Here is a 71,621-nt window from a genome sequence, read left to right as displayed (position 1 = left end):
CAGAAGATGGCTTCAATTGGAGACCCACCTCAAGAATCAGGTGAATTTCTGATTGTACTTAAACTGTTGGTCAGTTGTTGCTTCTATGAACATGTAACAAAAACAAATAAAGCAAAACACTTTGCATTGTTTCTTAATATCATTGCTGACATGGAGCTACTAAGGATTAAATTTCATTGATCTTCACAAAATATATATAGGATAAATCAATATAGTTTGCAAAAAAACATTTCCATTTAGTCAAATACAGTATATACTGTAGCTGTATGGTGTCAAACTGTCATACGTCATGTGATCTCAGTATATTTGCTCCTGTTCCTGGAAGCAGCAGATTAGGAATGTTGCAAAGTTTGTTAGACAACATAAATTACTTTATCATTAAGTTCATACAGCTAACAAAACAAGTCCAGGACAAGTTCAGACTCAATGAAGTTAAGAGAAATTTTAATTATATTATATATTATAATATAATTAAAATATTATAATATTATATTATAATTATAAATATTATATTATAATTATAATTATATATTATAATTAGAAAATTATATTATTTTCTATTTTAATTAAAATTCTATTATAATTTTATTTTCAAATAAAAATTAAACCAACATAAGAAACCAGGTTTCACACCCTTGTTGAGTGAGTAATTAGCAGCTAGGTGTTACAAATGAAAGTCACAAAAGTGTGACTATGTATATAATAGCATAACTTTTGGCCATTTGATGATGTGGAGCTTTTATTTGTGTTCACATTGTGTCAAGAAAAAAGAAAATTAGCCATGACTAAGAAATTGTTGCTGCCTCTCAATCAGTCTTCAGCTTGGCTAGATGTTGTTTGTTAACTGAAATTTTCGAACAGTGTAACAGATTGGACTTTGAATCGGACTCAAATTTGACTTTCCCTTCAATTTCGGCAAAAGTCCATGGTCTAAGGAAAAATATATTGCTGCCACCACTATATTTCACTGTAGGAATGATATTAATTGAGATATAGACTAAATTCATTGGGACTGAATTTTCAATAAAATACTGACAGGAAGTATATGCATATTTATCATTGGTTATTCAATTAAATCTGATCAATTCCAGGGGGTTCAATACTTGTGCAAGTTACTATATATTGTTCTATATATATGCAATGACACAAAAAAAAGTGATTCTGAACAATGAAGTTTTTTTTCATTGTTTTATCATTAGCGTGATAGGACAAATACACTGCTTTTTAACAAGATCACGTAACTGACTATAAATTTCCCATGTCTCTCAGATCTGAGGATTATCCTAATTGGACCCCGTGAGGTAAACGTGGCTTCAATTGGAAACATCATCCTTGGAAGTGAAGTGTTTGTGTCTCAGAATAGTAGCAAGTGCATAAAGAGAGATGGAGAGATAGCTGGTAGAAAAGTAACAGTGGTAGTCACACCTAATCGATGGTCCAGACTTCCTCTGATTGACACATCAGAGCATGATAAAGAAGAACTAATGCTCAGTATGATTCTGTGTGAGCCTGGACCTCACGCCATTCTTCTAGCCGTTGGTGAGGAGGAGGTCACAAAGGACATGGCTTTCTCAATGGAGGAGCACACAGAGCTTCTTGGCCAGGAAGTTTGGGATCATACAATATTATTATACTCATGTGGCAAACAGCAAGAAAAATGTGTTAAGGGATCAGGAAAAGCTTTCAAGAGGATTGCAAATAAATGTGGACACAGATATCACATTCTCAGTGACACAAATCAAGGTGATAGTATTCAGGTCAGAGAACTACTAAAGAAGATAGATGACATGGTACAGAAAAACAAAGGCAAACACTGTGAGATACACGGGAAGATCTACCTTATTCAGAAAAGGAGGGAAGCTGAAGATAGACGAGCAGAACAAAGGCTACAAAAGACAAAGGAACTGAGAGAGATGCTGAGATCAAAAATGGGTAAGTAGAATATTACATATTTATTATAATTTTATTTGTAAATGCTGGTAAATCATTCATCCTGTCTGTAGTATATATAAGATTTGGAGATTTTTAAAAATCTCACTGGTAGAACAAAGCAATTTTAAGATGCCATTTTGCTCTTTATTATTTTTATAGGAAGCACAAGTCACAGTTCTGAGATCAGGATTTTGCTAACAGGATATCAGTTTTCTGGAAAGAGCTCAACAGGAAACACAATCCTGGCACAGGAAGCATTTGTGACATTTCCAAAAACGAGGATGTCAAAGTGTGTAAAAAGTGAAGGAGATGTTAAAGAAGGACATGTTACTGTAGTGGATACTCCAGGACGATGGAGAATTCACCCAGTCGAGTACACTACTGAGCTTTGCAAGCAGGACCTGGTGCTTAGTGTAACTCAGTGTCCACCAGGACCCCACATTTTGCTTGTGCATGTTCGTTTAGACACTTCGTTCACTGAAAGGAACAGGAGGGCAGTTAAGGGCCACTTGCAGCTTTTTGGTGAGAATGTTTGGAGACACACCATGGTACTGTTCACCTGTGGCGACTTTCTGGGAGAAACAACGATTGAGCAGTTTATTGAGAGTCAAGGGAAAGCTCTGCAGTGGCTAGTGCAGAAATGTAACAACATGTACCATGTGTTCAACAACAACAAAAAGGATGATCGCTCTCAGGTTTCTGAGCTGCTGGAAAAGATTGATGAGGTTGTTGCTAGTAACGGTGGTGGCCATTTTGAAATGGACCAGAAGATTTTTCACGGGCTCCAAAAGAAGAGGGAGATGGCAGAAGACCAAGCTAAAAAAAGGAGACTGAAGGCAGAAGAGGCACAAAAATTGAAAAGAGGAGCAACTACTTCAGTATCTGAAATAGGTAACAAAAAATTTGCTAATGTGTTTTTTGTCTGTTCTTAAAATCACACAATTTCAGTTTTTAATAGGGTTCTTTTATCAAGCTGGATATGAACAGATTTAATTATAATTCATTTGTAAGAGCATTGACATTAATAATCTGGTATTCATGAAAATCCAATAAAGTTAGAAAAATTCTTGTATTGTATTATGCTCCAGAGTGTGTGTACATTTATGCAAGATTAACATAAGTTATTATATAAGACTAACTAAAATAAACATTGATTGCTGATTACAATCATTTGTCAAGTTTAAAAGTTTTTTATTGTAATAGCAAATTTGATCATCTGTGTGAACTATTCTATGTTTATTATTACTGTATTCCACAACATTAAATCTAACAATAAACTAATAAAAAAAACGGAATTAAGTTCATTTTAGACTAATAACATTGGGTTATCATTTTCCTATAACCTGCTGTGAGTTAATTAAATGCATTGAGAAATTTCTAAATAATTTCTGTTTGCTTACAGGAGCCTCACCTAGTGATCCTGAGGTCAACGTTGTATTAATTGGTTATAGAAAAGCTGGAAAGACCACAACTGGAAACATTATGTTAGGCAAAAACCTTTTTTCCAGACAAAAGACTTTTCAGAGTGAGCAGCAACATGGACAAGTAGCAGGAAGACAGGTAGTTATAGTAGACACTCCAGGCTGGGACTGGGTCCATGATTTGGAGGAAACTCCTGAGCTTGACTGGCAGATAGTGCAGAGTGTTCACACTCATTGTTCCAAAGGTGCACCGGTTGTTTTCCTTCTTGTCATACGAGCAGCTTTTTCCTTCAAAGAGGTGAACAAACTCATTACTGAAGAATATCTGAAACTTCTTGGTGACTGCGTCTGGAATCACACCATAGTGCTGTTCACTACTGGGGCCTGGATGGAAGACATAGACATAGAACTGCACATTGAGAGTGAAGGGGATGCACTGCAGTGGCTTGTAGAAAAAAGTGGGAACAGATACCATGTTATGGACACTAAAGGAAAGAAAGCAGCTGTACAAGTCCCTGAACTGATGAGAAAGATTGAACAAGTAGTGGCAAATAACAAGAGCTGTCCTTTTCAGTTAGACAAAGAAATCTGTGAGAAATTTGAGAAGCAATGTTCCACTGTCAGCAATCAAACCTCACAAAGGATGTTACACGTCAGAAAGGAACACCGCAGCATGGGCTCGCTTCCACCTTACAGTACGTTTTTTAAAAATTCATTTTATCAAGAAATTAAAATAAGTGAAGTGCAGTGGTACAATACAGTGGTGATTGTGTTCTAACCAAATGAATCATTTTAATTGTGTTCCTTATAGACTTTTTTTAAGTTAAAGTCATGAGTTTCAGAAGACTGAATTTGAGATTGTGACAACTGCATCAACCCTGGGTCCTGAAGGGCCACGGATTTGTGTTTTATATGTAGAATATGTAAAATAAGGTAGAATGCTAAACACTAAAATAGCTCTGCAGGACAGGGTGCATCCAGGGTATCTATTTAATAATAATAATAGATGTATAATTCTACGGGTTTGGAGTAATTTTGGAGATTTCTTAATACCTATTCAAAAAACTCTGTCTTATTCAACAGTGGATGATGATGATGGCTTTGGCTCATCTCAATCTCTGCAGCATGAGACTTCATTTACTCCATAATTAAGGTAGGCAAAATAACAAACAGAACATGTGTAAACACATAATAGATGCACATTTCAATTGTTTCTGATTAAAATTCATGTTTGCTTCAAATATAAACCAACAGGGATAGGTCACGCTCAACAAGTTCACTTCAGTAAGAGCAGAACTCTGAGAGATCTGTCGTTTCCCACCCACTCTAAAGCAGATCCTGACACACCAGTTTGAAATCTATAAGAGAACAAGCAGAAGACAAGAGGCTGAAAACTGAGACACTGAAATAAACATAAAAAAGGAATGGACTTTTAAAAAAAAACTACAAGCAACAAGTGATAAAGAATCTACCAGCTTGTAGAAAATCAGCATATTTTACTTAGTATTATATCTATAGTCATTCTGGCTTTCCTGTATGTGCAATAGAATAATTTGAGAATATAATGTTCCTTGTAATTCTAAATCGTATTATTTGTAATTCCATAACCTTGGTATAAGGTATCATCTAAGTGAAGAATAAATGTCAGGAAAACTTGTGTTATTAAAGTCCTAATTTATACATTATTATTTTTTGTAAAGCAGAGAATCCTATAAATAATTTACTCAGGGTTTAAACAGAGCTACTTCCTACAAATCCTATATGTCTTGATATGTTATGACCAACAGAGGGAGATATGCTACATGAAATAGGGCTCTTTATTTAACCACACTTTAAATGTGAGATAATAATAATAATAATAATAATAATAATAATAATAATAATAATAATAATAATAATAATAATTATTATTATTATTATTATTGATGTTGTTGTTGTTGTTGTTGTTGTTGTTACTATCTGCACATATTCATAATGTACTTTGGCAATGAGAGCATGTATCTTTTGTCCAATATCTTAATTGTATAATAAATTAAATATTGGCACACAAAATATGTTTTCTGATTTAAACTGATAAAGCATTAGAAATATAATTTGTACTTTGGCAAATCCACTATTCATCTGCAGTCATTTTGGTTTCATGTATGCAGGCGATTCTGTTTAAAGGTCAATGTTTGTGTAGGTGGCACATGCCATTCTGACCTGGTGAGTGTTTTAATAGATAGGAAATCAATTCAGTTTATTTGTAAAGCACTTTTAACAACTGACATTGTCTCAAAGCAGCTTTATAGAAGTATAGAAATAGAATAAAAATAAATTACAATTTATCTCTAACATCTATCACTAATGAAAGCATAGATCCCTAAAAAGCCAGAGGTTAATACCGAACAGATGCAAAAAGCATTTCACTGCATGTCGTACCCTGTATGTATGTGTATGGGACAAATAGAACTTGATTTGATTTGATTTGAGAGGTGACTGTGGCAAGGAAATACTCCCTGAGATAAAATGAGGACGAAACCTTGAGAGAAACCAGGTTCAGAAGGAACCCATTCTCATTTGAGTGACACCAGACAGTAAATGTCAATGTAAATCATGTTGTTTCTATGTAATTTATAATAGGATTGTTAGTAGGATTTATAGGAATGATAACTGTTTTGTTTGAGATGGAAACCAGTACATTCTTAGAGTGTGTGATGTTGAGGAGAGATCTACAGTCTAGTACTATTAGGATTAGTGGAGAATCTTTACATCAACACACTGCATATTCACTGACCAAATGAATATATCAGTCAGAACATTTATCTAGATTGCAGTGCCATTTTTGCTTTATTGTGTTAATGTTTCTACACAAACATTCATTTGTGTTACTAGTAATCACAAAGTTAGTTTAATAAAAAAAATGCTTTAATAAATAACTGTAGGAGCAAAATTTACTACAACATATTCAGTTATAATACACAGAGCTTTATAACTGTTAGATTAGCTCACATATCACAAAACCTTGTGGAAACATGAATTATTTAGCAATTAAAGCGTGTGTGTGTGTGTGTGTGTGTGTGTGTGTGTGTGTGTGTGATTTCAACATTCTCATTCACTTGTCAGATGCAGCTGATATCAGAAGTTTGTTAAATGGAAAACTCTGTAGTCTTTCTTCACAATGATAGATTTTTTTTCTACCTCTCTGCTTCCTCTAAATATTTTCCTATTTCCCTGCTGGATTCTTGCATATATTAATGTATGAAAGAAAGAGGACAAGAACATGAAGCGAAAGCAGGTCTGGTTAAGGGGCCTGACTTTTGGACTTCTTGTGGTTCAATACAGAAGCAAAGCAAACTGCAGTGTTTCCAGGATTCAACATTCACCAGACCTGATTTACTAACTGGTCAAAACGGTCTGTAACTTTAAGTTGTTATGGAAGAGTTGTTTTTGTAAGATCTGGTTGGTTTTGTAATTAGACACACAAACCACAAACATAATCAAACAGGAAATCAATCTTTCTTAACAGGTTTGGCTTTTTTTTTTTTTTTTTGCTTGATCATAGTTGAGGGATGTAGAGGTAAAACGTTATGATTTAATTGATTTATATTGTTTTTTTATATTGTTTTCACAGTGGGTTTGGGATTGATGCATCTTAAGCTTAAGGTCCCTGGTTTGATTTTGTGTTTGTTTGTGTTTCTGCCAGTTTGAAATTTTATCCAGGCTTCCTGCTTTCTTTCCACCTCCAAACACATGCCGATAGGCAGACAGCTACTTTAAATTGTTCTAGGTTCCCTAGGTGTGAATGTATTTGTGAACCTATGAGTGCATGGTCCTTTGCAATGGACTAGAATCCCATCTAGGATTTAGTCCAACATCCCACCCAGTGAGACAGGCTCTGAATCCACCATGACCCTGACTAGACCCTGTGGTGTTGCAATTAACTTAAAACTCTCATGAATGTCAATAAATTGACAGCTTTTCCTGAGTAAAAAGTAGTCCAAAAACTAAATGGCAAAATAGTAGATTATAGAAATAATAGTAGATTTGTAAATTAAAATCCAAATCTGTGTAAATGAATTATTTATAAAAGTGTTCTTAAAAGAGATTTTCACATAATGAAAACTGTAACTAAACTCAACTGACTTTTAATGTAATTCTATTCCAACTCCAGAGAGATCTGTGAAATTCGATAAACCCACGCATTACAGATGTGGTTGAAAATGCTGGAATGTTTCTTTATAAACCGTAGTAAATCTTATTATAGGAACTTTTTAAAGACATGACTTATGGTGTGTGTGGTGTTATGAAATACTAAACTATTGTCCAGACTCCTGCCAAGAATCTTCCTGTTTATATACAAGGCATAGTGTAGCCATGACGGTGCCAGAAACACAAAGCTCACATCTCTTCACCTGTCTGTTTCTCGGGCACGTGTCTAAATATATATGAGTATGTCTGTGGCAGTATTTATGATGCTTGTTTGTGTTTGTGTTAGGAAAGGCCAAGGTCGGCCAGATTGGGCTGTATTTGGCAGGGTGACCCAGCACAATGAGACTATACTGTTTAAGGAGAAGTTTCTAGACTGGAGAGACTCCAAGAAGGCTTTAAAGAACAATGATGAAATACAAGCTCTTGAACACAAGGTATTACTGTACATCAGTAAGATCTTATAATTGCACATAAAACTGAAGATATGAAGAGCTTTGTGAGTGTGTTTATATTAATGACAGTTTAGAATTAATCAATGTACGCAAGAGACGCAATTTCGGCGAAAAGAGTAAAATGTGGTTAATTCTGTTGAAATGTGGAGGCTTTAAGTTGACACTGACTTTATTGGAATATATCTTAAAACGTGGAATAGTTTTTTCTTTTTTGTTGTGTTGTAGGAGGTTCAAGGTGGTGAATGCCGACCATACAATGTGTCTATGATGATGCCGTCCTCCCATGCCCCTGTTCGGACTGTCCTGGACGGCGTGGACGTGGGACGAGGTTACGGTATGATGGAGGGAGATGACAGGAGGAACTTTGAGATTAGCACTCTGTCTGTGGATGTGTGGCATATCCTGGAGTTTGACTACAGGTACAGATCAGAGCACATATTTTGTTGTTGATTTTTAAACTATCCAGGCAGTATATAAATACTTAATGAGTATTTTGCAGTATATAAATACTTGATGAGTATTTTTACTTAATGATCCCAGAATATTAATCAGATTGTGTATTAAATGTTTGGACGTTTGTGTCCCTGATGCAGTCGGCTGCCTAAGCAGAGCATCGGGCAGTTTCACGAGGGAGACACATATGTAGTTAAATGGAAGTACATGGTCAGTGCAGCAGGTGAGGATTTGTGTAAAGTGTGTGTGTTTCTCAGTTTGCTGTGTAATTAAATGATCTGTTTGTCCATCATGCTGACATCACCACCATCTTCTGTGGGGTGTGTGTGTGTTATCTCAGTTGGAAAAAGGCTAAATTCTGAGCGGACTGTCGGCCCGGGTAGGGAGAGGTGTGCATACTTCTTCTGGCAGGGACGTAACGCTACTGTCAGTGAGAAGGGGACATCGGTTCTCATGACTATGGAGCTGGATGAGGAGAGAGGAGCACAGGTCTTTCCCCTGTTTTAATCCCCACCTCACACACTGTTATCAGGTTATTAGGGAATATTCTCCCTCTTTTATTGTACTATAATGCAGCTCTGTGTGTTTCAGGTCCAAGTGCAGCAGGGGAAGGAACCGCCTTGTTTTCTACAGTGTTTCAATGGAGGCATGATGATTCATGCAGGAAAGAGAGAAGAGGAAGAAGAGAATACACAGAGTATGCTATAGCCATGTTAGCCTCTCTTGCACTCTCTCTCTCGCTCTCTCTCTCTCTCTCTCTCTCCCTCTCTCTCGTTAAATGTGTGTAACTTTTAGTCCGCATGATCTTTTAATGATACATTAGTATAACTGATATGATCATTGATCTAGTCTTCGTATATATTTTTCTTTGCATTCGTCAAGTGAAGGACAATATTTAATGTCCACTTCGGGTTTACTAAATGTTCTTGAGGGAGCTGAAGAAATGCTACAAATATGGAGCAAATTAAGAAAAAGTTTCCTATGAACTAAGAGGCATTATAAGACCTTGTATACCTATAAGTTTCAATGCTACACTGTTAGGTTTTTATATATTACTCACAGTGTTTAGAAATTGTTTGTACCAGTGTAATACACACTACACATGTCAGTGCTGAGACTGAACCACCACCAGAATAATATGTGGTTATTGGTGGTATTTTGGTGGTCTGTTATTGTTGATAGTTGTGGTGAAGTCACTTGTACCAGATAAAAATGGAATGAGAACTAACAGTAACACGATAGAAAGAAAGCAGTGCTGAGTGCATGTGTGTGTCTGTGATATTGAAAAAATGTTTTCTGATCTCTTCATCTAATATGCCTATCTCCTGCATGTCAGTCATGACTAGTGTGTGTAGAAAATGGAAAAACAGGAAAATGCTGTGTGATGAAGATAGTGTCATTTACATCAGGGCTTTAGAGTAGGGCATGTGCTCCAGTGCCTTGCTTTTACACTTTCTAAAACAAAATACAGTACACAAAAAATTGTACAGACTAAAATTCATTGTAGAGTGATTTTTTTTTTTAATTGTTTTTCTTGCCCATAATTATACTTTGTCTTAGAAACCTACACAACCACCCCCCCCCCCCACACACACCTTTTTTTAATAGAAACAGTCTTCAAATTTTATTTGTTTATTTTCTTGCATAGGAAAACTTCATAGCATCTTAAATGATTTCTCTCATTTTTTCTTAACAAAATAGTGATTTTCCTGTTAATTTTATTCCACTTGTGTGCAGGTGACTGGAGGCTGTACTGTGTGAGAGGCGAGAAGCCAGTAGAGGGCCACCTGCTGGAGGTGGTGTGTCACTGCAGCAGCCTGCGTTCTCGCACCTCCATGATTCTGCTCAACATCCCTAAAGCCAGCATGTACCTGTGGCACGGCTGCAAGGCCCAAGCACACACACAGGACGTGGGCCGCACTGCTGCTAACAAGATCAAAGAGCGGTGAGGGAAAAAAACGTGCATGGAAAATGTAGTTGTTCCATGCATATTGTGTATCACAATTAAAACTGAAACTAGATTAATGTGTCAACGAAACTAAGACATGTTTGAAACAGATTTAAATCTGATCCATCAAAGCACTCTGATATTTCAGCAACACGTTGTTCAAGCTTAACTACATCTGTCTCGCAAACAAAACCAAAGCCACTCTCAATAGGTGACACACTTTCCAATGTTTGTGCTATTGGGGGAAAAACAATAGCAATAAAGACATGTAATAAAGACATGAAATACCATCATATTCAAAAATAAAGAAATAATAATAGGAATAATTAAAAAAATAAAAACAACATTGCCAGATAGCATTTGACTGTAATGATTCGATTTGCATATTAACAGATTACTATCAGAGTTTAGAGGCAGCTGGAGATGGTTATGGGTAAAAATATGTGTTTTAAATTCTGATCAGGATAAAATCCAGATTTTCTTCTATTCAGAAAATCCCGTTTTAACTTTTTAAATAAAACTTTTATTGTTTAAAAATAAATAATTATAAACTATTGATAAACTAATGATAAAGGTGCCTGGTTAAAATTGTCATGTATCTCTTTGATTATTGAGAGAGTGATTCCCCATGAAGTTTAATCACACACACTATTGATCATGTTGGTGCTTTATTTTCAGGTGTCCTCTAGAAGCTGGACTTCACAGCAGTAGCAAAGTGACCATCCACGAGTGTGAGGAAGGCACTGAACCAATAGGATTCTGGGAAGGTCTTGGGAGACGAGACCGCAAGGCATACGACTGTATGATTCATGGTGAGTCGGGTTTACTGCTGTGTATATGTGTATTTTATTTGTGTACAAGCTAACGTGAACTGTAATTTGTCTTTTAGATTTGGGGAAGTTTAACTTCACACCACGGTTATACCACTTAAGCAGTACATCAGGGGAGTTTGTCGCTGTTGGAGTTGTCCTTCCAGAGAGCCAAAGCTGGTTAACTTCATGCCTTTCCACCAGGAAGATCTGTATAATGTCACCCAGCCAGGTGAAGTCCACACTCACCGGACAATATAGTATGACCGCATGTTTGTATGTTATTAACTCAATGTTTCAAGTCCTACTCTGCAAAGTGTAACAAAGCTTTCATATGTATCACGTTATACAATCAGACAATTTCACTTAAAGGCTCAGTAAATTCACCTATGGACAAATTATTTTTAGTTACTTTGATGCTTAATACATTACGATGTAAAATAACACATCCACGATACTTTAATGCCCCATCTCAAATGTTCCTGATATATAATGCTATATAATATATCTAGTTTTGCTTTCTGTTCAGTTTCTGAATTGTTTCCTGAATAAACATGGAACTCTGAGCATCACTTTGACTGGTCCAGGAATATCATTTCTGCTTTGCTTTTCTGTTACAGCTCTGTTTTTGGTTGATAATCATCATGAGGTGTACCTGTGGCAGGGCTGGTGGTCTCTGGACAGTGAGAACACAGGCTCTGCCCGCATCTGATGGGACTTAGACAGGAAGTGTGCCATGGAAACTGTGCTCCAGTACTGCCGAGGTAAAAATCTGGGAGATGTTTCATTGAAAAAATGAAAGGAAGTGGATAAAAATGTACTTCCCATGTTTTCTAATTTTATGAACCATCTAATGCTACTTACCTGTTTATAGTGATTGTAGGTTAAGTATTTATCCTGTTCAGATTAGTGCTAGCTAGAACCATCTGCTGCTTTAACTAGCCTATTTGGGTAAATTCCTACCAACTTTGCACTCTGTTTGTTAATGATTTTAACTTCAGGCACATTTGCTTCAGGTTCTTGTCAGCTAAACTGCAGTTTTAAGCTGCAACTTGATTATGGTGATGACTGAAAAATGTAAGAAATTAAAAGGTATTTTATTTAATGGTAAATTACTTCAGTGCTGCTTCTAATCCTGTATATTTATTTACATTTAAGGCTTTTGACACAAACCCTTATCCAGAGTGACTTTGAGAAGTGAAATGACATTTTATCTCATTTATAGGCTTGAGCACTTGAGGATTAAGAGCCTTGCATAAGATGGCAGCTGGTAAATTGCGGTGCTGTGAACTTTTTGATCAGTGGTCTGATGACTTATTTTTATATGACTTTTTTTTTTTTTTTTTTTAAACAATCAGTGCATTATCAATTTTCTCAAACAGGTAACTTCTTGAAATTATGCCACTCTCTTAAAGTAGCTTTTTCAGTTTCTGGCTAATTGGGGGATTTAAACTTCCCAGACAATGGTATATTCTGTGGTGTATTTCACAGCTAAAATTGTAACTGTATAAAAAGTTAAATGACATCTTAACCATTTTTCCTTTTGAAATCAGCTAGGAGATCACAAGAGCAGCTGTATAAAAGCAACAGATAGTTTTGGAAAGTTATTTTGAGCCCTTTTGACACTTTGCTCTCTGTATTTTTGTGTTTGTGCAGAGAAGAATGAGAAGAAGCCTCCTAAAGCCTACCTGATTCATGCAGGGCTGGAGCCACTTACATTCACTAACATGTTCCCCAGCTGGGAGCACAGAGAGGACATCGCTGAGATCACAGAAAAGGTTTTCCACTTCACTCACAATCAGACTGCTCAAAAGCTTCAAATAACTTTAACAGCACAAAGAATGTAATTTGTAAGAATGAGAAGATGCAGTATAAATGGAGAATGAAAATATGCATGAAGATGTATGAGAGATGGATACATTGATGAACCATCAACTGTCCCTCTTTCGTTTATTCCATGTTACAGGAAGCAGAAGTATGTAATCAGATCATTCTAGTGGAAGATGTTTTGGCCAGACTCTGTAAGACCACCTATCCACTGGCTGACCTCATTGCCCGGCCTTTACCAGAAGGTGTCGACCCTCTGCACCTCGAGCTCTACCTCTCAGACGAAGACTTTGAGGTAAGATCACGACCTCTGTTCATGTACTGTATGTATTGTGTATATATACCAGTATTGTTTAGCCCTTTGCAGAGCAATTGCATTAGTCACATATTTACTGAAGGTAAAAGCTTGCCAGATGTGTAATATAGTATGATGCTCTTCCTGTTTCATTCTAGTCTGTCTTTCTCTCCCCTTCTCATAATCTACTCTTCATACTCTTTTTTTTTTTTTTTTTTTCTTCACTTTCTTGTACAACGACTTTCCCCCTTATTCGTTCTTTGCCATGCGTCCCTTGTGGTGGCATAGTCTCGTATCTGACAGTGGTTACGTTTTCTTTTCACCTTTAGGGTGTAGGGGCCTATGGGAAGGTGAGTTTTTTTTTTTTTAAGGACTGCTGGTGTTCCCCACATTCACACAATGCTTGTCTTTGGAATCAGTCAACCAGTTCACTTGCTCGTTTCACCAACAAAACACCCACGTCTTCTGAATAACCTTGGTGTGGGTTTCCTGCCACACAAGATAACACACTTTTTTAAATGTAGATAATGCATGTGTTTCTCACCATTTAACTGATTTTGTTTTCTATTAGAATAGAATTCCTGGTGTTACCCACAGGTATACTGGTGTGTATGTGTATGTATGTGTGGTGTATATAATATATATAATGTGTATTTATGTATGTGTATATATATACAATAATGTCTATTTATTCAGTAGATGTGAGCCAACCCTGCTATTAACCTCTATAACCTCAGAAGCAGTAATGTCTTACACCTATTAATAATGAATAACGCCAAATAGCTGATTTCTCACAACAAAGCTACACTGTATTGAAATAATTTAGCATGTACCTCTGACTACAGTATGACAAATAAAATACCATAGCTGTTATGTCCTGTTAGGACAATTATTAATTATAGTTGTATTATATGGTATTATTATAGGTACTCTACTGAAACGTTGAATAGACCTATGGTATTTTTTTAAATAATTGAAGAGGTTTGTGTGACCATCTGTATTGCACTCGATATCTCAGGCTGTTGTATTGAAACACTAGTACTGCACTATTGTAGACATGCACATATGCCTTATATGTAAGCTACATTCACAGGCCCTTTTATCAGTTACACTCACCATATAGAGTTCTTTGTATTATTACTGACTGTAACTACTGTTAGAAAACATGTCCGCTTTCTTCTGTCTGTGCTGTAGAAATGAACAAGCACAGCACTGACTCTTGTGTTTGTTGCACTAGTTTGAATGTTGGGGTGAAGTCCTGCATAGCAAAAGACAGGCTGCTGTTAATATATTTATATCTACCAAATAACTGATATAATAATTTAAGCTGACAGATATAAGTATATCTATAAGGCATACCTAATAACTGGGTAAAGAGTGTGTCTAAAACTAAAAGAAAAGGCAGGGATTTTCTCTTCATGCCTTCGTGAACATTTCACGTTTTAAACGTGTGAGTGTTTGGTAGAACTTTAGATATTGAAAAGGACCGTTGTGAAAAAAGCAAGAAATCCAGTCAGCTTAATGTTTCCTCAAATACCATGTGTTTGTGTTTTTGTGTCTCTGTTACTTTTACAGAAAGGCCTGGAGATGACGAGGATGGAATATGAAGCTTTGCCAGGATGGAAGCAGGTGAATTTGAAGAAAGCCAAAGGATTGTTCTAGTGGGTTTAGGAGGATGAAGATGTACAGTACAGACGAGGCGATAATCGCTGTTGCAGTGTAGAAAAAGATGGAACAAGCATGTGGTGCAACTTGCACTCAGTTTTTAGCTGAACTTTATATATGTACAAATGTGCTGATGTGAATGCACTGGAAAGGGATATAAGAAGAAAAGAAAGGAGGAGTGGATATGGACGGAGATTAGCAGAGGTTTACCAGCCTCATGGAGTATCTCTCTGTCTATTCCTGGTTTTTTGTTTGTTTGTTTTCTCCCCCCAGTTTGTTGAAATTGTAAAAAGCTGTAAATTGCTGTAATTTTCTTTCTGAAATGTTTTTTCTTCATTTCACTACATGTCCATGTAGCAGAAATAAAGCTGCCATTACAGTTACCTGAACTAAAATAGAAAAGTAATATAATTTGATTAATGCAGTGGCCACATCACACCAGCAGACTGTGTTTGCTTTACCTGTTAATGCTCTTCATTATTTTACTTGTGTTTACACTTTAAACAGTTTTGTTCCTGTAAACGTATAGTACACTATGACTTTTTACAGATGTAATAATGTACTAATGATCCAGATCCATGTCACTCACAGCCTGACCTTCATGCCATCACAGATTCCCCTGTTGTTGTACAGGTATTAAAGCTGTGGGTGTGTCTGAATAGTTAGTGAGGGTGTAGTGTGTGTGTGTGTGTGAGAGAGAGTAAATTCAACTAATAATGTTGAACTGGAAGTGAATGAAATCTACTTGCTCAGATTCTACAGTGTATAAATGTGCCTTCGCTTTCATGTACAGTTTATATAATGAAATATAATAGTATGCAATTTTAATATTTTGGTGAATATATAAAATATCAGAGAATAAACTGAACTATTGAAATATGCAGTCAATGCTGTGCTTCTCTTATTTTTAAGTATCAGCATACTTGTGTGTTAGAAAAGATGAGAGATAGATGTGACTCACTGACAATCTTTTGGTGTTAGTAATTTTTTTAAATTTACCAGAGGACTCCAACGCAAAAACACATGAACTGATATTTCCTTATTCTCAGAGTTTTTGTTGGGTTGGTTGGTATTTGTTATGCAACTTAACTATTAATCTTATCTTAGAGAGTGTGTTGAGTTTTTTGTTTCGTTTTCTTCATAAAGTAGTCCATCCAGTTTTCACAAGAGTGTACACAAGATTCTGTTTGTGTGTACACTTTATTTCTCACTGTACTGTGTGGGGAGTGGTTCGGTCCTACAGCTCAATATACAGGTAAAGTAAAAAGACTTTTTTTTTATCTTTTCCGCTGGTTTAATAAACTAAGCTATTTTATTAATCAGTGTATATTTAATGTTTGGTCTGTGTGATTTTCAAAATGTACATTGAATGACAGGAGTATGGGCAAAAAAACAACTGTTCTTACAAAGACTCTAAACTTACAATAACGTCTGGTTACATCCTCATATTCAGTTGCTGGGTCGTGTCTGGTGTTTGTTTGTATAAAATTATATTTCTGTCTACATTTGTGATTTTTTTCTTTAGGAATTAATTTGTTGTTATTATTATTATTATTATTATTATTATTATTATTATTATTATTATTATTATTATTATTATTATATTTATTTTTTGTCCATCTTTAAATTTTGCGTGTAAACATATTTCTAGGTTGTGACAGCACTGAGGATGGCTTCATTTGGAGACCCACCTCAAGAGTCAGGTGAATTTCACAGATTCTTCTTAAACTATTGGTCAGTTGTTGTTTCTATGACCATGTAACGAAATCAAATAAAGTTCTTAGCATTATATGATTTGAAAGAAAAATCAATATAGTTTGCAAAATAACTTGAAAACCACTAAATATTTTTTGGTGAATTTCCATTTAGTCACATTGCTGTCATATGTCATGTGATCTCAGTATATTTGCACCTGTTCCTGGAAGCAGCAGATGAGGAATGTTGCAAAGTTTGTTAGACAACATAAATTACTTTATCATTAAGATTATACAGCTAACAAAACAAGTCCAGGACAAGTTCATACAGTACTTATGAAGTTAAGAAAAAGCCAAGAGAATCAAATGTACATTCATGGGGACAAGAAATACAACCATTATTTAATTATAATTATAACATAAATAACTTCAGTTTCCCTCACCAACTTCCATAAACCAAGAACCAAACAAACTAAAAATTAAACCAACATAAAAAAACAGGTTAAAATGTAAAAACACACCTTTCCTGAGGGAGTAATTAGCAGCCAAATGTTATAAATAAAAGTCACAAATGTGTGACTATGTCTATAAAAGCAGAAACTTTAGGAGTTTGATATTCTGGAGCTCTCCGGTGTGCATCTAAATCATGTCAAGAAAAAAGAACAGCCATGAGCTCTAAGAAATTGTTGCTGCCTCTTAATTAGTCTTTAGCTTGGCTGGATGTTTGTTGACTGAAATTTTCAAACGGTGCCACAGATTGGACTCTGAATTGGATTCAAATTTGACTTTCAGGGACTTTTTTAAGCAGACTGAAGTATGTCTCTTATAATAGCCCCCTGCATCTTTCTCCCTCCATTCAGTCTCCCTTCAATTTTGACAAAAATCCCTTGTTCTGCATATGTGCTATAGCAAAAGACATGATTGAATTAATTTCATTGTTTTATCATTAGCACGACTGACCAAATGCACTGCTTTGTAGCAAGATCACATAACTGACTATAAATTTCACACGTCTCTCAGATCTGAGGATTATCCTAATTGGACCCCGTGAGGTAAACATGGCTTCAATTGGAAACATCATCCTTGGGAGAGAGGTGTTTGTATCTCAGAATAGTAGCAAGTGCATAAAGAGAGATGGAGAGATAGCTGGTAGAAAAGTAACCGTGGTAGTCACACCTAATCGATGGTCCAGACTTCCACTGATTGACACATCAAAACGAGATAAACAAGAACTAATGCTCTGCAGGATTCTGTGTGAGCCTGGACCTCACGCCATCCTTCTAGCCGTTGGTGAGGAGAAGGTCACAAAGGACATGGCTCTCTCAATGGAGGAGCACACAGAGCTTCTTGGCCAGGAAGTTTGGGATCATACAATATTATTATACTCATGTGGCAAACAGCAAGAAAAATGTGTTAAGGAATCAGGAGAAGCTTTCAAGAGGAGCACACAGAGCTTCTTGGCCAGGAAGTTTGGGATCATACAATATTATTATACTCATGTGGCAAACAGCAAGAAAAATGTGTTAAGGAATCAGGAGAAGCTTTCAAGAGGATTGCAAATAAATGTGGACACAGATATCACATTCTCAGTGACACAAATCAGGGTGATAGATTTCAGGTCAGAGAACTACTAAAGAAGATAGATGACATGGTACAGAAAAACAAAGGCAAACACTGTGAGATACACGGGAAGATCTACCTTGTACAGAAATGGAGGGAAGCTGAAGATAGACGAGCAGAGCAAAGGCTACAAAAGACAAAGGATCTGAGAAAGATGCTGAGATCAAAAATGGGTAAGTAGAACATTACATATTTATTATAATTTTCCTTTAAATCTGTTGGTAAATCAGACTTATGATCACTCATCCTGTCTGTAGGATTTAAGGAGATTATATGTACATTTTTTAAAATTGCTCTTACTTTTAGAACAAAGCAACTTTAAGCTGCTTCGGAGCTTGTGGTGTGTGAGAATAAAAAGCTTTTTTCTACACAGTGTAATCAGAACACTTACCAAACACTAGGATTAAGTCCAGAACCTCTTGTTTCCAGCTAGAGCTTGTGTGGTAGAGTACAGTTATCTGATCCTGATTGCTGTATAAGGTGTATTTGATCATCAATGCCACAGAGTATCTGTACTCATTCTCTGGAGTCAGTACATAACACAGAGCCTAAAGCTCATGCTCGCTAGCTAAAGTTATCTATCCAGCTAAAAACATCTGTAATATCACATCACTGACAGTACAACTGTACACTGCAGCTTTAATGTAAAAATAAATGGTAGCTTACAGTATGTCAATGTTCCATATCATTTCTTTATTTAGAATGTTGATTCCATTTTGCTCTTTATTTTTATAGGAAGCACAAGCCACAGTTCTGAGATCAGAATTTTGCTAACAGGTTATCAGTTTTCTGGAAAAAGCTCAACAGGAAACACAATCCTGACACAGGAAGCATTTGTGACATTTCCAAAAAAGAGGATGTCAAAGTGTGTAAAAAGTGAAGGAGACGTTCAAGGAAGGCATGTTACTGTAGTGGATACTCCAGGACGATGGAGAATTCACACAGTCGAGTACACTACTGAGCTTTGCAATCAGGAACTGTTGCTTAGCGTAACTCAGTGTCCACCAGGACCCCACATTTTGCTTGTGTTTGTTCGTTTAGACATTTCCTTCACTGAAAGGAGCAAGAAGACAATTGAGGGTCACTTGCAGCTTTTTGGTGAGAATGTTTGGAGACACACCATGGTACTGTTCACCTGTGGGGACTTTCTGGGAGAAACAACGATTGAGCAGTTTATTGAAACTGAAGGGAAAGCTCTGCAGTGGCTAGTGCAGAAATGTAACAACATGTACCATGTGTTCAACAACAACAATAAGGATGATCGCTCTCAGGTTTCTGAGCTGCTGGAAAAGATTGATGAGGTTGTTGCTAGTAACAGTGGTGGCCATTTTGAAATGGACCAGAGGGTTTTGCAAGAGGTCCAAGAGAAGAGGGAGATGGCAGGAAACAAAGCTAAAGAGAGGAGACTGATGGCAGAAGACCAAGCTAAAGAGAGGAGACTGATGGCAGAAGACCAAGCTAAAGAGAGGAGACTGATGGCAGAAGACCAAGCTAAAGAGAGGAGACTGATGGCAGAAGAGGCACAAAGAGGATCAACTAGTTCAATATCTGAAAAAGGTGACAAAAGTACCATGAATCATTCGTCATTTTCATTTTATATATCACAACAAATACTGTATTCATCCACTTTGGTGAATGGCTGGCTGTTTATATCTCATATAGTATAACAGGATAGAAACACACTTATTCCACAATGTTAAATGTAACTACAAACTACTTTCCTGAACATGATTTTTTTTTTTATTATTCAGGATCACTTTTTAGCTTCATTACATCATATCTTTGTGTTCTCTAAATGCATTGAGAAATCATTTCTGAATATTTCTGTTTGCTTACAGGAGCCTTGTCTAGTGATCCTGAGGTCAACATTGTATTAATTGGTTATAGAAAAGCTGGAAAGACCACAACTGGAAACATTATGTTAGGCAAAAACATTTTTTCCAGACAAAAGACTTTTCAGAGTGAGCAGCAACATGGACAAGTAGCAGGAAGACAGGTAGTTGTAGTAGACACTCCAGGCTGGGACTGGGTCCATGATTTGGAGGAAACACCTGAGCTTGACTGGCAGATAGTGCAGTGTGTTCACACTCATTGTTCCAAAGGTGCACCGGTTATTTTCCTTTTGTTTGTACGAGCAGCTTTTTCCTTCAAAGAGGCAAACAGACGCATTGCTGAAGAATATCTGCATCTTCTTGGTGACTGCGTCTGGAATCACACCATAGTGCTGTTCACTACTGGGTCCTGGATGGAAGACATAGACATAGAACTGCACATTGAGAGTGAAGGGGATGCACTGCAGTGGCTTGTAGAAAAATGTGGGAACAGATACCATGTTATGGACACTAAAGGAAAGAAAGCAGCTGTACAAGTCCCTGAACTGATGAGAAAGATTGAACAAGTAGTGGCAAATAACAAGAGCTGTCCTTTTCAGTTAGACAAAAAAATCTGTGAGAAATTTGAGAAGAAATGTTCCACTGTCAGCAATCAAACCTCACAAAGGATGTTACACGCCAGAAAGGAACAAGGCAGCATGAGCTGGATTCCACCTAACAGTAAGGGTTATTATTCTATTTTATTTTAATTTAATTTTAATTTAATGCGAAATTTAACATAAACATATAGTGCAGTACTGTTTTTGTGCTAACCAAATATATAGTTTTAATAGTATTTATTTTAGGGTGAATCCTCTTATCTAGAAGTATTTTTTTAATGTTGAAAAATGGTTAAAATACACATTCATTAAATTAAAAAATAAAAAATAATTAATTTATTATTAATAATAATAAACAATTAATAAATAAAAAATAAATAAATGCCAATTTATTTAGAGATTTCCTGACACTTATTAAGAAAACTGTCTTATTCAACAGTGCATGATGATGATTATGATGAAGATGATAAGAGCTCTGGCTTTGGCTCATCTCTATCAATGCAGCCTGTGATGCCAATGCAGTCTTCTCCATCATTAAGGTAGGCAACATAATAAATGGACCATGTTCAGACACATATGTGATACACAATTCATTGGTATCTGACTAACGTTCATGTTTGCTTCAAATATAAACCAACAGGGATAGATTACGCTCCAACAGGGGTAGGTCACGCTCAACAACTTCACTTCAGTAAGAGCAGAATTCTGAGAGATCTGTCGTTTCCCATCCACTCTAAAGCAGATCCTGACACACCAGTTTGAAATCTATAAGAGAACAAACAGAAGACAAGAGACTGAAAAATGAGTTAGAGAAAACATAAAATTAACTGTACATAAAGTCTGTATACTGTTTTTATTATTTGTATTTAAGTATGACATTAGTATAAGATATTACATAAGGAATAAATGTAGGAAAATTTTGTAATACCTAATTTGTGATTTATACCTTGTTATATATTTGTTATATACTTGGTGTAAGCAGAGAAACTTATATTAATAAAATGTACTCAAAATGTATACAAAAACTTGTTATAAATCTTATGTATTTATAGGTTGTGGGCTATGAAGGAGAAATACTAAAGGAACTAGGGCTCTATTTTGCCACACTTTAAATGTGCTCTTGTTATTGTTGTTATTATTATTATTATTACTTCTACTACTATCTGTACATATGTCTTTTGTACATTAGCAATGAGAGCATGTATCTTTTCACAACGTTATCTTAACTCTATAATAAAGTAAACTTTTGCAGACAGATTGTTTTTATGTTTTCTGATTTAGTAGGTCATACATTTTGGAAACTGCCAAAGCATTATAAACATGATTTGTAGTTTTAGGGTTTTCACTGTAGACAAAGATAATAGAAAAAGTGGCCTAAATATTGCTCACTCTACTATTATATTTATGGAGTGGTAGACATGGACATGGTGTTGGGTAGGTTAACACAAATGGTGTGAGGAAGCTACCACTGTTTAGCATGATCTCCCTATTACAAACACCCTAATTCAACTAAAAACTACATACAAAATGTCTTGTATGCATCTACAACTTAAATACTGGCACGTGATTGACCTCATATGACGAGCTGCAAAATGCTGGACAAATCACCATGTGTTAATCAAGTTTGGCATCAAAATGTGCCCCCCACAGCATCTTAAGAAAGCCAATAACAAGCAGATAAACTTTGCACTATACCATGAAGACTACAGTATATATGGCACTTGGAGAAGCATCTTGGCAAGTGAATATTTTGAAGCCCTTCTCAACCAACAGCCATCAACTGATTGCTCTATTCTTGGGCTAATCAGTCGATTATTAACTTATCATCCGCCCACCAACAAGAGGTGTTAGTCATCATCTACCTCAAAAATAAGAAGTCCCATGGAGCTAATCGAACACGGTTTACCAGGATGATCTACCAATTCCTCCTGCAGGCCTGGGACCAGGATAATATCCCTTTATCCCTTAACATGTCTGGCATTTTGCTGTGGTGACAGTAATGACCTATTATTGCTAGCTGCTGCAGGTAAAGTCCTAGCAAGTCATGCTAAGCAAATTGTTGGAGAATTTTCTCACTGAGGGCTGCAACATCAACCACATAATCGACAAGCCTCTGTAGCCTTCATCAATCACAGACAAAAGTTTTTTCAAACCAGGCACCTTAAATTACATACCATCTATAAACCATCTGTATCGCTACAGCTGTAAAGCCTGGGTCACATTCAGCCAACATCTAAGGTTGCTGGAGTACTTACATTTAAGGTGCCTGCATGGAGTCCTGAGGATCATGTGGTGTGATCATGTACCACATTCTAAAGTGCTCACCAGAACAAACTGAAAGAGCATGGAGGGAACTAAACACCAACTGCATTGGCTTGGGAATGTTATCAGGATGCCACAATGCCATGGCAAGTCCTGTATGGACAGCTTCATCTGGGCCTCTGTTCCAGCGTATGCGTTATGAAGCGGTATGAAGACCAGCTAAAAGGTTCACTGAGGATGTTAAATCAACCCCTTATGATTGCTGTTGACTGTATCCTATTTAGAGCTCTGCCATGAAGGAATAGTGCATATGGAATTGGAGAGAAACATCAAGGTAGTGCAAACTATTAGCCATTAGACACTAAAGATACCACTAAAGATACTAATAGCCATGCCTGCCCCGGCTAACCATGCCTTCACATTCCCAACATGCAGGCTTGTGGATCATAAAGTCTGTGGATTACGGATTGGACATTAACGGGCTCTCAAAAGTTTTAACTATTCTCATACACGTGATTTGTCAGAGGCAGCTGACATTGGAAGATTCTGTGGCCTTTTTTCTACCTTTTCTACCTTCCTTTTTTGTACCTCTCTTCCACTACACATTTTCCTAGGTCCATGTTGCATTCTTGTATGTATTAATGTGTGAAATATAGTGGGCATGAACATGAAGAGGAAGCAGGACGTCCTGCAGCTCAATACAGAAGCTAGAAAAACTGCAATGTTTCTAAAAATGTTTCCTTAAACCTGTGTCCTTAACAACACTTTGTATTTCAACAAGATGTTATGAGTTCTTCTCTCTTGATTTTTTTAAAGAATGAATGTGAAATGGAAATCAATCATCCTTAACAGGCTTGTTTGGCATGATGGATGTTTTAAATTGTTTCTAGGTATGAATGGTTTTGTTTTAATCAAGATAGACTTCCTGGTGTTATCTGCATGTTTACTGGTATAAGTGCAATAGTGTCCATTTTTTCAGTAAATGTGAGCCAGCCTTTCTATTAAATACTATAACTTCAGATATATCATAGCAGATATATCCTAGTAATAAACCTGGGAACACAGATGTACAAATGTGCTGATGTGAATGCACTGAAAAGGGATTTAAGAAGACAAGAAACGCAGTGGATAGAGGTTTATCAGCCTCTTGGAGTATCTTTGTCTATTCATGTTTTTGTTTGTTTGTTTGTTTGTTCGTTTGTCCTTCCAGTTTGTTAAATTGTAAAAAGCTGTTAATTACTATAATTTTCTTTGTTAAAGGTTTATTTGTTTTTCAGTCTTTTTGTTCATGCCACATTTCCATGCAGCAGAAGGAAAGCTGGCAGTTTTCTGAACTAAAATGGAAAAGTAATATAATTTGATTAACGCAGTGGCCACATCACACCATTTACATTTACAGCATTTGGCAAATGTCCTTATCCAGAGCGACGTGCAAAATGCTTTTAAGCCTTTATCATTGAATACATTAACTCTAGTTTACTAGGTTACAGACTTAAGATACCATGAGCCTAAATCAGGAGTTCCAGTTGGGACAGAAGTGAAGGTCCTGCAGATTTTCTTAATTTTCTTGTGGTAAAAAGAAGTAAAGGCTTCTGCAGTCAGGGAGGTTGTAGCAGGTGGACCCGTGTGGTTGAGTAAAGAAATGGTGGTGATGTGGAGCTTACGAGGGTCTTGTGTCGAAGCTTTTCCTTGTAGAAGGAAGTCTTGGCAGGAGTCACATCTGCCAAGAGGAGAACTTGGCCAGGAGTTTACGGTAAGAGTCAAGATTTGCTTCAAGTGATTTATTCCACTTTCTCGCAAATGATCTTAGCTCTCTTTGATTGTTGCGCAACACATCTGAAAGCCAAGCAGCAGAACAAGAAGTTTTCTTGGGTTTAGTGGACAGAGGGCAGAGGAAGTCCATGGTTGTCTAGTATGACTTTTTACAGATGTAATAATGTACTAATGATCCAGATCCATGTCACTCACAGCCTGACCTTCATGCCATCACAGATTCCACTGTTGTTGTTGTTGTTGTACAGGTGCTGAAAGCTGTGGGTGTGACTCAATAGTTAGTGAGGGTGTAGTGTGTGTGAGAGTAAATTCAACTAATAATGTTGAACTGGAGGTGAATTAAGTCTCCTTGTTCAGATTCTACAGTGTATAGTGCCTTTGATTTTATGTACATTTTTATTATGGAATATAATAGTATGCAATTTTAATATTTTGTGAATATATATAAAATAATACCAGAGAATGAACAGTGAACTGTTAAAATATGCAGTCACTGTTCTGCTACTTTTTTAGGTATCAGCAACTTTTAAAAAAATCTAGATGTGTATTTGTTTGATTAGATGAGAGTTAGATTACACAAACACATTGGGATTGTTGTGGGGTTTGTATATTTTAATTTACCAGAGGATTTTTGCGCAAAAATAAAATCACCTGACATTTCCTCATTCTCAGTTGTTTTGTTGGGCAGGTTGGTATTTGGTATGTGACTTAAATTTTATTTTTATCTTAGTCTTATCCTCTGAGTTTTTGGTTTCATTTTCTCCACAATGTAGTCCATCCAGTTTTGAGTTTACACCAGATGTGTTTTTGTACACTCTTCATTTCTCACTGTACTGTGTGAGGAGTGGTTCAGCCATACAGCTCAAGATACAGGTAAATTAAAAAGACATTTTTACTAATTTTCTTTAGTTTAATAGACCAAATATGCACAGTGATTAATAAATCAGCTTAATGTTTGGTCTGTGTGATTTTCAAAATCTACCTTGAAATACAGGAGTAAGGGCAGAAAAAACAACTGTTCTTATAAAGACTTAAACTTTTAATAATAATACATCTGGTTACATCCTCATATATCAACTAAAGATAGTGTGTGTGTTTGTGTGTGTGTGTGTGTGTGTGTGTGTGTGTGTGTGTGTGTGTGTGTGTGTGTGATTTATCCTGTGTATAATTTTTATTTTTAAATGATGGAGTACATTAAAAGTTCTGTGTACTTGATTGTCCATCTCTACATTTTGAGTGTGAACATATTTCTAGGTTGTGACAGCACAGAGAATGGCTTCATTTGGAGACTCACCTCAAGAGTCAGGTAAATTTCACAAATTCTTCTTAAACTATTGGTCAGTTGTCATTGTTTCTCTGATCGTGTGGAAAGCAAATAGCAAAAACTTTAGCATTAATGCTCAACATTACAGTGCTTTGTATAATTATTCCATCACTATGAAATTTGTAGTTAATGTGTCATGTGATCTTGTTATAAATAAACCTGTTTCTGGAAGAAGAATGTTGTGAAGATAACATACATTAACAAACTTCACCAGGAAGATTACAAGAGGTTACAAGAGTAATCCTTCTAATGTCTTATCATACTGAAAACACCAAACCACAGTGAATCATGGTGCTGGGAGCATCATGCTGTGAGAATGCTTTTCATCAGCATAAACTGGTCAGGTTTGAGGACAAATATTTTGTAACCAACAAGGATTTATCACCTTATGATTGTACCTTTAAATGTTAGACATATTTAGTAAATGAAATGATAAAGTCCATTAAGGTTGATGAATGTATCAAAAATGTGTAAAATGTAGGTAAGTGGGCACTGTACAGTGCCTTGGAAAGGTTTTCAGTACCTTTAAATGATTTAATAAGATTTGGATTATTAACTAATATTCCATTATAATACATTTTGACAGTAATATGTGTTAGTTGACAGCAAACCTTACAGAACAATGATTAAATTATTCTGTATGCTGCTTTCTTAAATAGTAAACTAGTCAATAACCTAGTCTGTCTGGGTCTATTTTTATTGGGTCTATTATTATGTCTGGGTCTATTATTAATTTTGTGCACTTTTTGTGAATGATTTTTCACTCATTTGTCCTGGCAAATTGGCTCCAGACTTCAGGTTGGCTGTTGTAGACACAAAAAAAAGGTTCTCAAGAATTTTTTAAAGAAAAAATGCCCAAAAGCATAATGTTGCCACCACCATATTTCACTGTAGGGATGATGTAGAATAATATATGGAATTAATTTAGATTCAGCCACACTTAATGCTTTGAATCTTACACAATTCTCAATGTTGGTCTCTTCACACTGAAAAACAGAATAAAATACATAGGTATGTTTATTATTGGTTATTCAAATATAAATTAGATGAATTCCAGACGGATAAATACTTTTGCAAGTCACTGGATATTGTTCTGCATATATGCTATAGCACAAAGAAGTATTTGCATCTATTTCATTGTTTTATCATTAGTGTGACTGACCAAATGTACTGCTTTATAACAGGATCACATAACTGTCTATAAATTTCACATGTCTCTCAGGTCTGAGGATTATCATAATTGGACCCCGTGAGGTAAACGTGGCTTCAATTGGAAACATCATCCTTGGGAGAGAGGTGTTTGTGTCTCAGAATAGTAGCAAGTGCATAAAGAGAGATGGAGAGATAGCTGGTAGAAAAGTAACAGTGGTAGTCACACCTAATCGATGGTCCAGACTTCCTCTGATTGACACAACAAAACGAGATAAACAAGAACTAATGCTCAGTATGATTCTGTGTGAGCCTGGACCTCACGCCATCCTTCTAGCCGTTGGTGAGGAGGAGGTCACAAAGGACATGGCTCTCTCAATGGAGGAGCACACAGAGCTTCTTGGCCAGGAAGTTTGGGATCATACAATATTATTATACTCATGTGGCAAACAGCAAGAAAAATGTGTTAAGGAATCAGGAGAAGCTTTCAAGAGGATTGCAAATAAATGTGGACACAGATATCACATTCTCAGTGACACAAATCAGGGTGATAGAATTCAGGTCAGAGAACTACTAAAGAAGATAGATGACATGGTACAGAAAAACAAAGGCAAACACTGTGAGATACACGGGAAGATCTACCTTGTTCAGAAATGGAGGGAAGCTGAAGATAGACGAGCAGAACAAAGGCTGCAAAAGACAAAGGAACTGAGAGAGATGCTGAGATCAAAAATGGGTAAGTAGAATATTACATATTTATTATAATATTCATTGTTGGTAAATCAGACATATAAATCATTCATCCTGTCTGTAGGATATAAGGAGATTATATGGTGATTTTTTAAAAAAATACTCAGTCTCAGGAATCAGTACACAACACAGAGACAAGAGCTCATGCTATCTAGCTAAATTTATCTATCCAGCTAAAAACTTCTGTAATATCAGAGTGATCACATCACTGACAGTTCAACTATCATAATATAAACTATATTAATATAATTTCAGGAAATGTTCAAATTCTGATTTACAAGAGTAATAATTATCTTTATTTAGAATGTTGATTCCATTTTGCTCTTTATTTTTATAGGAAGCACAAGCCACAGTTCTGAGATCAGAATTTTGCTAACAGGATATCAGTTTTCTGGAAAGAGCTCAACAGGAAACACAATCCTGGCACAGGAAGCATTTGTGACATTTCCAAAAACGAGGATGTCAAAGTGTGTAAAAAGTGAAGGAGACGTTCAAGGAAGGCATGTTACTGTAGTGGATATTCCAGGACGATGGAGAATTCACCCATTCAAGTACACTACTGAGCTTTGCAAGCAGGACCTGGTGCTTAGCGTAACTCAGTGTCCACCAGGACCCCACGTTTTGCTTGTGCTTGTACGTTTAGACACTTCGTTCACTGAAATGAACAGGAGGGCAACGGAGGACCACTTGCAGCTTTTTGGTGAGAATGTTTGGAGACACACCATGGTACTGTTCACCTGTGGGGACTTTCTGGGAGAAACAACGATTGAGCAGTTTATTGAGAGTCAAGGGAAAGCTCTGCAGTGGCTAGTGCAGAAATGTAACAACATGTACCATGTGTTCAACAACAACAAAAAGGATGATCACTCTCAGGTTTCTGAGCTGCTGGAAAAGATTGATGAGGCTGTTGCTAGTAACAGTGGTGGCCATTTTGAAATGGGCCAGAAGATTTTGCAGGAGGTCCAAATGAAGAGGAAGATGGCAGAAGACAAAGCTAAAGAGAGGAGACTGATGGCAGAAGACAAAGCTAAAGAGAGGAGACTGATGGCAGAAGACCAAGCTAAAGAGAGGAGACTGATGGCAGAAGAGGCACAAAGAGGATCAACTAGTTCAATATCTGAAAAAGGTGACAAAAGTACCATGAATGTGTCATTTTCATTTCATTTTCATTAACAGGATAGAAACACACTTATTCCACAATGTTATATGTAACTACACACTACTTTCCTGAGCTTGAATATTTTGTTATTAATCAGGATCACTTTTTAGCTTCATTACATCATATCTTTGTGTTCTCTAAATGCATTGAGAAATCATTTCTGAATATTTCTGTTTGCTTACAGGAGCCTCGTCTAGTGATCCTGAGGTCAATATTGTATTAATTGGTTATAGAAAAGCTGGAAAGACCACAACAGGAAACATTATGTTAGGCAAAAACCTTTTTTCCAGACAAAAGACTTTTCAGAGTGAGCAGCAACATGGACAAGTAGCAGGAAGACAGGTAGCTGTAGTAGACACTCCAGGCTGGGACTGGGTCCATGATTTGGAGGAAACACCTGAGCTTGACTGGCAGATAGTGCAGAGTGTTCACACTCATTGTTCCAAAGGTGCACCGGTTGTTTTCCTACTGGTCGTGCGAGCAGCTTTTTCCTTCAAAGAGGTGAACAAACTCATTACTGAAGAATATCTGCAACTTCTTGGTGACTACGTCTGGAATCACACCATAGTGCTGTTCACTACTGGGTCCTGGATGGAAGACATAGACATAGAACTGCACATTGAGAGTGAAGGGGATGCACTGCAGTGGCTTGTAGAAAAATGTGGGAACAGATACCATGTTATGGACACTAAAGGAAAGAAAGCAGCTGTACAAGTCCCTGAACTGATGAGAAAGATTGAACAAGTAGTGATAAATAACAAGAGCTGTCCTTTTCAGTTAGACAAAGAAATCTGTGAGAAATTTGAGAAGCAATGTTCCACTGTCAGCAATCAAACCTCACAAAGGATGTTACACGCCAGAAAGGAACACAGCAGCATGGACTGGCCTCCACCTAACAGTACGTTTAAAAAAAATAAAATAATTTATAATGAAAGTGCAGTGATATAATACAGTGTTGATCGTTTTCTAACTAAATGAATAATTAAAGTGTGTTCTTTATAGACTTTTTTTACAGTTAAAGTCATGAGTTTCAGAAGACTGAATTTGAGATTGTTACAATTGCATCAACCCTGGGTCCTGAAGGGCTACAGATTTGTGTTTTATATGTAGAATTTGTAAAATAAGTTAGAATGCTAAACACTGAAATAGCTCTACAGGACAGGGTGCATCCCCTAAGATGTATTTTATAATAATGTATAATGGTTAAAATACTCCTAAATTAAGTATATTTTTCAAAATTAAAATAAATATCATTCTACTGGTTTCTTAACACTTATTCATTAAACTTTGTCTTATTCAACAGTGGATGATGATTATGATGAAGATTATGATGAGAGCTCTGGATTTAACTCATCTTTATCTCTGCATTAAGGTATCATTAAGGTAGGCAAAATAACAAACAGAACATGTTCAAAGACATAAAAAATGTACATATCAATTGTTTCTGATTAAAATTAATGTTTGCTTCAAATATAAACAAACAGGAATAGATCACGCTCCAACAGGGGTAGGTCACGCTCAACAACTTCATTTCAGTAAGAGCAGAACTCTGAGAGATCTGTCTATTCCCATCCACTTTAAAGAAGACCCTGACACACCAGTTTGAAATCTATAAGAGAACAAACAGAAGACAAGAGGCTGAAAACTGAGTTACAGAAAACATAAAATTAAGTGTACATAAAGTCTGTATACTGTTTTTATTATTTGTATTTAAGCATGACATTAGTATAAGATATTATATACTGTAAGTGAAGAAAAAAAACCCTTTGACACTTTTTCATTGTAACTTGAACAATGTTTTAAACTCATGGTTTCTTAAGTAGTGAGCCAGCATTAATGTATGCAATGTTAGAGATTTAAGCACTCCTGTACGTCGCTCTGTATAAGGGCGTCTGCCAAATGCTGTAAATGTAATGTAAATGAAGAATAAATGTCAGTAAACTTTTGTAATACCTAATTTGTGATGTATACCTTGTTATATATTTGTTATATACTTGGTGTAAGCAGAGAAACTTATATTAATAAAATGTACTCAGAATTTATACAAAAACACTTGTTATAAATCTTATGTATTTATAGGTTGTGGGCTATGAGGGAGAAATACTAAAGGAACTAGGGCTCTATTTTGCCACACTTTAAATGTGCTCTTGTTATTGTTGTTATTATTATTATTATTACTTCTACTACTATCTGTACATATGTCTTTTGTACATTAGCAATGAGAGCATGTATCTTTTGACAATGTTATCTTAACTGTATAATAAAGTAAACTTTTGCAGACAAATTGTTTTTATGTTTTCTGATTTAGTAAGTCATACATTTATTAAACTGCCAAAGCATTATAAACATGATTTGTAGTTTGGAAAAATGCATTTAGGGTTTGCACTGTAGACATGGGCGTAAATCCCGGGGGGGACGGAGGGGACATGCCCCCCCATGCCTGCTTTCCCAGTTCATCTCACCTACTCTGCACACACGAGTCAGGTGTGTGGCTGCGGCTCAGTTAATGTTGAACTAGTTTAAGTAGGGTATTTTATTCACTTTAAATAAAGTGATTCTCTTTAATGTAGTTGATGCAGACTCATTCATAAATTAGTTGCGGCAAAAATGCTGATTACGATGTAATTTTCCATGAATCTGCTAAATTAGCGATTAAAATATTACTTATCTAGTTAACGTTAGCTTGTTTACAATCGCTTGTTGCATAGTGCACTGCAACTAACATGCCAAAGCCGTTTCCCATCCATTGTTTTATTTGGGACGACTTGGCATAATGTTAACTTAACATTAACGGCCACAATTAGCATATTGTTTAGCTGTGCATTTACTAAATGAGTACTGTGTTACGTCCGAACTGACCCCACTGTATTTTTTTGTATAATCGATTTCTATTCTGTTCTGAAGTGTCTTAATTAATTTTAAATAAAATTTAAACCTTTTTTAATTCTTTGTTTTTATTGTTGTGATTTTTTGATAGTTTTACTTTCTTTATGTAAAGCACTTTGAATTACCATTGACTGTATTATTGACTGTATTATTTGTGTCCCCTTCAAAAATTGCTCATGAGAAAATTTTATATTTATTGTCCCCCCTACTGTTAAATGAAATTTACGCCCATGACTGTAGACAAAGATAATAGAAAAAGTGGCCTAAATATTGCTCACTCTACTACTATAGTAATTTCATATGCACCGATACTGCCATCAGACAGTGTGAAGGATAGCTTCTATCAGCTATTAGTGTAATAAGGAGGAGGCATACGGCTGTGGATCCATGTGCAGCAGAGGTGTTTATTAGAAAACACTGACAGGGTCGTACAGGCAGAGATCAGAACGGGCAAAACAGCAGTGAGAGAGAGAAGGCAGAATCAGAATCAGGGACAGGCAAAAGGTCGGGACAGGCGGCAATCAATCAGAATATCAAGAGGCAAAACAGGACAGGAAAACCAGGAACACAGGAATACAGAAAACGCTCAGAATGACTGTACTAAGACTAGTCGAGACCTCGCACAGGTAAGCAGTTCTGGCGTGAATATATACGAGCCGGAGATGAGGAACAGCTGGTGCGGTAATCAGGAAGGGAGGTGGCTGATGGGAAGTGTAGTCCGGAAGCGCGTTAGTACTCAGGGGACGCGTCTCTATGGCGACGCTCGTCCGGCGGTTCGTTACGCGTGACAGAGCCCCCCCCCTGCGAGCGGCTCCCGACGCGAGGACGCACCCAACGCCGGGGCCGGCCCCGAGGACGGGGTGCCGGTCTCTCCGGGTGCCGCAGGTGGAATTCGGCCGTGAGCGAAGGATCCAGGATGTCCCCCGCCCTCACCCACGAGCGCTCCTCCGGACCGAAGCCCTCCCAGTCGACCAGGTATTCCAAGAGGCCCCTCCGACGTCTGGAGTTGAGTAATTCGCGAACTAGATAGGACTCCTCGCCGTCGATCATTAGCGGCGGCGGTGCGGGTAGGTCCACGGGAGGACCGGGGCCCCCTCTCGGCTCGCCGGCCGGTTTCAGCAGCGAGACGTGGAAGGTCGGGGAAATGCGGTAGGCGGCAGGCAGCGAGAGGCGGTACGAGACGGGGTTAATACGCCTGAGGATTCGGAACGGACCCACGTACCGAGGACTGAGCTTGCGGCAGGGTAGACGGAGACGGATGTCGCGAGTCGAAAGCCAAACCCACTGGCCGGGTTGGTACTCTGGATGTGACCTGCGATGTCTGTCCGCCTGGGTTTTTTGCACCCTGACGGCTCTCCGTAGTTGCCGGTGGGCCTTGGTCCATGTCTCCCCGCTCCGATGAAACCAGTCATCAACGGCCGGCAGGTCGGTGGGCGTGTCGGACCAGGGAAATAAGGGAGGCTGGAAGCCGAGGACGCACTGAAAGGGCGTCAGCCCCGTGGCGGGTTTGACGAGTGAGTTCTGTGCATATTCGGCCCACATCAGGTACCGGCTCCACTCGTTCTGGTTGTGGTGACAGTACGTCCGGAGAAAGCGGATGATTTCCTGGTTGAGTCGTTCCGTCTGTCCATTGGACTGTGGATGGTATCCCGAAGTGAGACTAACGGTAACGTTTAGCCGCTTGAAAAAAGCTTTCCAGACCCGTGAGGTGAACTGAGGACCTCTGTCCGAGACGATGTCTTCTGGGAGACCATAGAAGCGAAAGACGTGGTTGCAGAGCATCTCCGCAGTTTCGAAGGCGGAGGGAAGCTTGGTTAGGGGAATCAATCGGCAGGCTTTCGAGAATCGGTCGATCACGGTCAGAATGGTGGTGTAGTTGTTGGACAGAGGCAAATCTGTAATGAAGTCTAATGCAATGTGCGCCCAGGGACGTTGTGGGACTGGTAGAGGATGTAGTAAGCCCGCGGGTAATTGGTGAGAGGCTTTAGTGGTCTGGCACACCGCGCAGCTGTGGACGTGCTCGCGTGTGTCTGCTGCCAGAGACGGCCACCAGAACTCGTTCTGGACCAGGTGGGTTGTCGCGGTTATGCCGGGGTGGCCGGAGGCCGGGCTTGCGTGTAGCAGGTTGAGGAGCGGGGCGCGCAGGTGCTCCGGTACGTACGTCTTTTCGGTAGGACATTCGCTCGGAGGCGGTGTTTGGGCGTTGGCGTTGGCGATCTCGGTCATGATGTCCCACTGGATGGGTGCTATGATTCGAGTCTCAGGGAGGATCGGCTCGGGGAGCGTGTGCGAGTCCGTCTCTCGGTGAATGCGAGACAAGGCGTCGGCTTTGATGTTCTTGCTCCCTGGCCTGTATGTCACGGTGAATTGGAACCGAGTGAAGAACATGGTCCATCGGGCTTGGCGTGGGTTCATTCGTTTGGCAGAACGTAGGTACTCCAGATTACGGTGGTCAGTGAGAACGGTAAAAGGATGCCGTGCGCCCTCCAGCCAGTGCCGCCACTCCTCTAGTGCTGCTTTCATAGCTAGGAGTTCACGATCTCCAACGTCGTAGTTCCGTTCTGCCGGGGATAGTTTGCGGGAGAAATAGGCACAGGGGAACATCTTATCGGCGGGTCCCTGTCGTTGAGAGAGAACGGCGCCGATTCCCGTGTTGGAGGCGTCCACCTCGACGGTGAATGGTCGGTTAGGGTCTGGGTGGTGGAGGATCGGGGCTGTGGTGAAGCTCTCCTTTAATTGGCCGAACGCTTTGTGTGCCTCCGGCGACCACGTGAGCTGAGTGGGAGCCTGCCGTGTCATCGAGGTGAGGGGCGCAGCGATGGTGCTGAAGCCACGAATGAAGCGACGGTAGAAATTCGCGAACCCCAGGAAGCGTTGGAGCTCTTTGATGGTCCGTGGTCTGGGCCACCGTAGCACTGCTTGCACTTTAGTGTCATCCATTGCGACACCGTCTGCTGAGATGACGTACCCAAGGAAGGATGTCGCGGTTTGGTGAAACTCGCACTTCTCCGCTTTGGCGTATAAACGGTGCTGGATGAGGCGTTGCAACACCGCCCTCACGTGTTGAATGTGGTCCTCCTTGTTCTCTGAATAGACGAGAATGTCGTCGATGTAGACGATCACGCAGCGGTCGAGCATGTCCCGGAACACATCGTTTATAAAGGACTGAAAGACCGCTGGACTGTTCGCTAGGCCGAACGGCATGACCGAATATTCGTAGTGACCGGATTGTGTCGAGAAGGCGGTTTTCCACTCATCTCCTGGTCTGATGCGGATGAGGTTGTAAGCGCAGCGGAGGTCAAGCTTCGTGAAGTATCGCGCGCGGCGGAGTTGCTCTAAGGCTGACGGGACGAGAGGCAGAGGGTACCGGAACTTCACGGTGAGGTCGTTGAGGGCTCGGTAGTCAATGCACGGACGGAGCCCCCCGTCCTTCTTCTTGACAAAGAAGAACCCCGACGACGCCGGTGACACGGAAGGACGAATGAACCCCTTTTTCAGTTCTTCCTGGATATAGGCATTCATGGCCGTGGACTCCGTTTGTGAGAGTGGGAAGATTCTCCCTCTAGGTGGTGTTACCCCGGGCAGTAGGTCGATGGCGCAGTCACAGGCGCGATGAGGAGGTAGTTCCGTTGCCTTGATCTTACTGAATGCCTCTGCGAGGTCCAGGTACTCGTCGGGGAGATTGGGGGTCTCGGTGGAGATGAGTGTGGTGTCTGTGGTGTTGATCTGGCACGGTTCTGCTGTAACACGGCGGTGCGCGGTACATGCGCAGCCCCATCTGGTGATGCGCAGCTTGGACCAGGAGATGGTTGGGTCGTGGAGTTGAAGCCATGGTAGGCCAAGGATGAGGGCGTGCCGTGGGGAGTGGATGATGTGGAAGGAGAGGCGCTCCTGGTGTTGGTCCCCCACCTGCATGCTGAGTCTCCGGGTTAGGTGTGTCACACGCCCCTCTCCTAGCGGTCGTCCATCTATCGCCTCCACTGCTAAGGGAAACACAGAGGGAATCACAGGGACGTTATGGGTGTGGACAAAGTCCCAAGACATAAAATTACCGGCCGCGCCCGAGTCGATCAGGGCACCGATCTCCACATTCACCCCCCGAATCCTGAGCCGTACACTGATCTTGGCGCAGCTCGGTGAGTACGGGGTGACGGAGCGTTGACTCACCGGAGGGTATCGCCCTCGTTGAGGTCTGGTAGGGCAGGTCGACAGTCGGTGTCCCGGTTCCCCGCAGTAAAGGCAGAGACGGAGCCGGAAGCGACGATCTCGTTCCTCCAGCGTGAGGTGCGTGTAATCGACCTGCATGGGTTCAGAGTATTCGGCGCGTGTAAGGCGGGTGGCGGTGCGCGGAGGGGCTCGCGCCCGACGAGAGCGCATCAGATTGTCTAGCTGGATTGAGAGGTCCACGAACTCGGACAGGTTCCTTCCCTCATCCCGGCAAGCCAACTCAGCCTGGAGATCAGGATGCAGACCCTTGCGGTAGAGCAGTCGCAGGGGGCGTTCCCCCCAACCTGCTTCAGCGGCGAGAGTGCGGAACGTCAGAGCATACTCCGCCGCGGTGCCATCGCCCTGAGATAAGGCCAGGAGGCGCTCCTCCGCGCTCTCCCCAGATGCGGAGTGGTCGAACACGGTCCGAAACCGGGCGAGGAAAGCCTCGAACGTGGGGAAGGCGTTCTCTCCCCACACAGCGGTAGCCCACTCCAGTGCCCTTCCTGCAAGCAGGGAACAGACAAAGGCGATGCGGCTGTCCTCCGTGGTGTACAGGGCCGGTTGCTGTGCCACGAACAGTGAGCACTGCATCAGGAAGCCCCTACAACCTCCCGGTTCGCCGTTAAATTTTTCTGGAAGGGCGAGACGGGGTCCGGTGGTCGCAGGTGCGTGGTACGCCGCGGCCTGGGGAGTCGGTGCCGGGACTGGGGGATTCGGCGAAGCGGCGGCTCCATGCAGACCTTGCAGTGCCGCGGCGAGCTCCTGTGTGAGCTGAGTGAGGCGTGTCAGCTGTTGGTGGTGGCCGGCGAGTTGCTGAGCCTGACTGGTGACCTGAGTGGTCAGCTGCGCGACAGCTGCTGGATCCTCTGTTGGCGAGGTCTCCTGTAATAAGGAGGAGGCATACGGCTGTGGATCCATGTGCAGCAGAGGTGTTTATTAGAAAACACTGACAGGGTCGTACAGGCAGAGATCAGAACGGGCAAAACAGCAGTGAGAGAGAGAAGGCAGAATCAGAATCAGGGACAGGCAAAAGGTCGGGACAGGCGGCAATCAATCAGAATATCAAGAGGCAAAACAGGACAGGAAAACCAGGAACACAGGAATACAGAAAACGCTCAGAATGACTGTACTAAGACTAGTCGAGACCTCGCACAGGTAAGCAGTTCTGGCGTGAATATATACGAGCCGGAGATGAGGAACAGCTGGTGCGGTAATCAGGAAGGGAGGTGGCTGATGGGAAGTGTAGTCCGGAAGCGCGTTAGTACTCAGGGGACGCGTCTCTATGGCGACGCTCGTCCGGCGGTTCGTTACGCGTGACAATTAGTTGTCACCCTTCATCGTAACCCCAGAAATGACAAAATCATTCTTCTTGGAAACTTCAATGCCAGTGTGGGACGAAACAGCTATTTATGGAGTGGTAGACACAGACATGGTGTTGGGTACTGTAGGTTAACACAAATGGTGTGAAGAAGCTACCACTGTTTAGCATGATCTCCCTATTACAAACACTCTATTTCAACTAAAAACTACATACAAAATGTATCCACAACTTAAATACTGGCACGTGATTGACCACATATGAAGAGCTGCAAAATGCTGGACAGATGTGTTAATGATCAAGCTTGGCATCAAAATGTGCCCCCCACAGCATCTTAAGAAAGCCAATAACAAGCAGATAAACTTTGCACTATACCATGAAGACTATATATGGCACTTAATGAAGCATCTTGGCAAGTTATGCTGAACAATTTGAAGCCCTTCTCAACCAACAGCCATCAACTCATTGCTCTATTCTTGGGCTAATCAGTCGATTATTAACTTATCCACCCACCAACTTTCAAAAGGTGTAAACAATCATCATCTACCTCAAAATTAAAAAGTCTCATGTAGTTATTTGAACACGGTTTACCAGGATGATCTACAGTACTAATTCATTTTGCAGGAGAATATCTGTTTATCCCTTAACATTTCTGGCATTTTTCAGATGGATGCCATTATAATTTCTTACAAAAACAAGCTTGACAAATCTAGCTGTGGTGAGAGTAATGGCCTATTATTGCTAGCTGCTGCAGGTAAAGTCCTAGCAAGTCATGCTAAGCAAATTGGTGGCTCCTTAGACTACAGAGGGACAGGAATCTGTAACTTTTAATCTACTGTATGCACTCTGGTAAAACAAGGGTGTGTGTTCGCACCAGTGCTCTTCAGCTCTTCCTGTTATTTTTCACAAAACCTCTCCATGACTGGCTGGAAAGCAATATTGGGATCATGATAACTTTCGGACTGAATGGAATTTTTTCAGTATTTTTCCTTAGCAGTGCAGGACATCGAGTTGCAGTATTCTGACTATTGTGTGTTTGTGGCTCACACCCCAGAATATCTGTAAATCATTCTTTCCATTGGTGTGAAGGCCTATAACATTGTCAGGGCTTGTCAGGTAACACTACCTTCACTGTCCACTTAGTTCCATCTTTCAAATTCTTGGGTAATTTTCTCACTGAGGGCTGCAACATCAACCACATAATCCACAAGCCTCTGTAGCCTTTATCAATCACAGACATACGTTTTTTCAAACCAGGCACCTTCAACTACATATAAACCATCTGTATCGCTACAGATGTGAAGCCTGTGTCACATTCAGCCAACATCTAAGGTTGCTGGAGTACTTACATTTAAGGTGCCTGCATGGAATCCTGAGGATCATGTGGTGTGATCATGTACCACATTCTAAAGTGCTCACCAGAACAAACTGAAAGAGCATGGAGGGAACTAAACACCAACTGCGTTGGCTTGGGAATGTTATCAGGATACCTTAAAGCCATGGCAAGTCCTGTATGGACAGCTTCATCTGGGCCTCTGTTCCAGGGAATGTGTTATGAAGCGGTATGAAGACCAGCTAAAAAGTTCACTGAGGGCATGTTAAATCAACCCCTTATGATTGCTGTTGACTGTATCCTATTTGGAGCTCTGCCATGAAGGAATAGTGCATATGGAATTGGAGAGAAACATCAAGGTACTGCAAACTATTAGCCATTAGACACTAAAGATACTAATAGCCATTCCTGCCCCGGCTAACCATGCTTTCACATTCCCAACATGCAGGTTTGTGGATCATAAAGTCTGTGGATTACGGATTGGACATTAACGGGTTCTCAAAAGTTGTAACTATTCTCATACTGTACACGTGATTTGTCAGTTGCAGCTGACATCGGAAGATTCTGTGGCCTTTTTTCTACCTTTTCTACCTTCCTTTTTTGTACCTCTCTGCCACTACACATTTTCATAGGTGCCTTTTGCATTCTTGTATATATTAATGTGTGAAATATAGTGGGCATGAACATGAAGAGGAAGCAGGACTTCCTGCAGCTCAATACAGAAGCTAAAAAAACTGCAATGTTTCTAAAAATGTTTGCCAGACCTGATGCAGTACCTGTGTCCTTAACAACACTTTGTATTTCAGCAAGATGTTATGAGTGTTTCTCTCTTTTTTTAAAGAATGAATGTGAAATGGAAATCAATCATCCTTAACAGGCTTGTTTGGCATGATGAATGTTTTAAATTGTTTCTAGGTACAGTATGAATGGTTTTATTTTAATCAAGATAGACTTCCTGGTGTTATCTGCATGTTTACTGGTATACAGTAAGTGCAATAGTGTCCATTTTTTCAGTAAATGTGAGCCAGCCTTTCTATTAAATACTATAACTTCAGATGTATCCTAGCAGATATATCCTATTATTAAACCTGGGAACACAGATGTACAGTACAAATGTGCTGATGTGAATGCACTGAAAAGGGATTTAAGAAGACAAGAAACAAGCAGTGCCTCTTGGAGTATCTTTGTCTATTCACGTTTTTGATTGTTTGTTTGTTTGTTCATTTGTTTGTCCTTCCGGTTTGTTAAATTGTAAAAAGCTGTTAATTACTATACTTTTTGTTTTTTAAAGTTTTTGTTTTTCAGTCTTTTTGTTCATTCCACATTTCCATGCAGCAGAAGTAAAGCTGGCAGTTTTCTGAACTAAAATGGAAAAGTAATATAATTTGATTAACGCAGTGGCCACATCACACCATTTACATTTACAGCATTTGGCAGATGTCCTTATCCAGAGCGACGTGGAAAATGCTTTTAAGCCTTTATCATTGAATACATTAACTCTAGTTTACTAGGTTACAGATTTAAGATACCATGAGCCTAAATCAGGAGTTCCAGTTGGGGCAGAAGTGAAGGTCCTGCAGATTTTCTTAATTCTTGTGGTAAAAAGAAGTAAAGTCTTCTGCAGTCAGGGAGGTTGTAGCAGGTGGACCCGGGGGTTGAGTAAAGAAATGATGATGTTGTGGAGCTTATGAGGGGCTTGTGTCCAAGCTTCAAGCTTTTCCTTGTAAAAGGAAGTCTTGGCAGAAGTCACATCTGCCAAGAGGAGAACTTGGCCAGGAGTTTACGGTAAGAGTCAAGATCTGCATCAAGTTGTGATTTATTCCACTTTCTCTCAAATGATCTTAGCTCTCTTTGATTGTTGCACAACACATCTGAAAGCCAAGCAGCAGAACAAGACGTTATCTTGTGTTTAGTGGACAGAGGGCAGAGAAAGTCCATGGTTGTCTAGTATGACTTTTTACAGATGTAATAATGTACTAATGATCCAGATCCCATGATCCTAATGACTCACAGCCTGACCTTCACGCCATCACAGATTCCACTGTTGTTGTTGTACAGGTGCTGAAAGCTGTGGGTGTGACTGAATAGTTAGTGAGGGTGTAGTGTGTGTGAGAGTAAATTTAATTAAATAATGTTGAACTGGAGGTGAATTAAGTCTCCTTGTTTAGATTCTACAGTGTATGGTGCCTTCGATTTTATGTACATTTTTATTATGGAATATAATAGTATGCAATTTTAATATTTTGTGAATATATATAAAATAATACCAGAGAATGAACAGTGAACTGTTAAAATATGCAGTCACTGTTCTGCTACTTTTTTTAGGTATCAGCAACTTTAAAAAAAATCTAGATGTGTATTTGTTTGATTAGATGAGAGTTAGATTACACAAACACATTGGGATTGTTGTGGAGTTTGTATATTTTAATTTACCAGAGGATTTTTGCGTAAAAATAAAATCACCTGACATTTCCTCATTCTCAGTTGTTTTGTTGGGCAGGTTGGTATTTGGTATGTGACTTAAATTTTATTTTTATCTTAGTCTTATCCTCTGTTGAGTTTTTGGTTTCATTTTCTCCACAATGTAGTCCATCCAGTTTTCTGAGTTTACACCAGATGTGTTTTTGTACACTCTTCATTTCTCACTGTACTGTGTGAGGAGTGGTTCGGCCATACAGCTCAAGATACAGGTAAATTAAAAAGACATTTTTACTAATTTTCTTTAGTTTAATAGACCAAATATGCACAGTGATTAATAAATCAGCTTAATGTTTGGTCTGTGTGATTTTCAAAATCTACCTTGAAATACAGGAGTAAGGGCAGAAAAAACAACTGTTCTTATAAAGACTTAAACTTTTAATAATAATACATCTGGTTACATCCTCATACAGTATATCAACTAAAGATTGTGTGTGTGTGTGTGTGTGTGTGTGTGTGTGTGTGTGTGTGTGTGTGTGTGTGTGTGTGTGTGTGTGTGTGATTTTTATTTTTAAATGATGGAGTACATTAAAAGTTCTGTGTACCTGTTTGTCCAGCTCTAAATTTTGAGTGTGAACATATTTCTAGGTTGTGACAGCACAGAGAATGGCTTCAATTGGAGACTCACCTCAAGAGTCAGGTAAATTTCACAGATTCTTCTTAAACTATTGGTCAGTTGTAATTGTTTCTCTGATCATGTGGAAAGCAAATAGCAAAACATTTAGCATTAATGCTCAACATTACAGTGCTTTGTATAATTATTCCACCCCCTTGAAATTTGCAGTTAGTGTGTCATGTGATCTTGTTATACATACACCTGTTTCTGGAAAAGGAATGTTGTAAAGATAACATACATTAACAAACTTCACCACGAAGATTACAAAAGTAATCCTTGTAATGTCTCATCATACTGAAAACACCAAACCACAGTGAATCATGGTGCTGGGAGCATCATGCTGTGAGAATGCTTTTCATTAGCATAAACTGGTCAGGTTTGAGGACAAATATTTTTGTAACCAACAAGGTTTTATCACCTTATGATTGTACATTTAAATGTTAGACATATTTAGTAAATGAAATGATAAAGTCCATTTGCTGAATGTGTCAACAAATGCATAAAATCTAGGTAAGTGGGCACTGTACAGTGCCTTGGAAAGGTTTTCAGTGACTTTAAATGATATAATAAGATTTGGATTATTAACTAATATGCCATTATAATACATTTTGACAGCAAAATACATTAGTTGACTGCAAACCTTACAGAACAATGATTAAATTATTCTGTATGCTGCTTTCTTAAAGTTATGTCTATTATGTCTATTATGTCTATCTTAAAGTCTATTATTATGTCTGGGTTTATTATTATTTTTGTGCACTGTTTGGGAATGATTTTTCACTCATTTTCCTGGCAAATTGGCTCCAGACTTCAGGTTGGCTGTTGTAGACACAAAAAAGGTTCTCAAGAAGGTTTTAAAGAAAAAATGCCCAAAAGCATAATGTTGCCACCACCATTTCACTGTATGGATGATGTACAATAAGATATGGAATAAATTTAGATTGAGCCACACTTAATGCTTTGAATCTTATGCAATTCTCAATTTTGGTCTCTTTACACTGAAAAACAGAATGAAATTTATAGGTATGTTTATTATTGGTTATTCAAATACAGCATAAATTAGATGAATTCCAGGGGGATAAATACTTTTGCAAGTCACTGTATATTGTTCTGCATATATGCTATAACACAAAGAAGTGTTTGCATCTACACTGTGTGCACAATTATTAGGCAAGTTGTATTTTTGAGGATTACGTTTGTTATTGTACAGAACTACAGTGCTCTTGGTCAATCCAAAATGTTAACACACCCTTAAACCTGAACATTTAAGTAGTAAAAGTGAAGTTTTGGCTTTCTTAAGAGAATATCTATATGTGCACCGTTATTAGGCAACTATTAGTGTGCAGAATTATTATGCAACTAAATGAAAAACAAAGATTTTCCCATCTCACTTGTTTATTTTCACCTGTTAAAGTGAGAATAATAAACAAACTCAAAATTTACAAATAAACATTTCTGAAATTAAAAAAAACCCTCAGTGACCAATATAGCCATCCTTCTGTTCGATAACAGTCACAAGCCTTCCATTCACGGATTCAGTCAGTTTCTTGATCTGGTCAGAATCAACTTTTTGTGCAACCGCACCCACAGCCTCCCAGACACTGTTCAGAGAGGTGTACTGTTTACCTTCACTGTAAATTTCCTGCTTAAGAAGGGTCCAAAAGTTCTCAATAGGGTTTAAGTCAGGTGAAGAAGGGGGCAATGTCATTAGTTTTTCATCTTTAAGGCCTTTACTGGCCAACCATGCAGTGGAGTACTTTGATGCATGTGATGGAGCGTTGTCTGGCATAAAAATCAAAGTCTTCTTGAAAGATGCAGACTTTTTCCTGTATCACTGCTTGAAGAAAGTGTCTTCTAAAAATTGGCAGTAGGTCTGAGAGTTGATTTTGAGTCCATTTTCAACCCGAAAAGGTCCAACTAGCTCATCTTTAATAATACCTGCCCATACCAGTACCCCACCTCTACCTTGCTGCCGTCTGAGTCAAAGTGAAGCTCTGTGTCTATTAGTGATCCAACCACGGGCCCATCCATCTTATCCGTCAAGAGTCACTCTCATCTTATCAGTCCACAAAATCTGTCTTCAGATATTTCTTGGCCCATTCTTGACGTTTCAACTTACGTGACTTGTTCAGAGGTGGTCAGGTTTCAGCCTTTCTTACCTTGGCCATGTCTCTGAGAACTGAACACCTCGTACTTCTTGACACTCCAGGTAGGTTGCAGTTGTTCTCAACACGTTTCTTGTGACCCTGTTGACGATCTGCAACAAAACGTTTGATGGTTCTGTGATCATGCCACAAAATCTTAGATATTTCAAGAGTGCTGCATCCCTCTGAAAGACTTTTAACAATTTTTGACTTTTCAGAGTCAGTTAAAGCTCTCTTTTGGCCCATTTTTCCTGAGAGAAGAATCTGCCTAATAATTATGCACACCTTGATATAGGGTGTTGATCTCCTTAGGCCACACCCTCCCTCGTTACACAAATACACATCACCTGATATGCATTAAATCCAATAAGCATTCAAGTTTATACAGCTTGGAGTTGGAAATTATGGATAAAATGATGATATAATTGTGCACACAGTGTATTTCATTGTTTTGACATTAGTTTGACAGGCCAAATGCAGTGGTTTATAACAAGATCACATACAGTAACTGACTATAAATTTCACATGTCTCAGATCTCAGGATTATCGTAATTGGACCTCGTGAGGTAAATGTGGCTTCAATTGGAAACATCATCCTTGGGAGAAAAGTGTTTGTGTCTCAGAATAGTAGCAAGTGCATAAAGAGAGATGGAGAGATAGCTGGGAGAAAAGTAACAGTGGTAGTCACACCTAATCGATGGTCCACACTTCCTCTGATTGACACAACAAAACGAGATAAACAAGAACTAATGCTCAGCATGATTCTGTGTGAGCCTGGACCTCACGCCATCCTTCTAGCCGTTGGTGAGGAGGAGGTCACAAAGGAAATGGCTCTCTCAATGGAGGAGCACACAGAGCTTCTTGGCCAGGAAGTTTGGGATCATACAATATTATTATACTCATGTGGCAAACAGCAAGAAAAATGTGTTAAGGAATCAGGAGAAGCTTTCAAGAGGATTGCAAATAAATGTGGACACAGATCTCACATTCTCAGTGACACAAATCAGGGAGATAGATTTCAGGTCAGAGAACTAATAAAGAAGATAGATGACATGGTACAGAAAAACAAGGCCAAACACTGTGAGATACACGGGAAGATCTACCTTGTTCAGAAATGGAGGGAAGCTGAAAATAAACGAGCAGAACAAAGAGAGATGCTGAGGTCAAAAATGGGTAAGTAGAACATTACATATTTATTATAATTTTCCTTTAAAACTGTTGGTAAATCAGACATAAATCACTCATACTGTCTGTGGGATTTAAGGAAATTATATGTACATTTTTAAAAATTGCTCTTACTTTTAGAACAAAGCAACTTTATGCTGCTTCGGAGCTTGTGGTGTGTGAGAATAAAAAGCCTTTTTCTACACAGTGTAATCAGAACACTTACCAAACACTAGGATTAAGACTACTTCTTTCCAGCTAGAGCTTGTGTGGTAGAGTACAGTTATCTGATCCTGATTGCTGTATAATGTTTGATCATCAATGCCACAGAGTATCTGTACTCATTGTCAAGAATCAGTACACAACACAGAGCCAACAGCTCATGCTCGCTAGCTAAAGTTATCTATCTAGCTATAAACATCTGTAATATCACATCACTGACAGTACAACTGTACACTGCAGCTGTAATGTAAATAAAAATAGCCAACTGTTAGCTTATGTCAATGTTCCATATCATTTCTTTATTAAGAATGTTGATTCCATTTTTCTCTTTATTTTTATAGGAAGCACAAGCCACAGTTCTGAGATCAGAATTTTGCTAACAGGATATCAGTTTTCTGGAAAGAGCTCAACAGGAAACACAATCCTGACACAGGAATCATTTGTGACATTTCCAAAAAAGAGGAGGTCAAAGTGTGTAAAAAGTGAAGGAGACGTTCAAGGAAGGCACGTTACTGTAGTGGATACTCCAGGACGATGGAGAATTCACCCAGTCGAGTACACTACTGAGCTTTGCAAGCAGGACCTGGTGCTTAGCGTAACTCAGTGTCCACCAGGACCCCACATTTTGCTTGTGGTCGTACGTTTAGACACTTCGTTCACTGAAATGAACAGGAGGGCAACGGAGGAACACTTGCAGCTTTTTGGTGAGAATGTTTGGAGACACACCATGGTACTGTTCACCTGTGGGGACTTTCTGGGAGAAACAACGATTGAGCAGTTTATTGAGAGTCAAGGGAAAGCTCTGCAGTGGCTAGTGCAGAAATGTAACAACATGTACCATGTGTTCAACAACAACAAAAAGGATGATCACTCTCAGGTTTCTGAGCTGCTGGAAAAGATTGATGAGGCTGTTGCTAGTAACAGTGGTGGCCATTTTGAAATGGGCCAGAAGATTTTGCAGGAGGTCCAAATGAAGAGGAAGATGGCAGAAGACAAAGCTAAAGAGAGGAGACTGATGGCAGAAGACTGTATTCTTGGACGATCTGATCATATTCTCTAAAACTTTAGAGGACCATGAAACCCGTCTGTTACAAGTTTTTTCTCGCTTGAAGGAGTATGGTCTAAAGCATAGGTCACTAACAGGCAGACCCAGAAGCTGTCCAATCCGGACCCGGACCTACAGCCAAAACAAAAGGTTATGATGTAAAACTTGACGGGGCGCTTCTATTTTAACCGGAGCAGCTTTTGCAATCTTTACGGTAGTAGTAGTGGAAACGCACAGACCAATTGCATGCGAGTTAAGCCATCCCACGTGATACCATTCAGCCAATCAAATCTGTGCATTCCTGAAGTAAACACTGCGACTCAACAGTGCAAGACAGATGAGAGGGAATTAGAGTAAAGTTACACATGAAAGAAAGATAGCGATACATGTAGAAAACAAAGGGAGAGAAACAGACGAGTGCGACAGAGAAAGGGAGAGAAACAGACGAGTGAGACGGAGAAAGGGAGAGAAACAGACGAGTGAGACAGAGAAAGGGAGAGAAACAGACGAGTGAGACTGAGAAATGGAGAATAAAGAACAAATGGCGCTCTCTAAAAAAAGAAAAGTGGACAGCGTAAATAGAGCATTTAATCCAGAATGGACAGACTCATGTCTGTTCACACTTCCCACTTCCCACTAAACCAGTGTGTCTCATATGTTCAGAAACCGGGGCACTTATTAAAAGTGGCAATGTGAAACGCCATTATGAGACAAAACATAAAGGATTTGAACAAACATATCCACTCAAATATGAGGACAGCGTCCCTGAGACAGCTTTCCCAGGTCTGAGGAAAGTAGCCCTATACATCCTGACCATGTTTGGCTTTACATACAACTGCGAGGCAGCTTTCTCTACAATGAACATAATCCAAACTAAATATCGTTCCAGGCTCACTAATGAGCACCTCCACATGTGTATGAGAATGGCCCTGGCTCCATTCAAGCCCAGGTTTAACATCCTGCCAAGCCAAGCTAGAGCTCAGTTCTCTCACTGAGATATAAAAGGGAAAGTTAAGCAGTTTAAACATACACAATTTTCACATTTTATTTATTTTCTCTTATTTTGAAATGTAGCCCTACTTTTATTTATTTAATGAGAGAACGTTATACATATCTACAATCATACATATGTTTAGTTCTATGTTACGTGACAATAAATATTGTCAAAAGATTTTTGAATTGTACTGAATTTATTTGATTTGACAGTCAGGTATTGATTGCTTGCAGATGTTGATACAACTACTAGGCAACTTAAATATACAGTATATCACTAGTTAGACATTATGATCTTCCAGACCTTTGCTTCAAGAAATTTTCTCTTACTGGACCTCTTTAAATTTTAGTTGAATACCTCTGGTCTAAAGCTTTCCCCGGAGAAATGCCATTTCTTTCAAGTACTTAGGACGTATAGTATCTGAGAATGGAGTGGAAACGGATCCTGAAAAGATTGAAGCAATCAAAACTTGGCCGTGTCCAAAGAATCTGAAGGAATTATGGTCATTCCTAGGATTTTCAGGCTACTATCGTAGGTTCATTAAAGACTATTCACATACAGTGAAGCCTCTGAATGATCTAACTCGTGGCTATCTGCCATTGAAGAAAAGTGGAAGGAAATCTGAGAGAGACTGTCAATATCATGATCCTAAAGAGCCGTTCGGTGGTCGCTGGACCACTTCATGTCAAAAAGCATTCGAGACCCTGGAATGACAAGCTTTCTGCTGCTCCAGTCTTGGGCTATGCAGACCCCAAACTTCCGTACATTGTTCATAGTGATGCAAGCACTCTAGGATTAGGAGCTGCATTGTACCAGGGACACGATGGACAGAAACACGTAATAGCATTCGCTAGTAGAGGCCTGTCACGCAGAGAATCTCGTTATACAGCTCATATACTGGAGTTCTTGGCCCTTAAATGGGCCGTCACTGAAAAAATTCACTAATATCTCTACGGCACAACATTTACTGTCGTTACCGATAGTAATCCATTGACTTATTTCTTGACAACTGCCAAACTGGATGCTACTAGCTACTGGTGGCTAGCTGCACTTTCAACCTTCTCATTCAAGTTGCAGTACCGGGCTGGTAATCAAAATGTCAATGCAGACAGTTTGTCAAGGAAAACCTCACGCAGAGCTGTCAGAAGATCAGCTGTCAGCAAAAGAGCAAGAAAGAATTCAGAAGTTTGTGCAGTATCATATGACAGATGCAGAGCACTTACAAACTACTGACTATGATGTGATCAGAGCTATCTGTGAAAAACACTCAGTTCAACAAGCTGACGATTCTGCTGTCGGTTTAATCGAATCCCTTACTTGTCATCCTGAGGTAGTACCCGAAGGTTTTGAGCAAGAAAGTCTCAGTGGCTTACCTGCCATACCCCACTTCATAAAGGGATCTCCCTTTATTCTTGACGGATTGGTATCGTCTTGTGTTGATGGATGCAATCCTGTACAGACAACGAAAAAAGAAGTCTCTGTAAACCATCAACTTGTCTTGCCAGAAAGTCTCAGAAACTTCGCTATAAGCAATCTACAGTACATAATCAGATAGGCCATATGGGAGTTGAACGAACACTAGATCTGGTTCGCTCCAGGTTCTATCGGCCAAGAATGGGAGCTGAAGTTGAGCAAAAAGTTAACTTGTAGTCGCTGTGTCCACAGGAAAGCTCTACCACAGAAAAGCGCACCCTTAGTCAACATACAGGCCTTTACAGCTAGTCTGTATCAACTTTCTTTCTCTTGAACCTGACAGGAGTAACACGCGTGATATTCTGGTAGTCACAGACTTCTTTACTAAGTATGCTATGGCTATACCAACGCCAAACCAAAAAGCAAAAACTGTAGCAAAGTCCTTGTGGGATCAATTCATTGTACATTATGGCTTCCAGAACGGTTACATAGTGACCAAGGACCAGACTTTGAGTCACACTCTATTAAGGAACTTCAATCGCCGGAATCCAAAAAATCAGAATAATACCTTATCACCCACGAGGAAACCCTGTGGAAAGATTCAACCGAACTTTATTCTACATGCTCAGAACCTTAAAGAAAAGGACAAAACCCACTGGAAGAATTTTGTTAAACCTATGGTTCACGTGTATAATTGCGGCAAGCACGAGACAACGGGATTCTCCCTGTACGAACTTATGTTCGGGTGTCAGCCCCGGTTACCGCTTGATCTTGCTTTTGGGTTACCTGGTAGAGACAGTTCGCCAGTCTCTCATTCCCAATATGTTCAGCACCTTAAGTCTCACTTGAAGGAAAGTTACGAAGTTGCTTCACTTCTTTGATAAGCATGTGACCAACTCTACTCTGGAAGTAGGAGACCATGTATTAGTCAGAAATGTTCGCATTCGCGGAAAACATAAGCTACAGTAGCTGACAGATGGGAATCTGAAACCTATGTCGTAGTGAAGCAAGCTTACCAGTCTATACGGTCCGCCCAGAAACAAAAAAACGATCCATTACGCACTCTCCATAGGGATCTTTTACTTCCTTGCAGGTTTTTACCTGTTGGTGAAACTTCAGACACAGTAGTGAGTGAATCTACTGCAGAAGTCAGAACTCGGAAGACCGAATTCTCAAAGCTCTGATAGTCAACATTCAATTCTTAAAACTGATGATGACATTCCCGATTTACTGTGGAATAAATATCCAATTAAGTAGACAAAGTTAATTACTATTCATGAAATAAAGGAAAATTCTCCTAGTCTTGAATCTGTTCATTCACCTTCAGAGGAGGATGTAATGCAAAATGTTCAGGGCAATGACCTACCTGCATATGATCCAGACCAAGCTTTACTTACTGTAGCCGAAGAAGGAAACTTACCTGTTGATATCACAGCATGTAACTTACCTGAAATTCCAGAAACTGTTGAAGCAAATCATATCTCAGATACAGTATTATCTACTGATGAGGACAATGTTGAAAATTAATGTAATACACAAAACCAGGATTCAGATGCAGAGGAAAATGAATCTTCTGGAAATGTATCCAGATGTTCCGTCAGACGGAGAGAAAAACCTAAAATACTTTACCTATCCACAACTTGGAAATCCCCTAATACATGTAGTTCAGTCCCTATTTCAAGGTTTTAACACTGCTTTCATAAATGCATTAGGTGGTTCTGAAAATCTAAGCAGTTCACCTGAAGTATCTATCATACATGATGTGTAAATAGTTAACCCTCTCAAAATTGTGTCACGAAACGTGCACAGTTAGGCGGGGAGGATTTAACCCCGAGTACACAATTACACCTGCAGAAATATAACAATGCATATATTTATATAAATGCTTTGGAGTTTAAATTATATTTTAAATAAGTTAAAACTAGTAATTAATAAAGTTTATAAGCCAAGGCTGCCAACTCTCATGCATTCAGCGTGAGGCTCACGCAATTGACCCAAATCTCACGCTCTCACGCCACACCCCCATATTCTCACACAGACTCGTACATCAGTGAGGAAAAAAAATCGCGCCGCATGATCTCGCAAAACAACATGCAGAGAGACCAGGGGTCTCCGAGGTAGTTCGGATAAGCGGTAGAAGATGAATGAATGAATGAATATACTTACACGCTAATGCAAGGATTTTGCGTTTGTATTTTTTCCACACCAAGCCACGCCCCTCCATAAGACCATCCCCCATAACCAAAGCCCCGCCTCCCAAAATGTCACTCTAAGCTGAACTCAAAAGTTGGCAGCCATGTATAAGCTGTTTAAAATTCGTATCTGGTAAAAATGATGAGCGGTTGCTCTGTCCAATCAGACCACGTGTAATAGGTTCCGCCTACCTGCTTCACAGGCTGTTGGGGTCAGATTGTGCAATAGTAGAGAGCAGAGAAGACAGGAGGGAAACTAAACTTTAGTAGTGGAGGTAATTTAGTAAAAAAGTGAAAAATAATCTTAAATATACTTCACGTTAAACCTAACAAAAAGAGATTGAGTGGATTCTGCTTTTATTTTGTTTCAAAAGTGTTTGATGGGTTAATTTTTCTGTTGAGTTGCTGAAACAAACCATTTGGACATGGTCAGGTTTTTTTGTGGAGTTAAGAATATCATTGATGGCGAGTCAACCCAATTAAATTCTAGAAGGAAAGAAGAGGAAATTCATCTAATCCATTCAAGGGAGTACCTTGTGTTTTTTTTATTGCTCACTCAAAGTTAAAAGCACTTTGAGCTTTCAACTGTTCAACAACTTAGTGGACAACAGTAAATACTTACCTCTGGAACTGAGAACTGATCAGTACAGTAATACCTCGAGATACGAGTTTAATTCGTTCCGTGACCTTGCTCGTATCTCAAATTGCTCGTATCTCAAAGCAATTTTCCCCATTTAAATTAATTGAAATCCCATTAATCCGATCCAGCTCGCAAAATTCCACTCAAGTTGTTTTGTTTATGTGTTTTGAATATGAAAAATGATGCGGCGAATCTGATATCTCAAGCCAAAAATATGGTCGAATCACAGCTCGTATCTAAAAAATTTGTATGTCAAAGCACTCTTATCTCGAGGCATCACTGCACTCCGAATTTAAACACAGCTACTTCTTACAAATCCTACATGGCTTGATATGTTATGACCAACAGAGGGAGATATGCTACATGAAATAGGGCTCTTTTTTAACCACACTTTAAATGTGAGATTATTATTATTATTATTATTATTATTATTATTATTATTATTATTATTATTATTATTGTTGTTGTTACTACCTGCACATATTCATTCTGTGCTTTGGCAATGAGAGCATGTACTGTATCTTTTGTCCAATATCTTAATTGTATAATAAATTAAATATTGGCAAACAAAATATGTTTTCTGATTTAAACTGATAAAGCATTAGAAATATAATTTGTACTTTGGCAAATCCACTATTCATCTGCAGTCATTTTGGTTTCATGTATGCAGGCGATTCTGTTTAAAGGTCAATGTTTGTGTAGGTGCACATGCCATTCTGACTTGGTGAGTGATTTAATAGATAGGAAATCAGTTCAGTTTATTTGTAAAGTGCTTTTAACAACTGACATTGTCTCAAAGCAGCTTTACAGAAGTACAGAAATAGAATAAAAAATTGAAAAGTTTAAAATTAAATTACAATTTATCTCTAACATCTATCACTAATGAGAGCATAAATCCCTAAAAAGCCAGAGGTGACTGTGGCAAGGAAAAACTCCCTGAGATGATATGAGGAAGAAACCTTGAGAGAAACCAGGCTTAGAAGGAACCCATTCTCATTTGGGTAGGTTGGTATTTGGTATGCGACTTAACTATTAATTTTATCTTAGAGAGTGTGTTGAGGTGTTTTTTGTTTTGTTTTCTTCACAAAGTAGTCCATCCAGTTTTCTGAATTTACACAAGATTCTGTTTTTGTACGCTCTTCATTTCTCACTATACTGTGTGTGGAGTGGTTAGGTCCTAAAAAGAACAGAATTGTTTACTCATTTTCTTTAGTTTAATAGACCAAATATGCACAATGATGAATAAATCAGCTTAATATTTGTGTAAAATGCTATATTTTTGTCTCCATTTGTTGTTTAGGAATTGATTTGTCCTGGATGACTGGAGTACATTAAAAGTTCTGTGTACTTGTTTGTCCAGCTCTAAATTTTAGTGTGAACATATTTCTAGGTTGTGACAGCACAGAGAATGGCTTCAATTGGAGACTCACCTCAAGAGTCAGGTAAATTTCACAGATTCTTCTTAAACTATTGGTCAGTTGTCATTGTTTCTCTGATCGTGTGGAACTCAAATAGTGTGAGTCAACATTATGTCAAGAATAATGGACATCAGTCATGACCTCACAGACACTGTTGCTGCTTATCATGCACAGTGCCATATTTGGTGGTGGAAACCAAACACAGCATATCACCAAAAGCACCTCCTACCAATTGTCAAGAATAGTGGTGGAGATGATGGAGTGATGTTTGGCAGATTTTGAGAAACTTTCAGTCATTGAACCAACAATGAACTCACCTTATGCCATAATATTCTTTGGACAAATTTAGGCAAAAGATAGATAAAAATGTTCAGCAGCTTAAGCTGGGCCAAAATTAGGATTGCAACATGTCTCATCATACTGAAAACACCAAACCACAGTGAAACATGGTGCTGGGAGCATCATGCTGTGAGAATGCTTTTCATCAGAAAAAACTGGTCAGATTTAAGAACAAATATTTTTGTAACCAACAAGGTTTTATCACCTTATGATTGTACCTTTAAATGTTAGACATATTTACTAAATGGAATGATAAAGTCCATTAAAGTTGATGAATGTTTCAACAAAAGGTCAAATCTAGTTAAGTGGGCACTGTACCATGCCTTGGAAAAGTTTTCAGTGCCTTTAAATGATTTAATTATATTTTATTTATTGCAAACTAATATGCCATTAAAATAAATATTGATAGCAAATATATTAGTTGACAGCAAACCTTACAGAATAATGACTGAAAATTGGTGCTGTCATAAGTAGTAAAGCTATTCAATAACATAGTTTCTCAATGTCTGTTCTTATTATTTATTAATTTTGTGCACTGTTTGGGAATGATTTTTCACTCATTTGTCCTGGCAAATTTGCTCCAGGCTTCAGGTTTGCTGTTTGTAAACTCAAAAAAGGTTCTCAATAAGGTTTTAAAGAAGAAAAAAAAGGCCCTAAAGCACGATGCTACCACCACCGTATTTCACTGTAGGGATGATATGTAATAAGATACTGTATGGAATGCATTTAGATTGAGCCACACTTAATGCTTTGAATCTTGTACAAATCTAAATTTTGATTTCTTCACACTGAACTCTTCTCTTCTCATTCTCATGATCTCTTCTCATTTTTGAATGAGAAATATAACATAAACAAACAGTGGTAGACTGCAGTATTGTTTTTGTCCTAACCAAATATATAGTTTTAATCGTCTTTATTTTAGTGTGAATACGAAGTATTTTTAAAATAATGAGAAATGTTTGAATTACTCATACATTAAATTTGTCATTCTGCTGTTCTGGCTAAAAATAAATAAATGTCAATTTGGACTCAGATTTCCTAATGCTTATGAAGAAAACTGTCTTATTTAACAGTGAATGATTATTATGATGACAAAAAAGCTCTGGCTTTGTCTTAGCTCTATCTCTGCAGCCTGAGATTTCATCTTCCTCATCATTACGGTAGGCAAAATATTAAATGGATCATGTTCAGACACATAAATGATACACATTTCATTGATATCTGACTAACTTTCATGTTTGCTTCAAATATAAACTAACAGTCACTTCAGTAAGAGCAGAACTCTGAGAGAACTGTCTATTCCCATCCACTCTAAAGCAGATCCTGACACACCAGTTTAACACAAATCACACAAATCTGAGAACAAGCAGAAGACAAGAGGCTGATAACTGAGTTACAGAAAACAAAATAAAGTATACATAAAGTCTGTATACTGTTTTTATCATTTGTATTTATGTATGACCTTAGTATAAGGTATTATCTAAGTGAATAATACATTTTGAAAACTTTATCTTAATTGTATAATAAAGTAAACTTTTGCTGACAGAATGTTTTTATGTTTTCTGATTTAGTAAGTCATACATTTAAAAACATAATTTGTAGTTTGGAAAATCCACTATTCATCTGCAGTCATTTTGGTTTTATGTAGGCAGGTGATTCTGTTTAAAGTTAAATTTCCCAAAGGGTGAAGTGATGCCACTAGTGGAGTAGTGCAGTAGCTAGAAGAGAGAACTTCAGCTAGAACTTCAACTAAATAAATCCTCATTATTTAGGTATCCACCTCTGATCACGTTGTACCATATCTAAACTTGTATCTGGTTGAATACTACAGTAGCAATGATGTCTGTCAATGGGAGCAGAGAAGAATGGCTTGGGAGCTTCTAGTTTGGACCGTGCTCATCAGTGGCATGGGGTTTATGGTCTCTAGCAGCTGTGGTTGAGTATCAGCTACTTTTTGCAGACCCCTCGGTGATGGAGTAGCCCGATTTAGGGTGTACTCTGATCACCCCAATAGTGGAAGGGCATAGGAAAGGTGGCCTAAAAATTGCCCACAACGTGGAATTGCCCACAACGAGGAATTCTTTATTTGTGTTGTAACTTACCCAGGAGGCGATAGTGTGCAATTTAAGCCACCATTTCTAAGCCGACATCTAAGGTTGCTGGAGCACATTCATTTAAGGTGCCTGCATGGAATCCTGAGGATCATTTGGTGTGATCATGTACCACATTCTAAAGTGCTCACCAGAACAGAGCATGGTGACAACTGGACACCAACTGTGTTGGCTCTGGAATGTTATAAGGATGCCTCAATCCCATGGAAAGTCCTGCATGGACAGCTTGATCTGGGCCTCTGTTCCAGGGTGTAAGTGGTAAAAGAGACCAGCTTAAAACATCACTGAGGACATGTTAAATAAGTTTTTTGTTTGCCCCCCCGTTTAATTTTTTTATTTTATTTAACCTTTATTTAACCAGGAAAAAAATCCCATTGAGATTCAGAATCTCTTTTTCAAGGGAGTCCTGGCCAAGACAGCAGTACAAAAAGTTTCGTATTTAAAGTATACTGCAAAAAACAGACAAGGTATAACAGAAAGAGAAAAAAAAATATTAAATTAAACATAATCTCCACATAATCACCAGCAACACTCAGTAGTAGCATATGTGCATATACTGTAGTACTCAAGTAATCCTTTATCCTAATTTTAAACTGCATCAATGTTGGTAAATAGTCTAATTTAAGATGTTTCTGCAGTTTATACCAGGATGATGGAGCAAAAAATTTAAAGCCACTTTCACCGAAAACAGTTCGCGTTCGAGGAATGTCATACATGATTTGACCATTTAATCTAAGATTACATTTCCCAGCAGTAACTTTAGGAATCAGGAGAGAACATAAATAAGAAGGCAGTTTACACAGTATGGCCTTATAAAGAAAAATATACCAATGCTCCCACCTGCGATTATGCAAAGAAGGCCAACCAACACTCTCAAACACTCTCTAATGATCCAGATCCATGTCACTCACAGCCTGACCTTCATGCCATCACAGATTCCCCTGTTGTTTTTGTTGTACAGTACAGGTGCTGAAAGCTGTGGGTGTGACTGAATAGTTAGTGAGGGTGTAGTGTGTGTGTGAGAGTAAATTCAACTAATAATGTTGAACTGGAGGTGAATTAAGTCTCCTTGCTCAGATTCTACAGTGTATGGTGCCTTTGCTTTCATGTACAGTTTATATAATGAAATATAATATTGTCATTTTAATATTTTTGTGAAAATATAAAATATCAGAGAATAAACTGAACTATTAAAATATGCAGTCAATGCTGTGCTTCTCTTATTTTTACAGTATCAGCAAACGTTTGTGTTTGAAGAGATAGATGTGACTCACTGACAATCCCAAAAACTGACAAAGTTTGCATTTTTTTAAATTTACCAGAGGACTCCAGCGCAACAAACTACAGACACTAGGTCTGTAGCAGTTTGTAGGTATTCCCAAAACCTCTAACACATTGCAAATGTGTCTAGTACTGTTGTGATCTATTTTACCAAACCATATTTTAAATCTCAATTTTGGTTGACTGCAGATTGTCAGTCTGCTGTAAGGAAAGCTGATTTTATCTCGGCTTTAGCTTCCCACTACTCCTTCTAATTTCTGGTGCTAACTGAGACCTTGATTTCTCCACAGAACACAGATACACTAGCTGCTCTATCCTCTGCCCATGCTTTCTCTCACTCACTACAAGAAAAGGGTGGCACAGCTCTACTGTTGTCAAGGAGATAGTGTTTCACCCCTCTCCTCTTGTCTCATTTAACCATCTCCTCTTTCGAATTTCATGCCATTTCAGTTATGTCTCATTGTTGTCTACCACCCCCCGGTCCCCTAGGAGACTTCTTGGAAGAAATGGACACACTACTCGGTGCTTTCCCTTCCGACAGCATCTCTCTGACAGTGCTTGTTTTAATTTCAACCTCTGACAAGCTTCAATCTTCTTCACTCCTGACACATCTGGACTCATTCGCCCTGACACTCGACAGCTACTTCCCCACACACAAAGGAGGAAATGTCCCGGACCTGATTTTCACCCATCCTTCCCCAGGTACAGACATGACTGCTACCCCACTACACATCTCTGATCATCACCTAGTATCCTTCACCATCACTCTCCCTATCTTACCTAAAACTTTCAGCATATCTCTCTTACCCGCCGCAACCTCCACTCTGTCTCCCCTTCTTCTGTAGCTTCTGGCACTCTTTCATCTCTTCCTGATCCTGAATCTTTTTTCTCACTACTCTTGGACATTGCCACAGACACTTTCCTCTCGTCTCTTTCCTCAACCATGGACTTTCTCTGCCCCCTGTCCACTAAACCCAAGAAGAATTCTTGTTTTGCTCCTTGGATTTCAGATGTGTTGTGCAACAATCGAAGGGAGCTAAGAACATCTGAAAGAGTTCAAGAAATCATAACTTGATGCAGATCTTGACACTTACCTTACACTCCTGGCCAAGTTCTCTTCAGACGTGACGTCTGCCAAGACTTCCTTCTACAAGGAAAAGCTTCTTCACAAAATCCTTGTGAGCTCCACAACATCTTCTCTTCTCTACTCAACCCCCTGGGTCCACCTGCTTCATTCTCACTGACATTGAAAAAATCAACAGGACCTTCACTTCTGCCCTGACTGCACCTACTCCTTTGTTGTCGCCATTCTTAGCAGCATAAAAGATTTTACAACTCTCTTGTCTTGCAATTCTACCACCTTCCAATTAGCTCCACTCCCTTCCACTATGCTCCAGACCATCTTGAAAGAAATTCTGCCCTTCATCACCATGACCCTAACATCTCGTCATGTACCAACTATCTTAAAGAGCGTAGGGGTTATTCCCATCCTGAATAAACCTGCTCTGGATCCATCAGACATCAGTAACTACAGACAGGTGTCACTTCTCTCTTTTCTTTTAAAAATTTCTGAAAGAATTGTCTATAATCAGCTGTCTGTCTGTCTTTCACAGAACAACCTCCAAGATTCCAGCCAGTCTGGCTTTAAAGCAGCACATTTGACAGACAGCCCTTTTAGATATCTCTGAGAAACTACATGCTGCTAGATCAACCAAGCAGTCATCTGTCCTTCATCCTCCCTTTCTGCAGCATTTGATATGGTCAACCACAAGACATCTGCTCCACACAGACCCTCCACTGGTGTCCCACAGGGCTCAGTACTTGGCCCTCTCCTTTTCTCCCTGTATGCTCAATCTCTTGGTAAAGTTATTTCCTCACACAGGTTTTCCTACCACTGCTGTGCTGATGATACTCAACTTATCTTCTCCTTCCCTTATTTTGGGTAACTATGGACAATCAACTGTCCTTTTCCTCACATGTTGCTTATGTGACACGCTCATGTTGGTTCCTTCTCTACAACGTTAGAAGGATTAGGCCATTTTTACGCAATTTATTCTCTGCAGATGATCCAAAATGCAGCTGCATGATTTGTTTTCAACCTGCCTAAGTTCTCTTATACCACCCCACTGCTGCACTCCCTCCACTGGCTTCTGCTAGTTGCACGCATCAGATTCAAAACACTGATGCTTGCCTACAAAGCCAAAAATGGACCTGCTCCCTCTTACCATAAATCCCTCATCACTCCTCGCACCCTCAGAGCTACCAGCACTGCTTGACTGATCCGACCATCTCTCAGGGTAAGAAGTAGGTATACAACAAGACTCTTTTCTGTTCTGGCACTGAGGTGGTAGAATGAACTCCCCCTAGGGGTCCAGACCTAGTTTTTCATCAACTTGAACTAGCAAAAGATCATCTGATATTTCCTCATTCTCTTAGTTTTTTTTGGGCTTGTTGGTATTTGTTATGTGACTCAATGTTCACGTTTATCTTATAGAGTGTGTTGGAGTTTTTTGTTTCGTTTTCTTCAGAATGTAGTCCATCCAGTTTTCTAAATGTGTACACAAGATTCTGTTGTTGCTTCATTAGTCACTGTACTGTGTGGTGAGTGGTTGGGTCTGACAGCTCAAGATACAGGTAAAGTAAACAGACTTTTTTTCTCTTTTCCTCTGGTTTAATAGACTAAGGTATTTTATTAATCACTGTGTATATTTATGTTTGGTCTGTGGGATTTTCAAAATGTACATTGAATGACAGGAGTATGGGCAGGAAAAACAACTGTTCTTACAAAGGCTCTAAACTTTTAATAATGTCTGATTACATCCTCATATTCATCCACATCGGCTAAACAACATTTTTTTTGTGTGCATGTGTGTAAAATGATATATTATTGTTTACATTTGTTCTTTAGGAATTGATTTGTCCATTGATTTTTTAACTTGTTTGTCCAGCTCTAAATTTTGACTGTGAACATATTTCTACACAACACAGAGGATGGCTTCAATTGGAGACCCACCTCAAGAATCAGGTGAATTTCTGATTGTACTTAAACTATTGGTCAGTTGTTGCTTCTATGAACATGTAACAAAAACAAATAAAGCAAAACACTTTGCATTGTTTCTTAATATCATTGCTGACATGGAGCTACTATGGATTAAATTTCATTGATCTTCACTCTTTAAATAAATAAATAAATATATATATATATATATATATATATATATATATATATATATATATATATATATATATATATATATATTTATATAGGATAAATCAATATAGTTGAATATGTTTTGGTGAATTTCCATTTAGTCACATATATAGCTGTATGGTGTCCAACTGTAATGCATCATGCAATCTCAGTATATTTGCTCCTGTTCCCGGAAGCAGCAGATGAGGAATGTTGCAAAGTTTGTTAGACAACATACAGTAAATTACTTTATCATTAAGATCATACAGCTAACAAAAGTCCAGGACAAGTTCAGACTTATGAAGTTAAGAGAAAATCAAACAGAATCAAAGGTACATTCATGGGGACAAGAAAATACAATCTATTTTAATTAGAATTTTATTATATATTATTTTTTTTCTTCAAATAAAAATTAAACCAACATAAGAAACCAGGTTGCACACCGTTCGTGAATGAGTAATTAGCAGCTAGGTGTTACAAATGAGAGTCACAAAAGTGTGACTATGTATATAATAGCATAACTTTTGACATTTTGATGATGTGGAGCTTTCATTTGTGTTCACATTGTGTCAAGAAAAAAGAACATTAGCCATGACTGAGAAATTGGTGCTGCCTCTCAATCAGTCTTCAGCTTCGCTAGATGTTGTTTGTTAACTGAAATTTTTGAACAGGGTAACAGATTGGACTTTGAATCGGACTCAAATTTGACTTTCCCTTCAATTTCGACAAAAGTCCATGGTCTAAGGAAAAATATATTGCTGCCACCACTATATTTCACTGTAGGGATGATATTAATTGAGATATAGACTAAATTCATTGGGATTGAATTTTCAATAAAATACTGACAGGAAGAATATGCATATTTATCATTGGTTATTCAATTAAATCTGATCAATTCCAGGGAGTTCAATACTTGTGCAAGTTACTATATATTGTTCTATATATATGCAATAACACAAAGAAGTGATTCTGAACAATTAAGTTTTTTTCATTGTTTTATCATTAGAGTGATAGGACAAATACACTGCTTTTTAACAAGATCACATAACTGACGATAAATTTCACGTCTCTCAGGTCTGAGGATTATCCTAATTGGACCCCGTGAGGTAAACGTGGCTTCAATTGGAAACATTATTCTTGGGAGAGAGGTGTTTGTGTCTCAGAATAGTAGCAAGTGCATAAAGAGAGATGGAGAGATAGCTGGTAGAAAAGTAACAGTGGTAGTCACACCTAATCGATGGTCCACACTTCCTCTGATTGACACATCAAAACGAGATAAACAAGAACTAATGCTCAGCATGATTCTGTGTGAGCCTGGACCTCACGCCATCCTTCTAGCCGTTGGTGAGGAGGAGGTCACAAAGGACATGGCTCTGTCAATGGAGGAGCACACAGAGCTTCTTGGCCAGGAAGTTTGGGATCATACAATATTATTATACTCATGTGGCAAACAGCAAGAAAAATGTGTTAAGGAATCAGGAGAAGCTTTCAAGAGGATTGCAAATAAATGTGGACACAGATCTCACATTCTCAGTGACACAAATCAGGGTGATAGAATTCAGGTCAGAGAACTACTAAAGAAGATAGATGACATGGTACAGAAAAACAAAGGCAAACACTGTGAGATACACGAGAAAATCTACCTTGTTCAGAAATGGAGGGAAGCTGAAGATAAACGAGCAGAACAAAGGCTGCAAAAGACAAAGGAACTGAGAGAGATGATGAGATCAAAAATGGGTAAGTAGAATATTACATGTTTATTATAATTTTATTTGTAAATGCTGGTAAATCATTCATCCTGTCTGTAGTATATATAAGATTTGGAGATTTTTAAAAATCTCACTGGTAGAACAAAGCAATTTTAAGATGCCATTTTGCTCTTTATTTTTATAGGAAGCACAAGCCACAGTTCTGAGATCAGAATTTTGCTAACAGGATATCAGTTTTCTGGAAAAAGCTCAACAGGAAACACAATCCTGGCACAAGAAGCATTTATGGCATTTCCAAAAAAGAGGATGTCAAAGTGTGTAAAAAGTGAAGGAGATGTTAAAGGAAGGCACGTTACTGTAGTGGATACTCCAGGACGATGGAGAATTCACCCAGTCGAGTACACTACTGAGCTTTGCAATCAGGACCTGGTGCTTAGCGTAACTCAGTGTCCACCAGGACCCCACATTTTGCTTGTGCTTGTCCGTTTAGACACTTCGTTCACTGAAAGGAACAAGAGGGCAGTTAAGGGCCACTTGCAGCTTTTTGGTGAGAATGTTTGGAGACACACCATGGTACTGTTCACCTGTGGGGACCTTCTGGGAGAAACAACAATTGAGCAGTTTATTGAAACTGAAGGGAAAGCTCTGCAGTGGCTAGTGCAGAAATGTAACAACATGTACCATGTGTTTAACAACAACAATAAGGATGATCGCTCTCAGGTTTCTGAGCTGCTGGAAAAGATTGATGAGGTTGTTGCTAGTAACGGTGGTGGCCATTTTGAAATGGACCAGAAGATTTTTCACGGGCTCCAAAAGAAGAGGGAGATGGCAGAAGACCAAGCTAAAAAAAGGAGACTGAAGGCAGAAGAGGCACAAAAATCGAAAAGAGGAGCTTCAGTATCTGAAATAGGTAACAAAAAATTTGCTAATGTGTTTTTTGTCTGTTCTTAAAATCACACAATTTCAGTTTTCAATAGGGTTCTTTTATCAAGCTGGGTATGAACAGATTTAATTATAATTCATTTGTAAGAGCATTGACATTAATAATCTGGTATTCATGAAAATCCAATAAAGTTAGAAAAATTCTTGTATTATATTATGCTCCAGTGTGTGTGTACATTTATGCAAGATTAAGTTATTATATAAGACTAACTAAAATAAACATTGATTGCTGATTACAATCATTTGTCAAGTTTAAAAGTTTTTTATTGTAATAGCAAATTTGATCATCTGTGTGAACTATTCCTGTTTATTATTACTGTATTTCCCAACATTAAATCTAACAATAAACTAATAAAAAAAAAACGGAATTAAGTTCATTTTAGACTAATAACATCGGGTTATCATTTTCCTATAACCTGCTGTGAGTTAATTAAATGCATTGAGAAATCATTTCTAAATAATTTCTGTTTGCTTACAGGAGCCTCACCTAGTGATCCTGAGGTCAACATTGTATTAATTGGTTATAGAAAAGCTGGAAAGACCACAACTGGAAACATTATGTTAGGCAAAAACCTTTTTTCCAGACAAAAGACTTTTCAGAGTGAGCAGCAACATGGACAAGTAGCAGGAAGACAGGTAGTTGTAGTAGACACTCCAGGCTGGGACTGGGTCCATGATTTGGAGGAAACACCTGAGCTTGACTGGCAGATAGTGCAGAGTGTTCACACTCATTGTTCCAAAGGTGCACCGGTTGTTTTCCTACTGGTCGTGCGAGCAGCTTTTTCCTTCAAAGAGGTGAACAAACTCATTACTGAAGAATATCTGCAACTTCTTGGTGACTGCGTCTGGAATCACACCATAGTGCTGTTCACTACTGGGGCCTGGATGGAAGACATAGACATAGAACTGCACATTGAGAGTGAAGGGGATGCACTGCAGTGGCTTGTAGAAAAATGTGGGAACAGATACCATGTTATGGACACTAAAGGAAAGAAAGCAGCTGTACAAGTCCCTGAACTGATGAGAAAGATTGAACAAGTAGTGGCAAATAACAAGAGCTGTCCTTTTCAGTTAGACAAAGAACTCTGTGAGAAATTTGAGAAGCAATGTTCCACTGTCAGCAATCAAACCTCACAAAGGATGTTACACGTCAGAAAGGAATACAGCAGCATGATCTCGCTTCCACCTTACAGTACGTTTTTTAAAAATTCATTTTATCAAGAAATTAAAAGAACTGAAGTGCAGTGGTACAATACAGTGGTGATTGTGTTCTAAACAAATGAATAATTTTAATTGTGTTCCTTATAGACTTTTTTTTAAGTTAAAGTCATGAGTTTCAGAAGACTGAATTTGAGATTGTGACAATTGCATCAACCCTGGGCCCTGAAATGCCACATATTTGTGTTTTATATGTAGAATATGTAAAATAAAGTACAATGCTAAACCCTAAAATAGCTCTGCAGGAGAGGGTGCATCCAGGGTATCTATTTAATAATAGATGTATAATTCTACTGGTTTGGAGTCATTTTGGAGATTTCTTAATACCTATTCAAAAAACTCTGTCTTATTCAACAGTGGATGATGATGATGGCTTTGGCTCATCTCAATCTCTGCACCATGAGACTTCATTTACTCCATAATTAAGGTTGGCAAAATAACAAACAGAACATGTTTAAACACATAAAAGATGCACATTTCAATTGTTTCTGATTAAAGTTAATGTTTGCTTCAAATATAAACCAACAGGAATAGATCACGCTCCAACAGGGATAGGTCACGCTCAACAACTTCCCATCCAAAGCAGATCCTGACACACCAGTTTGAAATCTATAAGAGAACAAGCAGAAGACAAGATGCTGAAAACTGAAACACTAAAATAAACATAAAAAAGGAATGGACTTAAAAAAAATAAATAAATCTACCAGCAACAAGTGACAAAGAATCTACCAGCTTGTAGAACATCAGCATATTTTACATTAGTATTATATCTATAGTCATTCTGGCTTTCCTGTATGTGCAATAGAATAATTTGAGAATATAATGTTCTTTGTAATTCTAAATTGTATTATTTGTAATTCCATAACCTTGGTATAAGGTATCATCTAAGTGATGAATAAATGTCAGGAAAAACATTTGTGATATTAAAGTCATAATTTATACATTATTATTATTATTTTGTAAAGCAGAGAACCCTATAAATAATGTACTCAGGGTTTAAACACAGCTACTTCCTCCAAATCCTACATGTCTTGATATGTTATGACCAATAGAGGGAGATATGCTACATGAAATAGGGCTCTTTATTTAACCACACTTTAACCACACTGTGAGGTTATAATAATAATAATAATAATAATAATAATAATAATAATAATAATAATAATAATAATAATAATAATTATTATTATTATTATTATTGTTATTGTTATTATTATTGTTGTTGTTGTTGTTGTTACTACCTGCACATATTCATTCTGTACTTTGGCAATGAGAGCATGTATCTTTTGTCCAATATCTTAATTGTATAATAAATTAAATATTGGCACAAAATATGTTTTCTGATTTAAACTGATAAAGCATTAGAAATATAATTTGTACTTTGGCAAATCCACTATTCATTTGCAGTCATTTTGGTTTCATGTATGCAGGCGATTCTGTTTAAAGGTCAATGTTGTGTAGGTGGCACATGCCATTCTGACTTGGTGAGTATTTTAATAGATAGGAAATCAGTTTATTTGTAAAGCACTTTTAACAACTGACAATGTCTCAAAGCAGCTTTACAGAAGTATAGAAATAGAATAAAAAATTAGAAATTTGAAATTAAATTACAATTTATCTCTAACATCTATCACTAATGAAAGCATAAATCCCTAAAAAGCCAGAGGTTAATACCGAACAGATGCAAAAAGCATTTCACTGCATGATAGTACCCTGTATGTATGCAAAAACTTGATTTGATTTGATTTGAGAGGTGACTGTGGCAAGGAAAAACTCCCTGAGATAAAATGAGGAAGAAACCTTGAGAGAAACCAGGTTCAGAAGGAACCCATTCTCATTTGAGTGACACCAGACAGTAAATAATGTCAATGTAAATCATGTCGTTTCTACATGTAATTTATAATAGGATTGTTAGTAGGATTTATAGGAATGATAACTGTTCTGTTTGATATGGAAACCAGTACATTCTTAGAGTGTGTGATGTTGAGGAGAGATCTACAGTCTAGTACTATTAGGATTAGTGGAGAATTTTTACATCAACACACTGCATATTTACTGACCAAATGAATATATCAGTCAGAACATTTATCTAGATTGCAGTGCCATTTTTGCTTTATTGTGTTAATGTTTCTACACAAACATTCATTTGTGTTACTAGTAATCACAAAGTTAGTTTAATAAAAAATGCATTAATAAATAACTGTAGGAGCAAAATTTACTACAACATATTCAGTTATAATACACAGAGCTTTATAACTGTTAGATTAGCTCACATATCACAAAACCTTGTGGAAACATGAATTATTTAGCAATTAGTGTGTGTGTGTGTGTGTGTGTGTGTGTGTGTGTGTGTGTGTGTGTGTGTGTGTGTGTGTGTGTTTTCAACATTCTCATTCACTTGTCAGATGCAGCTGATATCAGAAGTTTGGTAAATGGAAAACTCTGTAGTCTTTCTTCACAATGAGAGATTTTTTTTTCTACCTCTCTGCTTCCTCTAAATATTTTCCTATTTCCCTGCTGGATTCTTGCATATATTAATGTATGAAAGAAAGAGGACAAGAACATGAAGCGAAAGCAGGTCTGGTTAAGGGGCCTGACTGTTGGACTTCTTGTGGTTCAATACAGAAGCAAAGCAAACTGCAGTGTTTCCAGGATTCAACATTCACCAGACCTGATGCACTAACTGGTCAAAAGGGTCTGTAACTTTAAAATTGATCATTCTTCAACAAAAGACTTTGTCTCTCAAAAAGTTGTTATGGAAGAGTTGTTTTTGTAAGATATTGTTGGTTTTGTAATTAGACACACAAACCACAAATATATATCAAACAGGAAATCAATCTTTCTTAACAGGCTCAGCATTTTCTTTGCTTGATCATAACTGATGGATGTGGAGGTGAAACGTTATATTGTTTTTCTAAGGGTGTGGCAGCACAGTGGGTTTGGGATTGATGCCCCTTAAGCTTAAGGTCCCTGGTTTGATTTTGTGTTTCTGCCAGTTTGAACGTTTCTCCAGGCTTTCTGCTTTCTTTCCACCTCCAAACACATGCCGATAGGCAGACAGCTACTTTAAATTGTTCTAGGTTCACTAGCTGTGAATGTATTTGTGAACCTATGAGTGCATGGTCCTCTGCAATGGACTAGAATCCCATCCAGGATTTACTCCCTCATCCCACCCAGTGAGACAGGCTCTGAATCCACCATGACCCTGACTAGAATAAAGCAGTTACTGAAGATGAATGAATGAAGCATTTTCCCGGTCTGTATTTTTATGGTAATATTTGCCTCACTCAATTAGCAGATGATCAAAGTGGAGCAAAGGTCGTTACAGTCATTACTGTACATCTTGAGGAAAGATACTGATCAATAATCTGAACAAGGATATGGATTTTTCATGATTTCCAATTATTTTTAATGAAATCCTGCCCAGTAATATTCACACTACCCTGAAATAATAGAGGTTACAATACCATCACTGTAAACATTACAGTCTGTATTTAAAGACCTTGAAGCTGCTGAAGACTGATGAATGACAGCACACCAGAAAGCCTTGAGACTTTTCAGCAACGTTATCTGATTACCCTACTGGGGGTAAGTTTATGTTTGTGATTAATTATTAGATTATGGAGGAAGTATACAGAATACCAGTCAATATTTACCCCACCATATGTCACATATACACCAGGAGTGCACGTCTGCTCTCTGCACAAAGACAAGCACAGCAGGAAAGGCGGGAAGGCTGACGTTTGGCAGGTATCTCTCTAATGCTCTTAGCCATCTGCCAATCTCCTGCTTGCTCCCCAAGAACATAATGTTTCTGATTAGTGTGTTAAATTCACCACAGTCTGGCTGAGCGGAGGCTCTGCAGTCCCTGGCTGCACAGTTAGCAGGCTTGGCTAACAGCCACTGTACTGCCACTCTCTTGCCCACTGCTGAACATACTGAACTGAATTAAGCTGTAGGTGTCAGCTGTGGAGGATCGGGACAGCAGTAGGTACAAGACTTCAGTGCATAGACTTTTGTTTCTGTAAAATATAAGCATGTCACACTGGAGCACTCTATATATCTCACAGGTACAGCTGTACAACTAATCCAAATATTTCACTTTCTATCTGTCAATCTGAGACAGGTCTTTCTTTAGTCATTCAGTTGCCACGTCTCTCTCTCTCTCTACCTCTCTCTCTCTTTCTCTTTCTCTCTCCTGGAAAAAGCTGGAACTCAACTTTCCCTACTCAAAGATAATAACCCTCTAGAGATGGCCACAGGCTTCAATGATTTATGGAAATATAAGTTCCCTTGTTTTATCCTTACTTTATTTTATTTTGTTGTTATACCCTTTCTTTGGCTTATATGTGTAATCTACCAGTATTAACCCACACTTTTTAGCTTTATAAGTCTGCACAAAATTTACCATGGTATTTTTTTTATAAAATTGTGAAATAGAAATGCAGTTACATTTTGGCAGCTTTAAATTTGACCTCACTACACTTTCAAAATCAGATAACTTCCAGTACCTGTGAGAATTTTCATAGACTCTCTGATATGTATAAAAAAAGGCCTTCCGTTACTCAAACAGCTTCAGATATGTGAGTCATCTTTATAGATGGCGAGTACAATCTATGGTCCGGGTCAAAGCAGTCAATTCATCCAAAAAAAAAAATAATATCAAAGAAAATATAACTGTGGCAAGAAAGGTGTTAAATGGCTTTTATTATACGAGTCAATTCCTCTTTCTTCCCATTAAAGCAATTATAAATATATATTTTTAACAAATAAATGTTTTAAACCAAAACCTTTTTACAATTACATATAATATATTTCACTTAACAAAACTGGGAAGTTGAAAGTGGACTAATGATTGGTTTAGTCAAGAGACAAAATATGGATCTCTCCTTTTACAGTACGTTCAGCGAGCTCACCAGCTAATGTTTGTGATACAAGTAATCTTCAAAGTGCATGATGTATTTACTTTCTCACAACAGCAAACTGGAAGGTCAGTGTTATTGATTTATCCATCTAACGTCTCTGCAGGTTGCTTGGGCTAAAGCTACTACTACCAGCTAATTAATACTGTAATGTCATTTAAAAGTAGAAGAAGTGGTACTTTACAGTGTGAGTGGTCATGTTTATATGGTGTCACGTGCTGAACATGGGATTATGGACACCTTCTTGACTTTCCTTCTAGAAATTCTAATCTGAGGGAGTTTCTTGGATTTGTTTCTAATCTGAAAACTCAGAGTTATTAGTTTTATGTGAATACAGCACTAGCTTGTTAGTTGGCTATACATCTATATAGACTAATTCTATTACCACCGGTTCTAACTAGCGACTACTCTAGCAGAAATGTATTAAAGGAAAACAGCATTGAAAGCAGAATATAAATGTAATCAGTGCTGCCTTTGAATTGCTGATTTGATTGTTTTATGTATTGAATTGATTGTGTACACAGTTAGTGACTTAAAAATCTTCTCTGAAACACATTTATAAAATGTTCTAAGGCAACATGATCGATCAAACTGTCACCATCAGGCAACCAACAATACTTCAGAAAACTTTACATCACTGCTTGTTACGCCAATAACTGTATTCACATAGTAAAGTGGACCATGAATGTATTTAATACACGAATATGAGTTTTTTCTTAATTCAATAAGATCTTGTATTGTAGTCGATATTTATTCATAAATTGTGGCAGTGATTTGATTAAGGTGAAAGTGATCAGGAATGTAGGCGAAAGAGATCTTATGTGACTTAATCCTAAACCTAAACTATCCTTAATTACATTATTCCTCAGGCCATGTTTGGCATCATCAAATCCATTTTTCATGATGAACAACCTGGTGACATCATAATGATCATACAAATGTGAAAAATTTGAGTAAAATCTGGGACTCGACTGAAATTTTCAGTTAAAGAGGAAAATTAAATGAATGTCATCCACGGAAAGATTGTTTAGTTGTTGATGTATAGAGCAGTAGAAAGTTTACTGATCAATTTATAGCATATTAACATTTGTCCCTCTTTTTGTTTATTTTATGATTAGTCTATATTCGGTTACTTCTCAGTACCTGAGAAGGGTGGCAGTATAGTCCAGCCAACACTGGGGGAATGTATTTACACAATTCAACAATGGCCATAACCACATGTTAGATATCTACAAACAAAGTTTTATTTGTTTTCCAAAATCGCATCTTTTTACTTTGTATATTTGTGAGATTATCCATACAAAGTCCTACCATATTAAATCAGTTAAGTTTGTTTCCTTTATAACCGCTGAACCACATGCATTAACAAGATTAAGCTCTAAGATTAAAACAGTCTGTTATAAGATAAATGAAATCTTTTTATGAGAAATGTTCTGTTCTGGTTGTACAGAAGCAACATATCTTCAATCCCTGTCTGAGTATTTTGCCTTTTTTTACTAACGTTAATGCAGACCCATATATACGTCCTTTTCTCAAAGACGCTCAGGGGTATAAAAGGATATGCATTATGCAATGTAGAGAGATGCATTTAGCACTGAGCCTCCTATGCCCGCAGTCTGTCCAGTGACTCTGTAAGTTCACTTTGATTTTACTATCTGTAGTATTCTGAGCATTTGTTTTTTGTGCATTAAACACATTTATTGCTTTCATTACCTATTCTATGGAATCAGTAACATTAATATAACATAGTAAATTGGAGTTAGTAAGCCATTAAGTTAATACACATCTAACCCTCGACACCACCTACTGTATTTCCAGCCTTGGTCAGAGGTGAACAGCAGACTAAGATAAAATCATGTTATATTTTAGTTCTAAAGTTATACATGTTGACCGTATGAGCAGAGAAATCTTTATTAGTGGAAAGATCAGCAGCTAATTCTAATCAGTGACCTTATAATGTGTCTTATCATAGCATGTTTGTTTAGTATTCTATGTTGTCTGCAGAAATTTGTGGATGATAATTCCCTCTACTTTAGCTCTCAGTCAACCCACTCACGTGTCCTTACCAGCTGGCATCATTAGCAGGTCTGATGAACTAATCAACAGCTATAAACACAACATGTAGATTGCCTGTTGTTTTTTTCCTTCACCCATGCTTTTCTTTTTTTCTACTGTCACGTTTCTACTGGTGTCACCTCCCTGCTCCCTAGACTGCTCTTAACTCTTTAAACATATTGTCCTATCGTCTGCTTCTACCCTTTAACCTCTGCTTCTATCAACAGATCATGTTTAGTACAGACATGTGATATACTGGCTGCTGTCTGTGATTGTTTTTGGCATTGCTGGTCTGTTTGATTGGTCTGTTTTAGTTGTTGATGTGAGGGAACGTGATCATATGCTGTTACGGTAATTTGACACACCAGGCTTTAGAGATACAGAGAGGGAGTGAATAAGTGAGGGTTTGCATGCAGAGAAAGGGGTTAGGTGTAGCTGTTTAGATGAACGAGCGAGCAGGGAGACAAACAGAAACATAATGTAACCAGGCGGAGGCAGTGACTCAGATGTGATCAATTCTCTGGGAGCTCTCCATGGAGCAGCCAAAGCCAGGGAAACAAAAACAACATTCCCAACTCAGGTTTACAGCTTGGAGACCTGGCCAGATTCAGATAAAACCTTTAAAAT

General features: G+C 38.4%; 5 protein-coding genes across 7 annotated transcripts in view; all 5 read left to right on the top strand.

Annotated features, from left to right (window-relative positions):
* Nucleotides 1–21,938, top strand: part of LOC132863889 (GTPase IMAP family member 8-like) — a 22,354-nt gene extending 416 nt beyond the window's left edge. The window contains exons 3-8 of one of the 2 annotated variants that reach the window (XM_060896955.1): nucleotides 1–40; nucleotides 1,270–1,932; nucleotides 19,043–19,864; nucleotides 20,146–20,859; nucleotides 21,178–21,277; nucleotides 21,379–21,938. The exon at nucleotides 1–40 is cut by the window's left edge and continues 37 nt beyond it. In XM_060896955.1, coding sequence (XP_060752938.1) covers nucleotides 7–40; nucleotides 1,270–1,932; nucleotides 19,043–19,864; nucleotides 20,146–20,859; nucleotides 21,178–21,277; nucleotides 21,379–21,433 — 2,388 coding nt within the window. In that variant the 5' untranslated portion in view covers nucleotides 1–6 and the 3' untranslated portion in view covers nucleotides 21,434–21,938. Of the gene's footprint in view, nucleotides 41–1,269; nucleotides 1,933–2,091; nucleotides 2,824–3,334; nucleotides 4,049–4,436; nucleotides 4,507–4,607; nucleotides 5,190–19,042; nucleotides 19,865–20,145; nucleotides 20,860–21,177; nucleotides 21,278–21,378 lie in introns of those variants that run through there. The other variant, XM_060896965.1, reaches the window with a different exon arrangement.
* LOC132863882 (supervillin-like) lies at nucleotides 7,537–15,568 on the top strand. The gene is given in 14 exon segments (XM_060896942.1): nucleotides 7,537–7,978; nucleotides 8,222–8,415; nucleotides 8,590–8,672; nucleotides 8,790–8,938; nucleotides 9,041–9,146; nucleotides 10,187–10,394; nucleotides 11,076–11,209; nucleotides 11,287–11,361; nucleotides 11,364–11,438; nucleotides 11,827–11,970; nucleotides 12,863–12,984; nucleotides 13,173–13,328; nucleotides 13,658–13,678; nucleotides 14,904–15,568. Coding segments are annotated over 14 exon segments (1,752 nt in total). The 5' UTR covers nucleotides 7,537–7,780; the 3' UTR covers nucleotides 14,991–15,568.
* Nucleotides 21,939–25,622: 3,684 nt separating the features above from the next.
* LOC132863862 (GTPase IMAP family member 8-like) lies at nucleotides 25,623–31,395 on the top strand. 2 transcript variants are annotated; one of them, XM_060896908.1, is made up of 7 exons: nucleotides 25,623–25,646; nucleotides 26,028–26,079; nucleotides 27,320–27,982; nucleotides 28,334–29,122; nucleotides 29,340–30,053; nucleotides 30,459–30,538; nucleotides 30,640–31,395. In XM_060896908.1, the coding sequence occupies exons 2-6, from the start codon at nucleotides 26,046–26,048 to the stop codon at nucleotides 30,524–30,526; spliced, it is 2,268 nt and encodes a 755-aa protein (XP_060752891.1). In that variant the 5' UTR covers nucleotides 25,623–25,646; nucleotides 26,028–26,045; the 3' UTR covers nucleotides 30,527–30,538; nucleotides 30,640–31,395. The 2 variants fall into 2 exon arrangements, with proteins under 2 accessions (XP_060752891.1, XP_060752899.1); XM_060896916.1 differs by having other exon boundaries at nucleotides 25,631–25,646; nucleotides 26,011–26,079.
* Nucleotides 31,396–41,559: 10,164 nt separating this feature from the next.
* Nucleotides 41,560–46,585, top strand: LOC132857778 (GTPase IMAP family member 8-like). Its single transcript, XM_060887816.1, has 4 exons — nucleotides 41,560–41,591; nucleotides 41,968–42,019; nucleotides 44,674–45,312; nucleotides 45,867–46,585. Exons 2-4 carry the CDS (start codon nucleotides 41,986–41,988, stop codon nucleotides 46,583–46,585), a joined length of 1,392 nt encoding a protein of 463 aa, XP_060743799.1. The 5' UTR covers nucleotides 41,560–41,591; nucleotides 41,968–41,985.
* A 12,955-nt stretch (nucleotides 46,586–59,540) lies between these two features.
* Nucleotides 59,541–65,141, top strand: LOC132863874 (GTPase IMAP family member 8-like). The gene is made up of 7 exons (XM_060896930.1): nucleotides 59,541–59,592; nucleotides 59,907–59,983; nucleotides 61,223–61,885; nucleotides 62,042–62,767; nucleotides 63,278–63,991; nucleotides 64,375–64,444; nucleotides 64,546–65,141. The coding sequence occupies exons 2-6, from the start codon at nucleotides 59,950–59,952 to the stop codon at nucleotides 64,437–64,439; spliced, it is 2,202 nt and encodes a 733-aa protein (XP_060752913.1). The 5' UTR covers nucleotides 59,541–59,592; nucleotides 59,907–59,949; the 3' UTR covers nucleotides 64,440–64,444; nucleotides 64,546–65,141.
* The last annotated feature ends 6,480 nt before the right edge of the window (nucleotides 65,142–71,621 follow it).

Source organism: Tachysurus vachellii, chromosome 2 (genome assembly GCF_030014155.1).
Source record: "Tachysurus vachellii isolate PV-2020 chromosome 2, HZAU_Pvac_v1, whole genome shotgun sequence".
In the NCBI taxonomy this organism is placed as follows: domain Eukaryota; kingdom Metazoa; phylum Chordata; class Actinopteri; order Siluriformes; family Bagridae; genus Tachysurus; species Tachysurus vachellii.
Note: the sequence above shows the minus strand (reverse complement) of the source record. Positions and strands in the feature narration are given on the sequence as shown.

Excerpts from the sequence above, each read along its gene's own strand:
- LOC132857778 (XM_060887816.1), top strand. The coding sequence starts at position 41,986 with ATGGCTTCAATTGGAGACTCACCTCAAGAGTCAG. Across the intron at positions 42,020-44,673 it reads AGACTCACCTCAAGAGTCAG|ATCTCAGGATTATCGTAATT; the intron begins GTAAATTTCACA and ends CACATGTCTCAG. Across the intron at positions 45,313-45,866 it reads GATGCTGAGGTCAAAAATGG|GAAGCACAAGCCACAGTTCT; the intron begins GTAAGTAGAACA and ends TTATTTTTATAG.
- LOC132863874 (XM_060896930.1), top strand. The coding sequence starts at position 59,950 with ATGGCTTCAATTGGAGACCCACCTCAAGAATCAG. Across the intron at positions 59,984-61,222 it reads AGACCCACCTCAAGAATCAG|GTCTGAGGATTATCCTAATT; the intron begins GTGAATTTCTGA and ends CACGTCTCTCAG. Across the intron at positions 63,992-64,374 it reads GATCTCGCTTCCACCTTACA|TGGATGATGATGATGGCTTT; the intron begins GTACGTTTTTTA and ends CTTATTCAACAG.
- LOC132863862 (XM_060896908.1), top strand. The coding sequence starts at position 26,046 with ATGGCTTCATTTGGAGACTCACCTCAAGAGTCAG. Across the intron at positions 29,123-29,339 it reads TAGTTCAATATCTGAAAAAG|GAGCCTCGTCTAGTGATCCT; the intron begins GTGACAAAAGTA and ends GTTTGCTTACAG. Across the intron at positions 30,054-30,458 it reads GGACTGGCCTCCACCTAACA|TGGATGATGATTATGATGAA; the intron begins GTACGTTTAAAA and ends CTTATTCAACAG.